The 72,089-nt window shown below is 36.9% G+C and overlaps 3 protein-coding genes across 3 annotated transcripts; all 3 read right to left on the bottom strand.

The window, feature by feature from the left end:
- Window positions 1-21,328: 21,328 nt before the first annotated feature.
- Window positions 21,329-23,947, bottom strand: LOC138893343 (stemmadenine O-acetyltransferase-like). The gene is made up of 3 exons (XM_070177494.1): window positions 23,420-23,947; window positions 22,392-22,923; window positions 21,329-21,884 (listed from the first exon to the last, which is right to left on the bottom strand). The coding sequence occupies exons 1-3, from the start codon at window positions 23,894-23,896 to the stop codon at window positions 21,550-21,552; spliced, it is 1,344 nt and encodes a 447-aa protein (XP_070033595.1). The 5' UTR covers window positions 23,897-23,947; the 3' UTR covers window positions 21,329-21,549.
- Window positions 23,948-36,824: 12,877 nt separating this feature from the next.
- LOC104103503 (stemmadenine O-acetyltransferase-like) lies at window positions 36,825-39,400 on the bottom strand. The gene is made up of 3 exons (XM_070177495.1): window positions 38,873-39,400; window positions 37,845-38,376; window positions 36,825-37,379 (listed from the first exon to the last, which is right to left on the bottom strand). The coding sequence occupies exons 1-3, from the start codon at window positions 39,347-39,349 to the stop codon at window positions 37,045-37,047; spliced, it is 1,344 nt and encodes a 447-aa protein (XP_070033596.1). The 5' UTR covers window positions 39,350-39,400; the 3' UTR covers window positions 36,825-37,044.
- A 17,619-nt stretch (window positions 39,401-57,019) lies between these two features.
- Window positions 57,020-59,557, bottom strand: LOC138893344 (stemmadenine O-acetyltransferase-like). The gene is made up of 3 exons (XM_070177496.1): window positions 59,030-59,557; window positions 58,002-58,533; window positions 57,020-57,528 (listed from the first exon to the last, which is right to left on the bottom strand). Exons 1-3 carry the CDS (start codon window positions 59,504-59,506, stop codon window positions 57,194-57,196), a joined length of 1,344 nt encoding a protein of 447 aa, XP_070033597.1. The 5' UTR covers window positions 59,507-59,557; the 3' UTR covers window positions 57,020-57,193.
- Window positions 59,558-72,089: the final 12,532 nt, after the last annotated feature.

The following is a 72,089-nucleotide window of genomic DNA, read 5'->3' on the forward strand; positions in this document are numbered from 1 at the left end:
TCCTAGCATCTTGTCGATCAGTGGTTCACATTGAACAATTGTTAGTCGCTTTGTGCTAAGGGGAACTCTCAGATATCTAAAGGGTAGATGACCTTTAGAGTATCCAAGTAGCTCCATCATTTGTTTCTGCACCTGATAACTAACTCCACCAAAGTAGACATTGTTTTTGTTTGGATTTGCTACTAAACCCGAGGCTGCAGAAAAGATTTGGAACTAGTTGTAAAGTATACTTACAGACTAAAGATCTCCTTTACAATATAATAACATTTCATCAGCAAATCCCAGCTATACCAGATTGACCTTTGCACATTTAGGATAAAATTTGAAGTTCTTGCTCTCCTTCAAAGGCTTTAGTAACCTACTCAAGTATTCCATAGCCATTACAAATAGATACGGGGATAGGAGATCTCCCTGCCTTAGTCCTTTCTTTGCATCAAAGGGTATTGTTGGCTTGCCATTAATAAGTACTGAATATGAGACTGAACACCAACATGCCATTATCCATTTGACAAATATCTTAGGAAATCTCATCAGCTTCATCACTTGCTCAATGGAAACCCATTCAACAAAATCATAAGCCTTTTGCATATCAATTTTGAACATGCATCTTGGGGATATATTCTTCCTCTCATACCCTTTAATTAGCTCATGGCTCATAATTATATTATATTTAATTAATCTCCCAGGTACAAAGGTTATTTGATAGTTGTCAATTATATCATGCATGACTCCCTGGAATCTAGATGTTAGAATTTTAGAGATAATCTTATAAAGGACTGTGCAACAAGAAATTGTCCTAGACTCCTTGATATTGGCTGGATTCTTCACTTTTGGAATCAAGGTGATGGTTGTGCAGTTGATGGACTTGCACATTTCAGCATTATGAAAGAACTCCAACACTGTATCAGTGACTTCCTCTCCCAAGATTGGCCATGTTTTTTTAAAAAACAAAGCATTGTATTCCTAACACTCCGATGCTTTATTATTCTCAATATCCATCATATCTTGTTTTATTTCCTCCCTTGTGATTAGTTTGATGAGCTGCAATTTTTGGCTATGACTTAAGGTGTAACCATTCTGCATAATGTCTAGCAGGACAACTGGTAATTGAGTTGCAGCTGACCCAAGTAGTCCTTTGTAAAAACTCAGGATCTCCTTATCAACTTCATAAGGATGGTTCAATATTTTCCCTTCACTACTAGTCAACTTGCCAATGTGGTTCCTTGCCTATCTGTTTTTTCATACAGGCATGGAAGTATGTTGAGTTTGAGTCTCCCAATTTGAGCCATTGCACTTTGGATTTTTGTTTTCACACACTCTCCTCAATGATCATCCATTTCTCCAATTCTATTTTTGCTAGTCTTTCCTGTTGGGTTGCCTCTGAGTCACCATCAGAAATGTGAATCTTGTTCTGTATGATGTTTAACTTGTACCTTGCTGTCTGATTCTTTTTTGCTACTCCACTAAACTCTTGTTTATTCAGCTGTTTTAGATGTCCTTTCAATATTCTAAGCTTCCTCCATATATTCTTCATACATGTGCCTCTACTCTTCTGCCTCCAACATTGCTGCATTACTTTGTCAAACTCCTCATGGATTGCCAGGCAATTGAGGAATTTGAAATTCCTACTTCCTTGCACAAAGATATAATCAAATCCTACACTTATTGGGTTGTGATCAGAGAAACCGGGATTCATAACAACCCCTGTCATGTGTCCATTTTTGCATTTATTCATAGCTCACCAGGATTGTATCAATCCTACTGTGTATATGATTGTTTGTCCATGTGAATTTTCTTCCCACCGTCTTTAGCTCCTCAAGACCACTATCAAGAATAAAGTTTTTGAAGTCTCTAACTTCACTTTCCTGAACTGTATTCCCCTATATTCTATCTTCATTAGATAAAATGGTGTTAAAATCACCTATTACCAGACTTGGTCCACTTATACCATTTAGTAGTATCTTCATGTACTTCCATAACCTCTTCCTATCTTGAATAGTATGCTTGCCATATACTGTACAAAATTAAAATTGGAACTATGCTGGTTTGAACTGACTTGTCCCCGTATGAATTGTTCATTGGTTTTGATCAAAGAGAATGTCACTTGAATTTGATCCCATGCTATCCATATACTTCCTCCTAATGCATCTTCATAATTATCTACCCACTTCTAGTTGTTCATGGGTTTTCATTATTCTTGGTGCATTTTCCTTTTTGACTCTATTTTCTATAATAGCTATTAGTACTACCTTATTCTCCTTACAAAATCTTTTTAGCAAACTTTATTCAGGCCTCTCACATTCCAAGTTACAATGTTCATCAACATAAGTTGGATTGTTGTAGGGTACCTCCTCTATCACACTTGTTCTGCTGTCCTCTAGTATTGCGAGCCTCAGACATTTGTACTATCTTTTATGTTGTGTCCACTAGGGCCTTGAAAGCATTCCCAGTATCAACTTCATTCTCCTTTGCAGTTGCCAGATTTTTAGTTGAGGCAAACTTTCCTCTAGCAAGTTGTCAGTTCTCATTTGGCTCTTGTTGGATCACTTGTTCACTGCATGCACTCTCCATTTGTTCAAGGAATCTTCCTTGTGTATCAATTTTATCTATTGCAGGGTCCAGTTTCCTCACCGCTCTCCATTCTTGCTTCAGTTTCATAGTAACACCTTTTTGTAATTCACCCTGGAGCTTCTGTTTCTTTTGATCTCTGCATGAATGACCCAACTGACAACAAGTTTGACAGTACTGAGGCTTCCAATCATAGTGCATTATCTGCTCCAACACCTTACCCTTAGGATCGTGCAGTTTGATCTTCTGAGGTAAGGGCTTGGTGATGTCCATTTCAATCAGAATTCTAGCATAGGTAATCCTCTCTGTAATTGTAGTACATGTATCTACATATAGCGGTTTGCCTAAGCCACTTCCAATTTTACTCAAAGTTTGTTTACTCTAATAATTCAGAGGTAAATTAGGGAATTTAACCCATAGTGGAATAGTTTTTAGTATATCTTCATTGAAGTCAAAGGTTTCTGTCCATGGCCTCATGATAATAGTCCTACTACTGATTTTATATGGTCCATTCATTAGTACATCTTCCATCTCTTCGCTGCTAGAGAACAAAATCACAAAGTAGCCATCCTTTTGGAAAAGTACCTTTGGTTTTTTAACCCTGCTCCACTAGCTTTCTATGAATCTTTCAATTTCCCTAATGGTCGGAGTATTTCCCACCACATATAGTATCACAACTCTTATTCCACTTCTAGTTTTCCCCTTCAAGGTCTTCTTTTAGCAATTGAACTACTATTTCTCCATCTTGTATCACCGGAGGGATGTATGATAAGTTCATCCCTTTTGCAACAAGTTTATTCTCCTAAAATAATCCTACCCAGGATTTTCCGCCTTCTCCAGCTTTCTCAACAACTTTATCTTGTGTACTCCTCTGTTCTTTTCTCTCTGCAACTTGTTGCTCTGCTACTGGGCCTACATGCACTATTCCATTGGGTTTTGTTTTGCTAGTGGTCACCTCACCTATTTGAATTGGTGATCTTTTTGAATCCTTGACAGTTGATCTTACCAGAGTAGCCAATTTAACCCTAGAATCACTCAGATCTGGCCAATTAGGGTCACCCTCGCTGTCTTCTTCCTCATCTTGCATCTTCTCTTTGGCTTTAGCTGTTTGTTTTCCTAATTCCAGCAATATGATATCAGTAAGTTTCTTCTCTACTACTGGTGTTTTACTGGTGTTCCTCTTTGCCCGTCCTCTACTCCCCATTTCCAGTGGATGCGCAGGTTAGAAAGGTCACCTAACGTGCGCAAATCAATGAGCTTACACTTGAAAGAAGAAGAATAGAAAGGCAAAACATTTGAGAAATAATTGAAAAATACGAAGAGTATTTATTGCATCCATATGTGCGTTATTCTTTTCGGTGATAGACGGGACCGTTGCCTTCGGTTTTGGCTATCCCCCGTCTTAGGTTCCACGTATCCCTCTTTTGGGCGGCTACGTAGCATAGCATATTTTACCCTATACAGATAGTCTCCATGCTTTTCGGTGACATTAGTTTGTGTCACCGGGAAGTTGGTAGAAACACTCTTTTGACGGGAATTACTATGATCCCCTCTGAAGGCTTCTGACAGTTGATTAGATGCACGTCTCTCCGCATTTAATGACCCAAACACGCGTCATCCCACGATTCAACACAACGTTTGCCGATTATCATGGTAATCATGGCCATGAATTTAGCCGCCTAAATATTTAGTTATACGCATCAACCTTCTCCCCTTATACTCCATAATTTTCCAAGTTTTCTAAAACCTTTCTTGCTATTAATAAACCTTTCTTTAAATCCCTTCAAACAAAAAAACATTTCTTTCATCCAAATGGCTTCTTCTTCAAAGAATGTTAGCTCTTCAAAGGGCAAGAACAAAGCTGAGGATGCTGCTCCTCCAACGGTGGATTCCATCATTCCTAAAAGTCTTGTTACAATAAAAGACTTCGAAGAAAAATTCCTTTCGGCTCTCCCTCGCACATGGGTTGTTGGCAGATATCCTTCTTCCATCCGTTCTTCCAGTATTCTAGTTGTGAAGGAAAACTGCTGCTGCCATGATTTGGATATTGTTGCTCCTTATCTATCGGAATGAGTGACCCTTTCCAAGGAGGGTTTTACATATGTTTACACGTATCCATTTACTTTGGGTGCATTCTCTTTGAGTGGAGATCTTGACTCCGTTATTGCAGAGTTTTGCCTCCGCTATCAGGTATGTTTGGTACAAGTAAGTTCTTCTGTGTGGAGGATGATTGCCTATCTTTGACGTTTGTGCCGAGAGACGGTAGAGGAGATATCTTTATCTCATGTGATGAATCTTTATTCCCCCAACATCTTCCGTGGGGGAATGATAAATTTAAGCAAATGTGGCCACCATGCTCTGTTATCTAGCATGGATGATGACAACGACCGTGGGTGGATGGAATGGTTTGTTGCAATTATCACCAATAGCATCATTCCAGCAATGACTTCATCCTTTTCAAAAGCATGGAAACGAACTCGTAATCTCCTTCTTTAATATTTCTTTTGTTAGGTATTCTTCTATACCCATATTGATCCTCCATCTTTCGCCTGTTTTAGCAACTCGATTGGTCCCACCGATGGTTGAAGGCTTGGACCAGTAGGTCCATAAGATCTTGGATTCCACTACGCCTAAAACCCGCATTTGGAAAGAACTAGCCCTTAAATACGGGTGGAAGGCCAAAAATAATGGTAACTCAGACTAACCTTGATTCAGGTTTTTATGTGAAGAAATTGATTGACCCCTTCTATCTTTTCTCTGAAATCAGTTTTACCCGCGTGCTTTGTTGTTGTCCCCAAGGAGTACATTTTGGCTAATCCTACTGATGCAGTGAAGTTACTTCAGGAGGCACTTACTCGAATAGGTGTCTCCGAGCCTGCTTCGGGCATTAGTGTTTCTTTATAGAGTCCTCGACCGGAGGACAAACAACCAAAAAGAAGACGCTACTCTGCGGCTGAGGAAAAGAATAAGATGGAAAAGTCTATTGCCCCGGAGTCATCTCCGGTAGTTATTGTGACTAGCCCTCATCCCGAGATAGTCATAGACACTGATGATCGACGATGATGGAGAATATAATGATGGGGAAGCTTATCTACTTAGAAGGCGACTATCCTCATCAACTCAACAGAATGCTCAACCTATCGAGTTAGTTACACCATTTGAGGACGATGTCTCGGTGCTATGGGGTGAATATGATATGGTGGAAAATGACAAGTCCCGCTTCCGTGTCCCAGTTATCGCGCCCGGTATTTTGGGGCTAAGTACCGAGTACCTTCCGTCCTCGGCTGATGAGCAACCAACAACCAACACTGCGTTTGCTGCAGCTGCTTCTCACTCTTTAACTCCGTCAGCTTCATCACCATCTTCACCAACACCAACAACTGCTATATCATCTCCACCGGTCGCACCTGACCACGAAGAAGGTGTTCCTTTTCCCTAGTCCCCAGTTCATGGGAATTTGGGGCAAAATTATGCTTCCCCTTCCGAATATTCACAAAGGAGGAGGAATTGTTACTCTTTTGGTCTCTACTAGATGCAACTTGCTATCCCAGCAGGTGGAGCTTGCTAATTATCTGAAGCCTTTGTCTTCAGAGAAAGATTGGTTAAAGATTCAGGCACTCTTGAGAGAGTGTTTGTTGAACAACGCCATGCACAATTCCGCAATGGTACATTCCTTTCTTTATTTGTTATTTATACTATTTGTTCCTGAACATATCATGAGTTTTGCCTTTTTTTCTTTGTAACCCAAATTTCTTGCTTCTGAGGGCCTTCAGAGGTTGATTCGTGAGAATAAAGTAATTACCTCCGCACGGGATCAACTTTTGGCAGAGCGGGAGCAAGGTATCGCTCGTCTTTCAAAACTAGAAGCCAAAACTACTAAGACCGTTGTATTGGAGGCTCGTTTACAGCAAAGCGGGCAAGAAGTGGAGACCCTTAGCCAAGCGATTGCCCCACTGAGGGTTCAATTTGAAGAGGCTAAGGCCAAATGGATTAAATATCATACCGTCGGTCTTGCTTCATCCGATCGTGAGGCTACCGCTGAAAGATTGACTAACTTAGAGGCAGCCTTGAACTCAAAACTGAAGAGCTTGCTGTTGCGGGGGCGAAACATTCCCAACTTGAGGAGAAGTTTAGGAAAACCATCGAGCATAATAGACTCATTGGTTCAACTGTTCACGACCTTGATGTTAGCCTCAGATCAGTTAGATCCACCTGGGAATGCCTTTCTGCCGAGGTAACCCAACTCAAAGAAGAACTTAAGTGCCGAATGGCTTCCCTCGTCGTTGAGAAAACTTATGCTATGTACAGCTTGAGGAGAAAAAACCTTGGAAGAGGCCAAAACTGGTATCATTTACTTTGATGCTGAAATTGCTAAGGCCCGTGAGCTTGAGTTGGCTGCTAAAAATGATCTCCTGGCATAGCCTACTGCTTCCGGTTCCGGTTCCGAAACTTCAGGAACTGAAGATAAAGGGGAAGACGAAGATGTTGAAGTCCGAACTGGCGAAGGCCAAAATGTTGAGCCATCAGCGGATCTATCCACTTCCCCTGGGGGCGCGAACACTTCTCTTCCTCCGGATTCCGGAGATGCTGCAATTTAGCTTTTATTTTCTTTTTCCAATTCTTGTATGTAAATAAAAACATCTTTTTGCTCAAGTATTGTTTGAGTCTTTCCTTCGTTTGAACATTTATGCAAGTTTTTCCCGAAAGCATTTTGATTCCGGGCATGAGTTCTTCTGAAATCAACCCTTCAACATGAGGGATTTTATAAGAGTTTACGGTGCTCTTGAAGAGGACGTCTCAAGTTCATTACGGCACTAGCATTTGAAGTACTTTTTTAACTTTCAAATGACAAAGTTAATTCATCGTTCAGATAAGAAGTAACATAAAAACAAAAGGACTTCATTTTATTCCTTCTATTTTCAAAACGTACATAAGCATTTGTTATGCTGAAAAAGGAAATTGCCATTACTTGTGACTAACTTGTACTATTTGTTTCTATAAGGCTAGTCCCTGGTCCCGATGATACAACTATGTTTCCAGTTTTCGCTTTTCGGTTGACGTGGCAGTCATTGTTGTCGTATCCACATATCGTTCCCCCTCAGTGTTCAAATGTTAAGAATGCGAATTGGAACACTGGAAGCCTTGTACCTTCGAGGATCCAACTAATGAATTGCTAGATAATCCTTAATTCGGTAACACACTTTACTTCCCCTCAGAAATTCATACTATCGAGCGAAGGACTATCTAACAACCCTTTAGTAGTTTATACTTGTGAACGGTCGGGTAACCTTTGCTCGATAGCAAACATAGCCTCCCGGTGGGAATTTTTCTATAGGGAAAAAGATTAAAGGTCTTATTGCTACTGTTGGAGCTTTCTTCGTAGTATGCTTTTTGTTGTTGCCTCGTTAAAAACCTTGCTAGAAAAACCCAATTGGGACAAAAACAGGACAAAGGGAAAAAGAGTACAGCACATACTTTTAGTTCAGGTGATGTTCATTAGTAATAATATCTTTTGAGGTGTGCCACGTTCCAGTTGCTGGGCAATTTTTCTCCATCTTGGTTTTCTAATTCATATGAACCTTTCCTGGTGACAGCTGAAACCCCGTAGGGGCCTTCCCATGTTGGACCTAGCTTCCATGCGTTGAGCTCCCTGGTGCTTTGAGTTACTTTCCTTAGGACCAAGTCTCCTACTTTAAAATAACGGAGGTTGGATCTTCGATTATAATATCGCTCCATTCTCTGCTTTTGGGCTGCCATTCTTGCATACGCCAAGTCCCTGCGCTTATCGAGTAGCTTCAAGTTGACTAACATTGCTTCATTGTTTGCTTCTTCATCTGCTTGGAAATATCTCAAGGTGGGTTCCCCTACTTCCACCGGGATTAAAGCTCCTGCCCCGTACATATGGAAAAAGGGAGTTTCTCCTATGCTCGATTTACCTGTTGTTCGGTATGCCCATAAAACTCCGGGTAATCCCTCGGGCCAATTACCTTTAGCCGCTTCCAACCTTTTCTTGAGGTTTTGTATAATCACTTTATTCGTTGACTCCGCTTGACCATTTACGCTCGGATGGTAGGGTGAAGATGTGATCCTCTTTATTTTTAAATCTTCGAGGAACTTTATGATTTTTGCACCGATAAATTATGGCCCATTATCGCATGATATCTCTTTTGGTATTCCGAACCTGCAAATTATATTTTCCCACAAGAAATCTACCACTTCGTGCTTGCCGATCTTCTAATAAGGACTTGTTTTCACCCACATAGAAAAATAGTCAGTCAAAATCAAAAGAAATCTTACCTTTCTGGAGGCCGGCGACAATGACCTGACAATGTCCATCCCCCATTTCATGAACGACCATAGGGACAGAACCGAATGCAATGGTTCTGCCGGTTGATGTACCAGTGGTGCATAATGTTGGCTTTTATCACACTTTCGTATGAAGTCTTTGGCATCTTGTTCCATGTGGGGCCAATAATATCCCGCCCTTACTAATATCAACACTAAGAAATCTGTGCCCGAATGATTGCCGAATATTCCTTCGTGGACTTGTGACTTAATTGCAGTCCATGGTTTATATTCTATATCGAACTCACTCATTTTGACGGCCCATTTGGCTAATCTACCCAAGATCTCAGGTTTGTGAAGGATGTTCCGCAAAGGAAAAGTGGTCACCACGGCTATCGGGTGATATTGGAAGTAGGGTCTCAGCTTCCGAGCGACGACTACAAGACCTAAGGCCAGTTTCTCCAAATGGGGGTAGCGATTTTCTGCTCCTGTTAAAATTTTACTAACGTAATAATTGGGAGATTGCGTACCTTTGTCCTCACGGACTAAAACTGCACTTACTGCAACTTCCGAGACCGCGAGGTACACTAACAACATTTCACCTTCTTTTGGTTTCGAAAGCAACGGATACCTTTTCAAATCTCTCAAATCCTGCTGGCACTCCGGGGTCAATTCGAAGTTATTTTTCTTTTTGAGCAGTGCGAAGAAGTGATGACATTTTGTCTAATGCTCGGGAAATGAACCTGATCAAAGCTGCTAATTTCCCCGTGAGCCTTTGGACTTCCTTTACGCTTGACAGTTGGTCTAGGATGTCTTCAATGGCCTTGATCTTATTGTGGTTTACCTCAATTCTCATTTGCGATACCAAAAATCCCAAAAACTTACTAGAGCTGACCCCGAATGCGAATTTGTCGGGGTTACGTTTCAGATTATACTTCCTTAGGATGTCAAAAGTGTCTTGCACATGTTTAAGGTGATCACTTGAATTTAAAGTGTTAACGAGCATATTGTCTATATAAACTTCCAGAGTTTTTCCTATTTGATTTTCAAACATATTATTCAAGAGCCGTTGATAAGTGGCTTCAACATTTTTCAACCCGAAAGGCATCACATTATAGAATTATGTACCGAAATTTGTTATAAACAAAGTCTTTTCCTGATCCTCCGGGTTCATCTTAATTTGATTGTACCTGAAATAAGCATCGAGGAAACTCATTAACTCATGCGCGGCCGTAGCATCAATCATTTTATCGATGTTTGGCAGTGGGAACAAGTCTTTCGAGGATGCCTTATTCAAATCTTTATAATCTACACGCATGTAAAATTTATTATTCTTCTTAGGAACTACTACTATATTACCTAGCCAGTCTGAATACTTTACCTCTGTGATCGAACCAATATTAAGTAAGTGAGTTACCTCTTTCTTGATGAATTTATTCCCGGCTTCAACAATAGGGCATTTCTTTTGTCTTACCGGAGGTACGTTGGGATCCAAACTTAACTTATGTACGACTACCTCTGTCGGGATACCAGTCATATCCGTATGTTTCCATGCAAAACAATCATCATTAGATTTAAGAAATTTAATAATGCCAGACCTGAGCTCGGGATGCAGTCCTGTCCCCAAGTGGAATTTTCTTTCTAAGAATTCTTTGAACAACGCAACTTTCTTAAGCTCTTCCGCTACGGATTTAGTTGCATCTGTCTCTTCTAGAGCCTGGAAATATCTCGGCACCTGATAAAATTCCGACGTTTCTGCCCGGACTAACTTCATCTAGTTCGAGAGCGGGCGCCGGTTCCTGTAATTGCTATACTGTGTTTTCCTTTCCTTTGATACTGGAGATCGAAATTGCATTCATCTCCCTTGCCGCCAGTTGGTCACCCCTTATCTTTTTAACTCATTCGGGCGTTGGAAACTTCAACAATTGATGATATATTGATGGTACAACTTTCATTTCGTGCAGCCACGACCTTCCCAGAATAATGTTATATCCCATTTCACCATCTACCACTTTGAAAAGAGTTGTTTTCATTATTCCTTTGGCATTTGTGGGTAACAAAATCTCTCCTCGGGTTATCACGCTCGCGAGGTTGAATCCGACGAGGAGTTTTGTGGCCAGAATAATTATTCGGTGAGTTTAGCTTGCTCCAATACTCTCCATTGTATGATATTGGCCGAACTTCCTGGATCCACTAGAACACGTTTAATCTTAAATTCTAGAACATTTAAAGAAATTACCAGTGCATCATTGTGTGGCAACAACAATACGTATGCGTCCTCCTCCGTGAAAGTGATATCGTTTTTAGTGACTTCCCGAAGCTTTTTACTATGAGTTATTGATTCTTTTTTCTTTATTGATGCCAAAAAGGTGACTCTGTTGATCTCGTTCCCCCCGAAGATCATGTTGATTGTTTGTCGCGGGGGATCTTCTCTTGATTTTGAGGGTTCCGCGTTGTCCCGATTACGACCATAATTGTTCTTAGCTTGGTCACTCAAAAGTTTTTTAGATGACCATTCTTCAACAATGTTGCCACTTTTTCCTGGAGGTGTCGGCAGTCCCCTGTCCAGTGGCCATTTATCCTGTGGTATTCACACCACAAGTTGGGATCCCTCTGGCTGGGATCAGATCTCATTTGTTTTGGGAACCGTGCTTCTTTGATGTTTCTCATGGCTGACATCAACCCCATTACACTAACATTGAAATTGTATTCTGACAGCTTAGGGTAAGAAGGATCCTGTACCCCTGACTCTTCTTTATCCTGCAATGATCTATTGTTCCGACCGCGATCAGTCCTTCTATCGATGGCGAACTTGTATGCTGACCGGAAGCCTCATCCTCAGCCTTCGGTCCGTTCGTAAGGCAAAAACCGGCCCTTCGAAGACCGTCCGTCCGTGTCGAAATCAACTTTTGATTTTTCTCTATTATTTTCTTGTCCTTTTGACGACGATGGAAAGTCAACCTGATCATCTTCAATCCTTATCTTTGATTCATACCGGTTGTGGACATCCGCCTAAGTCATTGCTTGAAACTCAAGCAGGCTTTCCATTAATTTTCGGGAAGCGTCTGAACTTCTCGAATTCGGTCTCTTGGTGAATGCTTCAGCCACCCATTCATCCGGGAGAAACATTCTCTCTTTCTAGAATCGGGTAACGAACTCTCGTAGCAACTCGAACTCTCCTTGTACAATCCTGAATATGTCATCCTTTCAAGCATGTACTTTTCAGACCCCGTCATGAGCCTTGATGAAAGAGTCTGCGAGCATCTTAAAAGAGTCAATGGAATGCTCGGGTAATAGTGAATACCACATCAAGGCTCCCCTCGTGAGAGTCTCTCCAAATTTCTTCAGCAAAACAAATTCAATTTCATGAGGAGCTAAACCATTTCCCTTCATCACCGTTTCATAAGTGGTAATATGCTCCTGAGGGTCTTAAGTTTCGTCGTACTTTGGCACATCAGTCATTTTAAACCGCTTTGGGATTAATTCTGGTGCCACGCTTGACTTGTATGGCAATTGAGTATACGTTTTTGAGTATGGACCTTTCAGCACCGGTGGTGCGCCCAGGATTTTATCCATGCGGGCATTCACTTCCCTCATAAACCGTAAGAGTTCATTCTTGAAGGGATCGTTTTTGTTATTGGGGTAGAATATGCTCCCCCCAGCCCCATCAGAGCCAACTTCGCCCCTCGGGGTGTTGTTGTCGAACCTTTGTGATGTTTGATTCGTGGGAGTGCTGCGAGGAACCGGAGCTCGTCTATCTGCATTATACGAACCCCCAACAACGCCTGCTTTAACTCCATCATAGCTTTATCCTGACGCGTGAGGTGGACTAGAATGATCGCATGTTGTTCTTGTAGGACCCTTACCGCGTCAACGTCATGTTCCTCCTCAGCATCATCAGGTGTCACTGATTGAGTCCTCGAAATGAGGTTGATCCCCTCGAACCTCGGGATTATGTATGTTGTTAACACCGTTATCTACCATTTCTTATGATTTCTTCTAAGACAAAATAATTAAAACACGTTAGTAAAAAAGGCAAGGATCAACTTAATTGCATGGCTGTCTAGGCCCCGCGGTGGGCGCCAAACTATTTACTCATAAAATGGTACAGTTGAATTTATACGTCGTTTCTAGACAAGTGAATTAATTCGATCTGGAAATAACAAGATAATTGAAAAAATATATAACACTTAGCCTTGATTGGAAGACAAAATGACAGAAATAAAGACTCTGGCAGTGAAGCCTCCGGGCGCAATAGTAATAAGAACAAGAACAGAAAATAAGAAGGTAAAATTGATTAGGGCTTTGAGTAGATTGTAGTATTAGTTTTCCAGAAAATTAGTGTTCTTACAATAATAACAGGGCTCACTATTTATATCTAGATCTAGGAAATGAGGTTCTAGGACCGTGCCCTTCTTTAATGTCAATTATGAGGGCAATTGATGAAGATGTAACGGTGAAAATAAATTCCAAATTCCTTGTAACGGGCAACATACTTATTGTTGTGGAATATTCTCCATTAAATGCTATCGGGCGAAAAGTATTTATTACATCCTTATGAGCGTTATTATTTCCGGTGATAGACGGGACCGTTGGCTTCGGTGTTGGCTATCCCCCGTCTTAGGTTCCACGTGTCCCTCTTTTGGGCAGCTACATAGCATAGCATATTTTACCCTATACATGTGCCTTAAACCTTGCATTCCATTAATTTGTTTGACTTGCAATCTAATATGTTGGTGTTCTCACTACTAGAAAATCATAAAATTTCGACTGATATTTTCGGCGGAAACAAATTGTCATAAATTTCCGACGGAATCCGTCGAAATTTTAAAAAACACATCAATTATATTTTTAAAAAATATTTTCGACCATATTTACGACCAAATCGGTCACTAATTTTGGCGTAAAAACCAGTTTGATTTTAATTCTGACTGATTCAGTTGGTAGTTTTTTTAAAAAAAAATAATAATTAAAATGACAATTACGACCGAATCAGTCAGAATATTTTTTTAAAACCCTACCCGACCCCCGTTCCCCCAAAACAGAAACATATCTTTTCTTCCTCCCTCTCATCCTCCTTCTCTCTCCCTCTCGTCCTTCCTCACCATACTCCTTATTATAGGTAATGTATTCTCTCTCTCTCTCTCTCTCTCTCTCTCTCTCTCTCTCTCTCTCTCTCTCTCTCTCTCTCTCTCTCTCTCTCTCTCTCTCTCGTTTCCTCCACCCTTATCCCTCTCCTTCCTCCTCTCTTTTCCCCTTAATTGTTTTAACTTTAGTTTTTGTTTTCAGCAGTGGTTCCGCGACGAAAACAACACATTTTTTCACTAGCATTGTTTCCGTCGAGGAAAGTACTTCGTTGACATATATATCTTATTTTTATTGTTAAATTTGTAGTATTTTTAGTTGTTGTAGGCTTATTAGATTTTCTATATATGAACATCCTAGCTAGTTGAATTAGGTATAGTTGAAATTTTAGGGATTTTAGTTTTTGAATGATACTTAATATAAAACAAAAAGAGAGAAGAATATTTGTTGTTCCTATAGGGATTTTGTTTTGAGAAATTCTTTTGTCACCATTATTATGTAAATTAGATTGTCTAATTTGTCCAAAAAAATAATGTCATAAATAGTCACTCAATTTTGGGTTAAACAAGAATATGTTAAGAAATCCTAAATCTAATTTTAGCAATTGATTAACTTATTTTCGAAATATAAAAGGTGACATGTTGGCATAAAGTAATTGAGAAAACAACAAGGAAAACAAAATTTCACTTTCACTTCCAACGGTAATTAAGCCAAAGGGATGGAGGGCTATATATGAGTATACTGGAATATAAAAAAGAAGATTGTTAAGAATTTGAAGAATTAAAAGACTGCAATTCAAAATTGTGGGTTATTAATCTAGAAATAAATAAAAAGTTCTACATGGATTATTGGTTTGATATATTAACTTTATAGTTTATTGATTTTAATTATATTAACTAGTTATAGTTTAAAGCTTTGGTGTAAAGCTTGTTGTACTAGGTTCATTGTTGCTTGTTAGTTTTATTATTATAATGATATTATATTTAAATTTTTTTAATTTCAACATTAAGATTAATTTGTAAATTTGAGAAATCACTAGTTAATTTGGATTATATGAACATTTAAGAAGTTATTAAAATTTAATTATTATAGTTAAAGACTTATATTATTTAGAATAGGGATTAATGTGAGATTTCGAGTGTTAAAATATATTAATTTAAAAAATAAAATATATTAATTAAAGTGCTTTGACACAATGATACGTATATATCTAAAAGGAACCTTTGAAATAGTATAACTCTGTAACCAGTTTAAATAAATCAAATTATTTTAAATATCTCATTTCTATATTTCTATTTGTGTAGATGGAATTTGTGCATCGTAGATGGATATATAATAGAAATCATCCTAATCGTGCGGGGTTGAGGGATGAATTTATTGAAGGGGTTGCTGAATTTATTGCTAAGGCTCAAACACTTGATGATTTTCTTATTGGTGGAAGGATAGGTGCCATTGTGTGAAATATAAGTGTGTTAAGTTATTGAAAACAGACGAAGTTAAAGTTCATCTCTACAAGAAAGGGTTTGTTAGAAAATTATTATTTATGGACTGTTCACGGGGAGAATCATGCTAGTTTAGATGATGTTAACTTTCATAATTCTTTTGATAGGGACGGTAGCCTCATTGCGGAGCATAATGTTGAAAATTCTCGATACAATGAAATAATGAGGGGTGCTTTTGGAATGTTTCCTGGGGTTCAATCCTAACCAAATGATGAGGCTAAGCGTTTCTATGAACAGTTAGAGGAAGCTAGTCATCTATTGTATGAAAGCTCGATGCATTCCAAGTTGTCTGTTGCGGTTAGATTTCTAAGTATTAAATCAGATAGTTCTATTTCCCAAGCGGACATGAATTCTATTATTGGGCTTATGAATGAACTTAATCATAGTAACATTGACTTCCGCCCGAGTTATGCATGACAAGTCCATACATGTTCCTAACTTGTATTGTTCCAGGTCCACGCAATCCAAAACGTTTTATTGATGTATACTTGTAGCCTTTGATTGATGAGTTATAATTATTATGGCATCAAGGGGGGAAACATATGACATATCAACTAAACAAAACTTCAGATTGCATGTTGCTTTGATGTGGACTATAAATAATTTTTCTCCTTATGAAATGTTGCCCGTGTGGTCGACTGCTGGAAAGTTAGCTTGCCCTTGTTGTATGGAAGACACAAAGCATTTACTTTGAAACATTGAGGTAAAAATACATGGTTCGACTACCATCATAGATTCTTGCTAATGAATCATGAATTTAGGTGAAATACAAGTGCATTTATGAAGAACCGAACTGATTTTGAGGAGTCACCGGCTTGCTTGTGTTCAGAAAAAATTTGGAACAGAGTAAGGGATCTGCCTAAAGTAACAGAGTCTCCACCATATAAGATACCAGGTTATGGTGTCACACATATCTGGACCAAACAAAGCATATTTTGAGAGTTGCCTTATTGGAAGCACAATCTTCTTCGGCATAATCTAGACATCATGCATATCGAGAAGAATTATTTTGGCAACTTGTTTAATACTGTTATGGATGTTACTAACAAGACCAAAGATAACTTGAAGGTCAGGATGGACCTAAAGAAATATTGTAGGCGGAGTGAGTTGTCTCTAACATACTTTAACAACAAGATTCAGAAGCCCAAAGCTAGTTACATGTTCACCTCGGACGAGAGAAGAGAGATTTGTAGTTGGATTAACAATTTGAGGATGCCTGATGGGTACGCATAAAATTTATCCATGTGTGTTGACATGAAAGAATGGAAGTTGGTGTTAATGAAAAGCCACAATTTTCATATTTTCATGAAAACGTTGATGCATATTGCATTCAATACATTGCCTGATCGAATATGGAAACCGATTACAGAGATAAGTTGATTTTTTAAGGATTTGTGTTCTAGAACATTGAGGGTGGAGAACCTAATTAATATAGAGAGTAACATTATCTTAACTTTAAACAAGCTGGCAAAAATTTCCCCTCTTGGTTGTTTTGGATGTAATGGAACATCTTCCAATTCACCTTGCACAAGAGACACGACTTGGAGGGCCAGTTCAATGTAGATGGATGTATCCCTTCGAGAGGTAATTCCATTTAATCATTTACCTTTTGTATTTGCTTTAAAGATTGTTTCGTCTAAAAATAACACTATGTAGGACTATTGGCAAATGTAAACGAACGGTAAAAAATAGATCAAGAATTGAGGGTTCGATATGCGAGGCATATGTGGCTAAAGAAACATCTTATTTCTGTTCATACTATTTTGAACATGAAATGCACCACTATTTTCTATTTTTAATCAATCAGGTAAAGGAGGTCCAAAAAATTATCCAAAGCGAAGGTTGTCTGAGATGGAGCTAAAGTCAGCTACAACACATGTATTGTTGAATTGCCCTGAGGTCCAACCTTATTATAGGTAAGTACATATTTGTATATATTACATATTTTTTTATTAGATCTACCACTGATTTAATTAATGAAAGTAATAATGACAGTTACTTTATTGGTACATATGGGCAAGATGTTGTTTATCCCATATTTTCAGAGTGGTCTAAAGAATTTATAAGTATTACTTATTATTTAACATGATTCTTATTATATGTAAATTAATTATATGTATTTTTAAAATTCTAAATTATATTTAATTATATATATAGGTTCATGATCCAGCTAATGGCATTAATGACCCATTTTTACGTGATATAGCTTGGGGACCTGATCCTAGAGTCAGAATGATGTCTAAATACTTGGTCAATGGGTATAAGTTTCATACAGAAGAATGGTCTAATGGAAAGAAAACCAACAATAGTGGGGTATGGGTGAAAGGTGATGGAGATATTAATTATTATGGTTTACTTCAAGAGATTTTGGAACTGGAGTATACTGTAGGCCGGCCGGAAAAACAAGTTGGTACTCTTTCGATGTAAATGGTATGATCCAACACCGAGTAGAGGTACAAAATTGCACGCTCAGTACAAAATAGTTAGAATTAAGATCCCTTTATCATTACACAAAAGGTGAACACAAGTGTATTATGCTCCTTTTCCTTTAAGGAAGAATAAGTCTGCATGACGGGTAGTTTTGAAAACAAAGCCCGTGGGTAGAGTGGAAGTCGAAGATGCATTAGATGTGGCGTACCAGAATGATATTTCAAGTGTTGAATCAATAGTGGATGATAAATTAGCAGATGAATTGCAGCATAATGAATGGATATATGAAGAATTTGATCCTTCTGTCCTTGGACCAAATGAGGACGAAGATAGAGGTGTTGAACATGAACCAAGTGATGAGGAAGAATTACTAGATGAAAGTAAAACAGATGATGATGAAGACTTAGATGATTACTATCAAGATAGCGATGGGGATTGACTTGTTATTCTTTTTTATGTTGTTCTTCCTTCAATCATTTAATATATTTGAAGAATTTTTGTATGTTTTTTATGACATGTTGGGGTTTTTATGTTATTCCTTTAATTATCTATTATGTTGTAAAATTATTTTATATTTTTATGACTTCTTAGTTTGTTTATTTATTTCTTTAGTCGTTTAATTTGTAGAATAATTATTTTGATATTTACTATCACTTGTTGTATTTTTTATTTTTTATTTTATTATGATTATATTACAGATATGGCATCTAAGGGGAAGGAAAAGATGAAATCTAAGAAGAAAAAATAATCTGTTCCAACTACCTCAAGTATGCCAAATATGAGTCCTCCTCTTCCTTGCCATCCTCTTCCACATCCTTCTCAGTTGACTTCATTGCCCTCCATCTAATAATTTAGTTCAGTATTATTCTATGCCTGCCAAAGGAAGTCAAAATAATATTGCTTTTAACTTTGTACCCACACCTTGTATATTATTTTCTTCAATGAGCTTTCATGGTAGTCAGCATGGTGGCTCACTAGTTGTTGCACCCTCGAGCGTTCATGGTAGTCAGCATACTGGCTCACCAGCTGCTGCAACCCCGAGCTTTTATGGTAGTCAGCATGGTGGCTCACCAACTGCTGCATCCCCGAATTTTTATGGTAGTCAGCATGATGGTTCGTCTTTTGTTGCTCCACCATCTTCCACTCCATTATCATCATCCATTACCAATATATCTATGTTAGATATTGAAGGCTCTCGCCCAGTTACATATAGTGTTGCTTCTACACCATCTAGTAGACGCATGCAGAATCTTGGAGGGGAAGTACAATATGATAGTTATAATCGATTGATAATCGTCCCCTACGAGGATGGGTAAGAAAGTTCTTATACTATTTTTTAAGTTTTGAATGTACTTTTAAATATGTTAATATTATGGAAGATTTATTTATAATTAAAACTTTTGAAACTTTAAGATGGTTATTAGTTATATATGTTAACTTTATGCAGGTTTTTGCCATCCTTTTAGTCTACACATTTGGTTGTGGATTCTATGAAGCCATTTTATCATTTGCCGTGAAATTCTTGGAGACAGATACCGTACAACATCAGAGAGAAAATGTGGAATCAATTTAGGATAAAAATTGATTACATTTATTTAATAATTATCGTCTTCATCTAATGTTACTTTTTTTATATTTCAGACAAAGTGTACATGGCATCCTCAACATCAAAATTAACTAAATAATATTTTCGAGAAGAAAGCTGCTAAGCGGATTAAAGATACTATGTTCACTGGTCGGAATGCTGGTAAAATGCCAGAGTAGTTAAGAGAAGATGTTTGGGATAAACTTCTTGCGAAATGGTATACCGATGAATGGAAGAAGAATAGTGAACAAGAAAAGGCAAACCGTGCTTCCAGTAAAGGTGGCTCGTTGCACATAGGAGGTTCGATTAGTTTTGCAGCTCATAAACTAAGATTGGTAATTAGTTATAAATTTTTTCTTAGTTTTACATATAGAATTTTATGACTGTAATGTCTAACTCATACTTTTTCCTATGAAGGAAAAGGAAAGAGGGTGAGATGTGAGTCACGCTGAGGTCTTCGAGGAGGCGCATGAGAAAAAGAAGAAGGACGGTACAAGAGAACACTGGGCGCAGACGCGTGCGTCATACGCATATGTAAAATACTAACTTCATAATTATTTATGGTTTATTCATATTAGATTGTTTACATAATAATTATATTTTCATTTTAGGAAGATTATCATAAAAGGGTAGAAGATTGACAACAAACTCAGCCTCCTTGAACTCAACCAACACCTGATGATATGGCTTCATTGTAGACAGAGGCAGCGGGTGGAGTAAACAAAAGTAGAGTCTACGGACTTGGAGTATGTCGACCTACAGGTCATCCAAACCCACTCTTACCCAATTCTTCTTCTTCTCAAAATCAAGAACAAATGGAAGATATGAGAAAAAAAATTCGTGATTTGAAGCAACAGTTGGACTCACAATTCGGAACATTTGTTAAGATGCAGAAATTCATGAGAAAACATGGGCATGATCTATTTGATGATGAAGATGAACAAACTGAATCTGATTTGTAGTAGTTTAGATGTATGGTTTCGGTTGATTAGTAAACTTGATTGTGAGAGACAAGTTTATGTTTTGTTTTTAAACTTGAATGTGGGCTACTATTTAGATGTTTTTATGCCCAAACTTATTAGGTTTAATGGATTTGTTGGTTTATATTGTATTAATGGTTGAATTTGTTGGTTTAGATGTTATATTTGTTGATATTTGTTGATTGGTTATTGGCGTTATTGTATTGTAATTTTTTGACAGGTGGTGTAGCTCAAAATTGAGCAGTATTCTGCCAAGTTTTACAGAAAATTCGGACAGAAACGGTCGGACAGCTGTCCAGTTATTTTTCAAAAATACCCAAATTTCTGACCGAATTGGTCGGAAATGACGAAAAAATTAATTAATTTTTAAGAGTTTTCGACGGATTCCGTCAGAAATTATTTATTTTTTAATTATTAATTTCCGACTGATTCGGTCGGAAATTATATGTTTTTATTATTTAATTTTAAATAAATATTTATTTTTATTTATATTATTACGATTGATTCGGTCGGAAATTGCACATAACTCTAATTTAATAGTATTAATTAATATTCTTGAATAAATAATTAATAACTTGTTATAACATATTAAATTACACTGATCATATAACAGAGTCATTAATTACACTATCATGCGTACAACTTAAATCCTTTTTAAAATAAGCTTGATTAGAGCGCGCTAGTTTAACTTGTTCTTATTTTATTTTTTTTCATGCAAATTATATTATTGCCAGCAGGATGAGCCGAGACGGATGTAATATAAATGTTCCGAATTCACTCACTTCCTAGGCGATGAATTATTTTTACTTTTACTATATTATAGGTATTTAATAGGACGCTACAACTAAGTAAAGAAACCAGCAACAGTACTAAAATAAGGATTTTGGGCCTGGTTAAATGAAATGCTTACTTCATTTGAAACACCTGAATCTATTACGTATTGAAAAACTCGGCACACACTAGACAATGAAAAATGCAAGAAAACATACAATGGAGAGAGAACGTTTGTGCCAGCCAAATTAGAAAGATGCATAACATTTCTCTATCACTTCCAAGACAAATTTTGTAGAAAGTTAATAAATTCTTTGGACCTTTCTCCAAATGAGCTATTTAATTAGTTCGTGCAAATACTTGGATTTGGCTTGGCATATGCGAGAAACTCTGGATCCTTTTCCACAACCCTAATCTCTTCATCATCAGATGCAATCCACAACTCTATACCCTCTTTGCATGCACTTTCTAAAAAGACAAACTGATGTTTGGATCGAATATTAGCAGCATCCAAATCCCCCATATGAGCAACCCAAACAGGCTTTCCCCAACCATAATTAACATCATATATTCCCATATTGCACCAGCTTGTGAATCTAAAAATCTTTATGTTCTCATTTGTTGACACACTTTCAAGCCACTCGTTGAGGGTCGTGAATGTAGACTCGTTGTCTATATCTGTTGAAGACATAATTAAGTAAATTAAATATATATATATATATATATATATATATATATATATATATATATATATATATATATATATATATATATATATATCTGTTGAAGAGCATATTTTCATTTACTTAATTATGTTTTCAGCATTATATATATATATACAGAGGCGGATCCAAGATTTAAATCTTGTGGGTTCAATTTTAAAATTTTTAACATTGAACCCATTATATTTTTAAAGTTATGGGTTCATATCTACTATTTTTGCAATTTTAATAAATTTTTACATACAAATTTTTACTCCGCGTCGAAAGTTATGGGTTCAGTTGAACCCGTAACTAATATGCTACATCCGTCTCTCTCTCTCTCTCTCTCTCTATATATATATATATATATATATATATATATATATAATGTTGAAAACATAATTAAGTAAATGAAAATATGCTCTTTTTCTGATAAAAAATTACACTTTCAGATGAAATGATCACGTAGTTCAAAAGTATATACCTTTAATGTTCTCAGCGGTTAATTGGGCAAACACCTCCCTTAGCATTATTGCCAAATCAGGCAACTCTATGCTAGCATCTAAAGGGTCATAAAAGGCAAATGCTATCCAAAGAAGGTTTCCAAAAGAGTTTTGGGGCAAAGGTGGCTCAACGCGAGGCCTTAAATTTGCAACATGTGTGATCACTAAAGTCTTTGGTGCATCCGTAAGGAATTTAGAGGCTGCTGCAATCCGTTTGCAAAGAAAAGCTGTCAATGCTTCAATCTTAGATGGAAAAGGAACACTTTGGCTAGATGTGTTAGCTTTGAGAGCTTTTATGGCTTTGGAGTCGAACAAGAACCTTCTCATTGGCGATTTTGAGCCTTGGAAATAAAAGTTCTCGAAATTCCTTATGAACTTAATTGGTAATGATTCTATTGGAGGGAATAGAGAGATTGCTGAGGTGAAGTCTGGATCCAGTGTTTTATCACCTTCACCATGGGTAAGCTTGGCCCATGTTTTCAAGAAAGAACTCATCGCAGAAGCATCTACAACCTGTTAGTAGAAAATCAAATTAAAAAAAGTCACAAGAAAGCACGAATTTATAGAGTTGAAAGAAGGCTATTCAGAACATTCATTTTTTTCATCAACAAACATGTTCGTTTAAATTTAAACCTAAATTCAATTCAAGTTTTAAATAAAAACTAAAAATTCTAAGTCATTTTTGACTTTCGATGTGAGACAAACCCACTACAATCTTCATATATTTGCTCCCTCTATTTTATTTATGTGACGTAGTTTGACTTGACATGGAGTTTTAAAAAAAAAGACTTTTAAAATTTGTGGTCTTAAAAGGTTAAAGGGTAAAAGGAGCTTTCAATTCGTGCGACTATAAAAACTTCTCATCGAGAGTAAATGAGTTAGATAGAAAGTTTGAAGTTGATTTTTTTGCAAATATAGAAATGTGTCATTTTTTTGGAACAAATTAATAAGGAAAGTGTGTCACATAAATTGAAACGGAGGGAGTAGTACAAACTATGCAAAAGTCAACCTTGTGAAGCATGCAAACTCCAATTGCTCTTCCACCGCATTCAAATGTGGAGGTTTGTACAGCAAGGAGAGGTTGACAACTCTGTTCTAGGCAGTTTCCTTTGCATGGAAGGAACTTGTTAAGGAATGGAATATCAGGATTTTCAAGAAACATAGAGAGATGGAAGTTTGCTTGAGCTTCCATATATAGAACTCCATCGTCATTGCACTCAATAGAGTTTAAGTCTTTGAATCTACCAGCAAGAGGATAGTAATAACTTAGGGTTTCAGCAAGAGATTTCTTAAGGAGATCTGAAGCCAAGGTATTTTCTTTATTCAAGTGGTCATTAACAACGTTGGCATTATTGTAAAAGAGAATGACTGGGACGTAAGAAGATGGAGCAAGCTGATCTAGGAAGGAGATTTTGTAGTTCCTTAGGTGCTGAGGAGTTGGTACAGAGGGTTTGATGTTTTCCTTGGAAAGAACTTTAACATCCATAGTTTCAAATTTGGGAAGTACACTGAATTTACTGATAATCCCTAGTATCTCTTAGAAGGCCTTTGAAGGAAATCGAAGTGTAGTTGTTGGCCGCATTATTAAAGAATACCTAACTTTTTGGTGTGAATTTATTGGTGAGCAAACTCAAACTCAAACCTATATTTATGTAATGTAATTTTTATTTAAATTTTATACTCCTTACCTCAACTCTAAAATTAATACTCCTACAATAGAATTTGCACTATAGGAGCTATTGGTCATATCTTTGATCTATATACTGTTTTAATTAATATTTATGTAATTTTTAAAAAATTTATACTTCTTAATATTTGTACAGGCGCAACACGCATACTCTAAGACTAGTTATAGTAAAGCACATGAAATGTCCTTATAAATAAAATATCATTCGCCTTTTTTACCCCTTAAAACTAAATTTATATTGGGATAACATTGTCATTTAATAATTTTTCTTATATTTAGGACTTTGAAATCATACAAAAATTTAGTTTATCAAATATTTTCTTATTTGCATTAAGTATAGGATTTCTAACGTTAATTATGTGTTTAAACAATAAAACTTGAAGGATTCTAATTTATTGCTTTCTAACATAATGACGACAAAAAGAAAGAGTTTCCTTAATTAGTTATAAAGTTCTAACAATTTATGAAAGTTAAAGTGACAGATTTCTTATTTAATTTAAATAAGGTTAAATTGGTTCTCTAATATTGGTAAAACAATATCTTTCCCTTGCAAATAACAATAGTAAAATATGTACACGTTTAGGACTAATAATATGTTTAGATTTTTAAAATTAAATATATGAATTTGAGAATCCATTGTTTTGATTAATATATTGTCATTCTTCTTTAGTTTCATCATGTTTTTTAATTCATTGGTATTGAAGACCGTATGATATTTTAGTGTTTATCCATTATTTCCTATATATTTCTTGAAGGTCACCAAAAAAAGGTTCTTTTTATAAAAGAATCCCCATCAAATGCCATAAAAGTTTGATTTTGGCAGGAGAAGATAAGACCATCAAAATCAGCTTTTATGTTATATTGATGGGTAATTTTTTTAAATTTTCATTATATCTTTTTGTTTTCCAGAGGGAGTGAACTTATTTTAACTTCCGTTCTGCTTTTAAGTTTAAGAGTGATTTTCTTCTTATTTGGAAAGATGAAACTAGAATTTTAGTGCCATAAGTTTACTCTTTTGGGGGTGGACGAAAGAAATGATAAAAAGTTTGAAAAAATTAAATTTTAAAATATTGGTACCTACATGCTGTAAAAGTCTAGGCGAGGGTTGTTTATATAACAATTCGGCCGGTCGTTTTGAGTATTATAGCCCCGTTCCCCTATTTATTGCTTGTTCTATATTTGTTTCTTGTTATGTAACTTACTGGGGTGGTTGGCTTGGTTCCAGGGATGTTTCGGAATGAAGTGGGATAATTAGTCCCAAGGTTGGAAGCCTAAGTTGAAAGAGTTGATAGGATGTTGACTTATATGTAAATGACTCCGAAATGGAGTTTTCATGGTTCCGATAGCTCCGTAGATAATTTTGGCTTGAATTGGTGAAAATTGGAAAAGTTGAAGTTTGGAGAGTTGAGAAGTTTGACCGAAAATTGACTTTATGGTTATCGGGCTAAGATTTTAGTTTCGGAAGTTGGAATAGGTCCATTGTGTCATTTATGACTCGTGTGCAAAATTTGAGGTCAATCGGAGTTGGTTTGATAGGTTTCGGCATCGATTGTAGAAGTTGAAAATTTATTAGTTTCATTAGGCTTGAATTGGGGTACGATTCGTATTTTTGATATTGTTTGATGTGATTTTCAGGCCTCGACTAAGTTCGTATGATGTTTTAGGATGGGTTGGTAAGTTTGGATGGGGTCCCGGAGGCCTCGGGGATGATTCACATGGAAATCAGACTAGAATTGAACTAAGAAGAATTTGTGATGTTGCTGATGTCTGGTGCCATCGCACCTGCGGAGGATCGGTCGCAGGTGCGCGACCACAAAAGTGAGCCAGGGGTCACAGGTGCGGTCTAGTAGGAGTTGGGCAGTGGTCGCAAGTGCGAGGAGGTATTCCACATATGCGAGCCCGCAGATGAGACGAGTCTTCGTAGATGTGGAGTTTGGTAGAGGTGGCTCGCGATCGCAGAAGCATAGAGGAATGCGCAGAAGCGGACACGCAAAAGCGAAGGGTGGACCGCAGAAACGGTATTGCAGGTGCGAGTGTTCGTCCGTAGGTGCTGCTTTTCGCGTCCTTAAGTGGATTCTGCAGAAGCGGACCTTTCTCTGCAAAAACGGAGCCGCAAGTGCGACTGGGGTGTCGACAGATGTGAAAATGCATGGGAATAATATAAAATCTAGGGTTAGAGTTATTTCTTTATTTTTGGACTTTGGGAGCTCGGACAGAATATAAGCTACTTTTGATTATTTTTATTCATTAATATTGAATGTCCATTGAATTTTTCACCTAGATTATATAATTTTAAGACGGAATTTGGGGAATTTTGGACTAGGGATTGGAGAGTAGGATTTGGGGATTTGATTGATGATTTGATGTCAGAATTGAGTAATTTTGGTATGGTTGAACTCGTTATTGAATGGGTGTTCGAATTATGTTGGATTGCGAGACGTGGGCCCGAAGTTGACATTTTGGGTTGACTTTTGTCTTTTGTTAAAGAACCTAGCTTTATCATATGGAATTGATTCCTATAGTTGTATCGATTGTATTGAGTTGTTTGTGGCTAGATTCGAGTCGTTCGGAGGCCGATTCGCGAGGCAAGAGCTTGTTGGAGTAGAGATTTGTGCGGTTTGAGGTAAGTAACACTTCTAAACTTGGTTTTAAGGGTATGAATTCCTGAAATATGTGTTATATGGTTGGTGTTGAGGTGACGCGCATGTTAGGTAACGGGCGTGTGAGCGTGCACCATAGTAATTGTGACTCAGTTGATTCTGTGGAACTGTGTAGTCATCTAATCTTACTATTATTCATGTTTTCTCCATGTGTTAGAGAAATTGAGTTATGATTCATGTTAGAGATCATGTTTAGGCTATATGCCGGTACTGTTTACCTTCTTTTGGTTTCGAAAGTAACGGAGGGCTTGACAAATACCTTTTCAAATCTCTCAAAGCCTACTGGTACTTCGGGGTCCATTCGAAATTATTTTTCTTTTTGAGCAGTGCGAAGAAACAGCGACATTTTTCTGATGACCGAAAAATGAACCTGCTCAAAGATGCCAATCTCCCCATGAGCCTTTGGACTTCCTTCACGCTTGATTGTTGGTCCAGGATATCTTCGATGGCTTTGATCTTATCGGAGTTTACCTCAATTCCTCTTTGCGATACCGGAAATCCCAGAAACTTACCAGAGCTGACCCTGAACGCGCATTTCTCGGGGTTAAGTTTCATATTATGCTTCCTTAGGATGTCAAAAGTTTCTTGAAGATGTTTAAGGTGATCACCTGCATTTAAAGACTTAACAAGCATATCGTCTATATAAACTTCCATAGTTTTCCTATTTATTTTTCAAACATCTTATTCACTAGCTGTTGATAAGTGGCTCCGGCATTTTTCATCCCGAAGGGCATCGCATTATAGCAATATGTACCAAAATTCGTTATAAACGAAGTCTTTTCCTAATCCTCCGGGTTCATCTTAATTTGATTGTACCTGGAATAAGCATCGAGAAAACTCATTAACTCATGCCCGGCCATAGAATCAATCATTTGATCGATGTTTGGGAGTGGGAACGAGTCTTTCGGGCACGCCTTATTCAAATCTTTATAATCTACACACACGTAAAATTTATTGTTCTTCTTAGGAATTACTACTACATTAGCTAGCTAGTCTAGATACTTTACCTCTCGGATCGAACCGATATTAAGCAAGTTATCTCTTCCTTGATAAATTTATTCCTAGCTTCAGCAATAGGGCATTTCTTTTGTCTTACCGGAGGTACGTTGGGATCCAAACTTAACTTGTGTACGGATACCTCAGTCGGGATACCAGTCATATCCACATGCGACCAAGTAAAACAATCGGCATTATATTTAAGAAATTTAATAAAACCAGACCTAAGCTCGAGATGCAGTCTTATCCCCAAGTGGAATTTCCTTTCTAAGAATTCTTCGAACAATGCAACTTGATTAAGCTCTTCCGCTGTGGATTTTGTTGCATCCGTCTCTTATGGAACCTAAAAATATTTTGGCACCTGATAAAATTCCGACGTTTCTGCCCCCGGTCTAACTTCATCTAGTTCGGGAGTGGGCACCGGTTCCTGTAATTGCTATGCCGCATGTTCCTTTCCTTTACTACTGGAGATCAAAATTGCATTCATCTCCCTTGTCGCCGGTTGGTCGCCCCTTATATGTTTAACTCCTTCGGGCGTTGGAAACTTCAGCAATTGATGATGTGTTGATGGTACAACTTTCATTTCGTGCAACCACGACCTTCCCAGAATAATGTTATATCCCATATCACCATCTATCACTTCGAAAAGAGTTATTTTCATTACTCCTTCGGCGTTTATGGGTAACAAAATCTCTCCTCGGGTTGTCACGCTCACGTGGTTGAATCCGGCGAGGGTTTTGTGGTCGGAATAATTATTCCGACGAGTTTAGCTTGCTCTAATACTCTCAATTGTATGATATTGGCCGAACTTCCTAGATCTACTATAACACGTTTAATCTTAAAATCTAGCACATTTAAAGAAATTACCAGTGTGTCATTGTGCGGCAGCAGCAATGCGTCTGCGTCCTCCTCGGTGAAAGTGATATCGTCTTCGGCGACTTCCTGGAGCCTTTTGCTATGAGTTATTAATAATTTTGTCTTTTTTGCTGCCAAAAACGTGACTATGTTGATTTCGTCCCCCCTGAAGATCATATTGATCATTTGACGTGGGGGACTTTCTTTACTTTCGAGGGTTCCACGTTGTCCCGGTTACGACCATAATTGTTCTTAGCTCGGTCACTCAAGAATTCTCTGAGATGACCATTTTTCAATAGTGTTTCCACTTTTTCCCGGAGGTGTCGACAGTCCCCTATCCGATGGCCATTCTTCCTGTGGTATTCACACTACAAGTTGGGATCCCTCTGGATGGGATTAGATCTCATTGGTTTCGGGAACCGTGCTTCTTTTATGTTTCTCATGACTGACACCAAAACCACTACACTGACGTTGTAATTATATTCTGACATCTTGGGGTAGGAAGTATCCCGCGCCCCTAACGCTTATTTATCATGTAATGATATATTATTCCGACTGCGATCAGTTCTTCTATCGATTGCGAACCTGTCCGCTGACCGGAAGCCTCTGCCGCGACCTTCGATTTGTTCGTAGGGCAAAAATCGGCCACTCGAAGACCGTTCGTCCATGTCGAAATTGTCTTTTGGTTTTTCTCTGTTCTTTTCCCGTCCTTTTGTTGATGATGGAAAGCCAACCTCATCATCTTCAATCCTTATCTTTGATTCGTACTGATGTTGGACATTCGCCGAAGTCATTGCTTGAAACTCAAGCAGGCTTTCATTCAATTTTTGGGAAGCGTCTGTACTTTTCAGATTTAGTCCCTTGGTGAATGCTTCAGCTGCCCATTCGTCCGGGACAGCTGGGAGCAACGTTCTCTCCTTCTGGAATTGGGTAACAAACTCTCATAGCAACTCGAACCCTCCTTGTACAATCCTGAATATGTCGGCCTTTCGGGCCTCTACTTTTCTGGCCCCAGCATGAGGCTTGATGAAAGAGTCTGTGAGCATCTCAAAGGAGTCTATGGAATACTCGGGTAACAGTGAATACCACATCAAGGCTCCCCTCGTGAGAGTCTCTCCAAATTTCGTTAGCAAAATAGATTCAATTTCATGAGGAGCTAAATCATTTACCTTCACCGCTGTTGTATAGGTAGTAATATGCTCCTGAGGGTCTGAAGTTCCGTCATACTTTGGCACATCAGGCATTTTAAACTGCTTCGGGATTAATTCTGGTTCCGCACTTGGCTTGTATGGAAATTGAGTATACTTCTTTGAGTCCGGACCTTTCAGCACCGGTGGTGCGCCCGGGATTCGGTCCATGCGGGCGTTCACTTCCTTCATAAATCGTAAGAGTTCATTCTTGAAGGGATCTTTTTTGTTATTGGGACCGGAGCTGCTCCCCCAGCCCCATCGGAGTCAATTTTGCCCCTCAGGGTGTTGTTGTCGGCCCTCTGCGCTGTTTGATTCGCGGGAGCGCAGAGAAGAACTGGATCTCGTCTATTCGTATTATTCGAAGCCCCCGACAACGCCTTCTTTAACTCTGTCATAACCTTATCCTGTCGCGTGAGGTGGCTTAGAATGATCGCTTGTTGTTCTTGTAGGACCCTTACCGCATCAACAACATGTTCCTCCTTAGCATCATCAGGAGTTATCTCCCGTACATGTCGAGGATATTGCCTGTCATGCACCGGCGTGGCTTCATTCTTCTCATTGTGGGTGTCACTAATTGAGTCCTCGAAATGAGGTTGATCCCCTCGAACCTCGGGATTGTGCGTGTTGTTAACACCGTTATCTGCCATTTCTTATAATTTTATCTAAGACAAAATAATCAAAACACGTTAGTAAAAAAGGCAAGGATCAACTTAATTGCACGGCTGTCTAGGCCCCGCGGTGGGCGCCAAACTGTTTACCAGTAAAACGGTACAATTGAATTTATACGCGATTTCTAGACAAGTGAATTAATTTGATCCTCAAATAATAAGATAATTGAAGAAATATATAACACTTAGCCTTGATAGGAAGACGAAATGACAGAAATAAAGACTCTGGTAGTGAAGCATCCAGATGCAATAGTAATAAGAACAATAATAGAAAATAAGAAGGTAAAATTGATTAGAGCTTTGAGTAGATTGTAGTATTAGTTTGCCTGAAAATTCGTATCCTTATAATGCTAACAGAGCTCACTATTTATAGCTACGTTTAGGAAATAAGGTTCTAGGATCGTGCCATTCTTTAATGTCAATTATGAGGGTCATTGATGAAGATGTAACGGTGAGTATAAATGCCAAATTTCTTGTAACGGGCAACATACTTAATGCTGTGAAATATTCTCTATTAAATGATATTGGGCAAAGAGTATTTATTGCATCCTTATGAGTGTTATTCTTTTCGGTGACAGACTGGACCGTTGCCTTCGATTTTGACTATTCCCCTTCTTAGGTTTCATGTGTCCCTCTTTTGGGCGGCCACGTAACATAGCATATTTTACCCATATATGTGCCTTAAACCTTGCATTCCATGAATTTGTTTGGCTTGTAATCTAATATCGTGGTGTTCTGTAGGTCAAAATTGGAATGCAGTAGATGTAATAAATGACTTACCATCTTTTTCTTTTTTTTTCATTCGGCAGCACAAGCGCAATAAATGACATTACCATAAATTCCCAGCTTCCATGTTTGACCTAGTACTAAACCATTTAAGTCCTGAACAGTAACTAGACCATGATGAGCAGTTAGGCACGCTACAACAAAATGTATCTGTAGCTACGAAATCTAAGCTACAAACCTAAATTTTGTAGCTATTACTCAATAATAGCTACAAAAATTAGAATTTCGTGGCTATTTATAAATTCTTAAAATTTCTTAGCCGCAAAACTAAATTTACAAAGCTAATTCATAATTTTTGCTATAATTACTAATTTTTGTGACAATAACTACCTAAACAGCTATAAACTTATTGCTACAGTAAAATTTCATAGCTAATCATAAGTTTTTGTCACTAGTTAAAAAGTTACTGTAGCAATAGTATACTTTTAGCCACAATAATGTTTTTGAAACAAATTGTTGTAGCTAAATAAATATTTTGCTTCAAGTTATAAAATATTGTGGCAATAGTTGGCTTAATAGCTACGATTATTTGTCATGACAAAATAATATAGCCACAAATATTTTGATATGATATAGCCACAATTTTGCTTCAATTTTTAAATAAATCGTGGCAATAGTCGGCTTAATAACTACAATTATTTGTCATAAATGATATAGCTATTATTTGTCATAAATGATATAGCTATATATTTATTGTTGTGGTAAAATTTTATAGCTATTCATAAGTTTTTGCAACGACTCGAAACTTCGTGTGGGAATAATAACATTTTAGTCACATTAAATTAGTTAAAACACAATCTTGTAGCTAATTGATATTTTTGCTTCAAGTTAAAAAAAAAAACGATACAAATAGTTAGCTTAATAGTTCCAATTATTTGTCATGACAAAATGAATAGTAGACAATTACCTTTCATAATTGACCATAACTATATATATTGTCATACATTTGATGTTATTATTGCAGTAATAATATGTTAAATATAATAAATTAGCTGCAAAAAAAATTTGTGGAAGAATTCTTTTACTTCGACTATGAAAGTCATGACAAGAGTTAGTCTAAAAATTATATGCAGTTATGAAAAAATAATTTCATAAAGAAATTTGGAAAAGCAACAATGTATATAACTTGAAGAATTAATTAACTTCTAAATAAGAAAGAGTAAAATGAAAAGCATCTTCAATCTTAAAATAGAATTTAAACAGAATAAAAATTAAACTGATAAAAAGTATAGTAAAATAGCTAGGGGTTTGCAACGAAAAATGAAATTTGTTGCTAGTTTTTGAACTAACATATAGCAGAAGATCTAGAAACGAAACTTCTATCGCTAACTTTATTATTCATTTTAATTTTTAGGTTTAATCATTATAATATCAATCAATTTTTAGATACATTTGTTGTATTTTAAAATCAAACTTACTTCCCCTATATTATAAAAAGCTTACACTTACACCCTCTATGAGGTAAATGTATAACTACGTTTATTAAAATAAAACTATTAAATAATAAATTACAATTATAGCATTATTCATGTACTTATATTTTTAAAATTTTAAAAAGAGGATAAACATTTTTGTTGAAAATCTTTATTCATGCAGTTGATTAAAAAGAATAATAAATATTTTATGAAATCTGCATCTTTCTTAACTCTTAAACATGAAATGAACCCAAAATACTTAATTATATAACTAGAATTGTTATATATTTGAAAAAAATAGTTTTATCTTCCAAAAGTCTTTAACTATAATGATACAATTCTTTTTTTTCTCTCTAAAAATATGTAAGCCTCTTATATAATGAAAATCCTACACAAATAAAATAGCATACAACAAATTTAAGATAATTTTTCAGCGGTTCAATAAATAAACAAACTAAAATAAAATTGAGTTATTCATATGTAATAAGAATTTTATAATTAATTAAAAATACAGATAACTTACATGTTTAAAATTTAAGAAAGTTTTCACTAATAGTTGCATATCCTATCAAGCAATTTATATTTAATCACACACGTGAATAAAAATTTTCAACAAAAATATTTATCTTCTCTATTAAATTTTATAAAAATAATACTTAGAACATTTTATTTAAAAATTTAATTTTTTAATAAGTATATTTTAATATACATTTAGTTATGGATATACCTCAGAGGAAGTGTAACCGTAGAATTTTCATATTATAGGGGATATACGTATTTAATTTTACTATATATAGTTACACTAAGCATTAAGAGTTTAATATGGTTGACATCCAAGTCCATAGAAAAATTGATTATATTATAATTATTATTAAACAAGTTTTACGTACAGTCAAATTTTGTTCTGATATTTTTTTGTTGCTATAGTGAAACATCGTTATAGAGGATACGTATTATAACATAACATAAAAATCGATTATGAGAAAAATTTGACTTTTATAGTGAGTGATTATTGTATAAGGATGTTATTATAAATAAGTCTGACTATATAAGTTTCAATTATAATTAAAAAAAATGGAATTATATCCCACAATTATGTGCATGACTAATTATATCAAATTTAAACAATTATAATCTTTACTAACTTCATTTTACAATAAATTATTTATATTACTGAATCAAAGAATTAAGAATTTAATATAATTCGTATACAGAAAGAGGATCTTGTCTTTCAAAAAATTGAGAATTTAATATTGCTTGATAAATGAGTTTATAAAAAATTAATTAGTATATAATAATTCATATCAAACTAAGTAGTACTTGTGATTTTCTAATATAATTTAAAAAAATATGTAATTATACAGTAACTTTGTGCTTGTAATTATTTAGATTGATCACTAATTATATTCAATTTGAATAAGCATAATTGTTTTTATAAATCTAATTAAACACTAAAATACGAATCTAATATAATAAAAATAGGAGTATATAACAAACTACTAACAATATCATATAGTATGCAAGAAACTTTAAAGAAAAAATTAATTTAGAATATCTTTATTTTATGCAAATAATTTATTTTTTCTATGTTACTTAACATAAATTATATATTTATTCTTTTTGTATTTTCGTAGGTAGTGTTCTTACTTATAACTGTTAGCACTTACATTTCTTTGCATTTACTGAATAAAGATGTATTAATTTAAAAATAAAAGAAAGCAAAATTATATTACATAAGTATATAACAACAAGTAAAAGAATGACAAACAGCAATTGCAATTGGCCCAAAGCAAAATCACCAAAACCTAAACTACATTCTGATCTCTTCGGCCGCCAATCCCACCCCCACATCCCCTTCCCCACTTTCCCAATTCTTTCTTCAACCATGGTTACACTAAAAAATGCGAGAACGACAGAGAAGAAGAGTGAGAGAGAACCCCATAGCTTATTTATTCTAGAGCAGAATAGGTAAGCCCGTATCTTTATATTTTACGTTTGTGAATTTTCTCATACCTACTTGACATGAATTTTTGGTTTTAATTTTGCGAATTATTCAGCAATTTAATAATCTGCCCTATTTTAGTCTAGTGCCAGACAGCATGATCCGCCTCCAATTACAAAGTGATTTGTAACTTAGAAAGCATCAATGAGACTCGGTTAAGATTCTTCTTAGTCTTTGCAAGCAATATGTCTTTAGCTTCATTAATTTTTGAAGCAATGTAGTGGCTACCTCTTGCATATGTGATCAGTTATTTTTTTTGCTTTGAGGTGTTAAAATACTTTATTCGTTGACAGGCAGATTTGTGAAGTTAGAGCAGCAATGACAAGTTAAGACTAAAGCTAAGGTGCAGTAGTCGGTGCTACTTAGGGAAGAGAGAAAGGCGAAGACGATGCTACTTTGTGTCTCAAGCAAGATGGTGTTGTAGAAGACTTACGTATCGTTCATTTTTTGAAATTTACAATTATGTGCAACTTGAAACCTATTGTGGAATGTAAATTTTTTTAATTCTTAGCTACATTGTAACAATTCTTATATGTATCTATTTTGTAATCTAAAATATTTGAATTTTAGCTGCAGGATAAAATTCTTGTGACCAATTATTTGTGGCAAATTCTTCAATTATAGCAATAAAAATTTAGAATTTGGGGCTACACATATATATAATTGATGGTTAATTTTTTCACTTTCCGTAGCAAATGATTAAACGATAGCTTTAATTCTATATATTTTATGGCAAAAAGAATGAATTCTTAGCTACATACCAAAATGTTTGTGGCTAATACTTCAATTATAGCTATAAATTTTTGAACTCGTAGCTAAATAAAAGAACAATTGCCACGAGACAGGTATAAAAATAGCCACAATATATGAATTTTCGTAGCAAACAAATTAATTCTTTTGCCACGATAAAACACCTTGTGGCTACAACATAAAGACTGCTACAAAGTTTATTTGTCGTGGCAAAAGAATAAGAGTTTTTGCTATAAGTATATATTTTGTGGCAAAAAAAGTTCTGTTAATATTGCTACAATACCAAAAATATTCGTAGCAATAAATATTAGTCCTTAGCCACGAACCATGTAAAGTATGTAGCTAACTTTTAGTTACGCTAGCTACTTCTTGCTACGGAAAAAATTATTGTGGCTAAAATGTTTAGCCACGGAATTTTTTATATTTAGCTGCAATATATTTTGTAGCTGTAAATACATAATGTTGTAGTGGCAATTCGACTGTTTTTAACAAAAATCCAAAATTGAACAGAATAATTGAAATTCTAAAATTCAAATCGAAAAATTTGGTCACACCAGTTTTCAATGCTTACCTTACGTAACCAAAGAAGGTACGTTATACTTGCAGTACTCTCGATTAAGAATTAAGGACTTCACAGGACGCATGGATTTGGCAAATTCTAGCTCGCACTAATAGTATTATTGCAACTTTTTAGTGTGTCAGTCCGACCATATGTAGGAGGATTAAGGAGTGCTGTATGAAGTTGATCATAAATTTCTTTCACCCTTTTGTGAATGAGTTTAATTTCTAAGCAACAATGGTATAATAAATATTTATACAATAAAGTTAATTCAAAGATAATTGCAGATAACTCTAATTTAATAGTATTAATTAATATTCTTGAATAAATAATTAATAACTTGTTATAACATATTAAATTACACTGATTATGTAACAGAGTCATTAATTATACTGTCATGCGTACAACTTAAATCTTTTTTAAAATAAGCTTGATCAGAGCGCCCTAGTTTAACTTGTTCTTTTTTTTTTTCATGCAAATTATATTATAGCCAGTAGAGGCGAAGCTAGAATTTAAAGTTTATGGGTTCTGAATTTGCCTCGTAACCCATAGATTGTCTTAGTTACTGTGTTCACAATTAAATATTTGTACATATTTAATAAATTTCTTAATATAAATATAGTGTTTAAGAAAAAGTGACTGAGTTCGGCCGAAACCACACGCTAACTCCGCCTCTTATTGCCAGCGGGATGAGCCGAAACGGATGGAATATAAATGTTCCGAATTCACTCACTTCCTAGGCGATGAATTATTTTTACTTTTACTATATTATTATAGGTATTTAATAGGACGCTACTATTAAGTAAAGATACCAGCAACAGTACTAAAATAAGGATTTGGGCCTGGTTAAATGAAATGCTTACTTCATTTGAAACACCTCAATCTATTACACATTGAAAAACTTGGCACACACTAGACAATGAAAAATGCAAGAATACATACAATGGAGAGAGAACGTTTGTGCCAGCCAAATTAGAAAGATGCAGAAAATTTCTCTATCACTTCCAAGACAAATTTGTAGAAAGTTGATAAATTCTTTGAACCTTTCTCCAAATGAGCTATTTAATTAGTTCGTGCAAATACTTGGATTTGGCTTGGCATATGCGAGAAACTCTGGATCCTTTTCCACAACCCTAATCTCTTCATCATCAGATGCAATCCACAACTCTATACCCTCTTTGCATGCACTTTCTAAAAAGACAAACTGATGTTTGGATCGAATATTAGCAGCATCCAAATCCCCCATATGAGCAACCCAAACAGGCTTTCCCCAACCATAATTAACATCATATATTCCCATATTGCACCAGCTTGTGAATCTAAAAATCTTTATGTTCTCATTTGTTGACACACTTTCAAGCCACTCGTTAAGGGTCGTGAATGTAGACTCGTTGTCTATATCTGTTGAAGACATAATTAAGTAAATTAAATATATATATATATATATATATATATATATATCTGTTGAAGAGCATATTTTCATTTACTTAATTATGTTTTCAGCATTATATATATATATATACAGAGGCGGATCTAAGATTTAAATCTTGTGGGTTCAATTTTAAAATTTTTAACATTGAACCCATTATATTTTTAAAGTTATGGGTTCATATCTACTATTTTTGCAATTTTAATAAATTTTTACATACAAATTTTTACTCCGCGTCGAAAGTTATGGGTTCAGTTGAACCCGTAGCTAATATGCTACATCCGTCTCTCTCTCTCTCTCTCTATATATATATATATATATATATATATATATATATATAATGCTGAAAACATAATTAAGTAAATGAAAATATGCTCTTTCTCTGATAAAAAATTACACTTTCAGATGAAATGATCACGTAGTTCAAAAGTATATACCTTTAATGTTCTCAGCGGTTAATTGGGCAAACACCTCCCTTAGCATTATTGCCAAATCAGGCAACTCTATGCTAGCATCTAAAGGGTCATAAAAGGCAAATGCTATCCAAAGAAGGTTTCCAAAAGAGTTTTGGGGCAAAGGTGGCTCAACGCGAGGCCTTAAATTTGCAACATGTGTGATCACTAAAGTCTTTGGTGCATCCGTAAGGAATTTAGAGGCTGCTGCAATCCGTTTGCAAAGAAAAGCTGTCAATGCTTCAATCTTAGATGGAAAAGGAACACTTTGGCTAGATGTGTTAGCTTTGAGAGCTTTTATGGCTTTGGAGTCGAACAAGAACCTTCTCATTGGCGATTTTGAGCCTTGGAAATAAAAGTTCTCGAAATTCCTTATGAACTTAATTGGTAATGATTCTATTGGAGGGAATAGAGAGATTGCTGAGGTGAAGTCTGGATCCAGTGTTTTATCACCTTCACCATGGGTAAGCTTGGCCCATGTTTTCAAGAAAGAACTCATCGCAGAAGCATCTACAACCTGTTAGTAGAAAATCAAATTAAAAAAAGTCACAAGAAAGCACGAATTTATAGAGTTGAAAGAAGGCTATTCAGAACATTCATTTTTTTCATCAACAAACATGTTCGTTTAAATTTAAACCTAAATTCAATTCAAGTTTTAAATAAAAACTAAAAATTCTAAGTCATTTTTGACTTTCGATGTGAGACAAACCCACTACAATCTTCATATATTTGCTCCCTCTATTTTATTTATGTGACGTAGTTTGACTTGACATGGAATTTTAAAAAAAAAGACTTTTAAAATTTGTGGTCTTAAAAGGTTAAAGGGTAAAAGGAGCTTTCAATTCGTGCGACTATAAAAACTTCTCATCGAGAGTAAATGAGTTAGATAGAAAGTTTGAAGTTGATTTTTTTGCAAATATAGAAATGTGTCATTTTTTTGGAACAAATTAATAAGGAAAGTGTGTCACATAAATTGAAACCGAGGGAGTAGTACAAACTATGCAAAAGTCAACCTTGTGAAGCATGCAAACTCCAATTGCTCTTCCACCGCATTCAAATGTGGAGGTTTGTACAGCAAGGAGAGGTTGACAACTCTGTTCTAGGCAGTTTCCTTTGCATGGAAGGAACTTGTTAAGGAATGGAATATCAGGATTTTCAAGAAACATAGAGAGATGGAAGTTTGCTTGAGCTTCCATATATAGAACTCCATCGTCATTGCACTCAATAGAGTTTAAGTCTTTGAATCTACCAGCAAGAGGATAGTAATAACTTAGGGTTTCAGCAAGAGATTTCTTAAGGAGATCTGAAGCCAAGGTATTTTCTTTATTCAAGTGGTCATTAACAACGTTGGCATTATTGTAAAAGAGAATGACTGGGACGTAAGAAGATGGAGCAAGCTGATCTAGGAAGGAGATTTTGTAGTTCCTTAGGTGCTGAGGAGTTGGTACAGAGGGTTTGATGTTTTCCTTGGAAAGAACTTTAACATCCATAGTTTCAAATTTGGGAAGTACACTGAATTTACTGATAATCCCTAGTATCTCTTAGAAGGCTTTTGAAGGAAATCGAAGTGTAGTTGTTGGCCGCATTATAAAAGAATACCTAACTTTTTGGTGTGAATTTATTGGTGAGCAAACTCAAACTCAAACCTATATTTATGTAATGTAATTTTTATTTAAATTTTATACTCCTTAACTCAACTCTAAAATTAATACTCCTACAATAGAATTTGCACTATAGGAGCTATTGGTCATATCTTTGATCTATATGCTGTTTTAATTGATATTTATGTAATTTTTAAAAAATTTATACTTCTTAATATTGGTACAGGCGCAACACGCATACTTGAAGACTTGTTATATTAAAAGCAAGAAGGTCCTTAGTAAAATATTATTCGCCCTTTTTACCCTTTAAAACTAAATTTACATTGGGACAACATCGTCATTTAATAATTTTCTTATATTTAGGACTTTGAAATCATACAAAAATTTAGTTTATCAATTTTTTTCTTATTTGCATTAAGTATAGGATTTCTAACGTTAATTATGTGTTTAAACAATAAAACTTGAAGGATTCTAATTTATTGCTTTCTAACATAATGACGACAAAAAGAAATAGAGTTTCCTTAATTAGTTATAAAGTTCTAACAATTTATGAAAGTTAAAGTGACAGATTTCTTATTTAATTTAAATAAGGTTAAATTGGTTCTCTAATATTGGTAAAACAATATCTTTCCCTTGCAAACAACAATAGTAAAATATGTACACGTTTAGGACTAATAATATGTTTAGATCTTTAAAATTAAATATATGATTTTGAGAATCCATTGTTTTGATTAAAATATTGTCATTCTTCTTTAGTTTCATCATGTTTTTTAATTCATTAGCATTGAAGGCCGTATGATATTTTATAGACTAATGTTAGTGTTTATCCATTTGAAGGTCACCAAAAGATGGTTCTTTCTATAAAAAAATCCCCATCAAGTGCCATAAAAGTTTGATTTTGGTAGGAGAAGATAAGACCATCAAAATCAGCTTTCATGTTATATTGATGGGTAATTTTTTAAAATTTTCATTATATCTTTTTGTTTTCCTAGAGGGAGTGAACTTATTTTAACTTTCGTTCTTCTTTTAAGTTTAAGAGTGATTTTCTTCTTATTTGGAAAGGTGAAACTAGAATTTTAGTGCCATAAGTTTACTCTTTTGGGGATGGATGAAAGAATTGATAAAAAGTTTGAAAAAATTAAATTTTAAAATATTGGTACTTGCATGCTGTAAAAGTCTAGGCGAATGTTGTTTATATAACAATTCGACCGGTCGTTTTGAGTATTATAGCCCCGTTCCCCCATTTATTGCCTATTCTATGTTTGTTTGTTGTTATGTAACTTGCTGGGGTGGTTGGCTTGGTTCCAGGGATGTTTCAAAATAAAATGGGACACTTAGTCCCAAGGTTGGAAGCCTAAGTTGAAGGAGTTGATCGGATATTGACTTATGTGTAAATGACTCCGGAATGGAGTTTTGATGGTTCCGATAGCCCCGTAGGTAATTTTGGCTTGAATTGGCGAAAGTTGAAAAAGTTGAAGTTTGAAGAGTTGAGAAGTTTGATATGGTTACCGGGCTAAGATTTTGGTTTCGGAAGTTGGAATAGGTCCATTGTGTCATTTATGACTTGTGTGCAAAATTTGAGGTCAATAGGAGTTGGTTTGATAGGTTTCGGCATCGATTGTAGAAGTTGGAAATTCATTAGTTTCATTAGGCTTGAATTGGGGTACGATTCGTATTTTTTATATTGTTTGATGTGATTTTGAGGCCTCGACTAAGTTCGTATGATGTTTTAGGATGGGTTGGTATGTTTGGATGGGGTCCCAAAGGCCTCGGGGATGATTCACATGGAAATCAGACTAGAATTGAACTTAGAAGAATTTGTGATGTTGCTGATGTCTGGTGCCATCGCACCTGCGGAGGATCGGTCGCAGGTGCGCGACCACAAAAGTGAGCCAGGGGTCACAGGTGCGGTTTTGTAGGAGTTGGGCAGTGGTCGCAGGTGCGGGGAGGTATTCCGCATATGCGATCCCGCAGATGAGACGAGTCTTCGCAGATGCAGAGTTTGGTAGATGTGGCTCGCGATCGCAGAAGCAGAGAGGAATGCGCAGAAGCGGACGCGCAAAAGGGATGGGTGGACCGCAGAAACGGTATTGCAGGTGCGAGTGTTCGTCCGTAGGTGCTGCTTTTCGCGTCCTTAAGTGGATTCTGCAGAAGCGGACCTTTCTCTGCAAAAACGGAGCCGCAAGTGCGACTGGGGTGTCGACAGATGTGAAAATGCATGGGAATAATATAAAATCTAGGGTTAGAGTTATTTCTTTATTTTTGGACTTTAGGAGCTCGGACAGAATATAAGCTACTTTTGATTATTTTTATTCATTAATATTGAATGCCCATTGAATTTTCCACCTAGATTATATAATTTTAAGACGAAATTTGGGGAATTTTGGACTAGGGATTGGAGAGTAGGATTTGGGGATTTGATTGATGATTTGATGTCAGAATTGAGTAATTTTGGTATGGTTGAACTCGTTATTGAATGGGTGTTCGAATTATGTTGGATTGCGAGACGTGGGCCCGAAGTTGACCTTTTGGGTTGACTTTTGTCTTTTGTTAAAGAACCTAGCTTTATCATATGAAATTGATTCCTATAGTTGTATCGATTGTATTGAGTTGTTTGTGGCTAGATTCGAGTCGTTCGGAGGCCGATTCGCGAGGCAAGAGCTTGTTGGAGTAGAGATTTGTGCGGTTTGAGGTAAGTAACACTTCTAAACTTGGTTTTAAGGGTATGAATTCCTGAAATATGTGTTATATGGTTGGTGTTGAGGTGACGCGCATGTTAGGTAATGGGCGTGTGAGCGTGCACCATAGTAATTGTGACTCAGTTGATTCTGTGGAACTGTGTAGTCATCTAATCTTACTATTATTCATGTTTTCTCCATGTGTTAGAGAAATTGAGTTATGATTCATGTTAGAGATCATGTTTAGACTATATGCCGGTACTGTTTACCTTCTTTTGGTTTCGAAAGTAACGGAGGGCTTGACAAATACCTTTTCAAATCTCTCAAAGCCTACTGGTACTTCGGGGTCCATTCGAAATTATTTTTCTTTTTGAGCAGTGCGAAGAAACAGCGACATTTTTCTGATGACCGAAAAATGAACCTGCTCAAAGATGCCAATCTCCCCATGAGCCTTTGGACTTCCTTCACGCTTGATTGTTGGTCCAGGATATCTTCGATGGCTTTGATCTTATCGGAGTTTACCTCAATTCCTCTTTGCGATACCGGAAATCCCAGAAACTTACCAGAGCTGACCCTGAACGCGCATTTCTCGGGGTTAAGTTTCATATTATGCTTCCTTAGGATGTCAAAAGTTTCTTGAAGATGTTTAAGGTGATCACCTGCATTTAAAGACTTAACAAGCATATCGTCTATATAAACTTCCATAGTTTTCCTATTTATTTTTCAAACATCTTATTCACTAGCTGTTGATAAGTGGCTCCGGCATTTTTCATCCCGAAGGGCATCGCATTATAGCAATATGTACCAAAATTCGTTATAAACGAAGTCTTTTCCTAATCCTCCGGGTTCATCTTAATTTAATTGTACCTGGAATAAGCATCGAGAAAACTCATTAACTCATGCCCGGCCATAGAATCAATCATTTGATCGATGTTTGGGAGTGGGAACGAGTCTTTCGGGCACGCCTTATTCAAATCTTTATAATCTACACACACGTAAAATTTATTGTTCTTCTTAGGAATTACTACTACATTAGCTAGCTAGTCTAGATACTTTACCTCTCGGATCGAACCGATATTAAGCAAGTTATCTCTTCCTTGATAAATTTATTCCTAGCTTCAGCAATAGGGCATTTCTTTTGTCTTACCGGAGGTACGTTGGGATCCAAACTTAACTTGTGTACGGATACCTCAGTCGGGATACCAGTCATATCCACATGCGACCAAGTAAAACAATCGGCATTATATTTAAGAAATTTAATAAAACCAGACCTAAGCTCGAGATGCAGTCTTATCCCCAAGTGGAATTTCCTTTCTAAGAATTCTTCGAACAATGCAACTTGATTAAGCTCTTCCGCTGTGGATTTTGTTGCATCCGTCTCTTGTGGAACCTAAAAATATTTCGGCACCTGATAAAATTCCGACGTTTCTGCCCCCGGTCTAACTTCATCTAGTTCGGGAGTGGGCACCGGTTCCTGTAATTGCTATGCCGCATGTTCCTTTCCTTTACTACTGGAGATCAAAATTGCATTCATCTCCCTTATCGCCGGTTGGTCGCCCCTTATATGTTTAACTCCTTCGGGCGTTGGAAACTTCAGCAATTGATGATGTGTTGATGGTACAACTTTCATTTCGTGCAACCACGACCTTCCCAGAATAATGTTATATCCCATATCACCATCTATCACTTCGAAAAGAGTTATTTTCATTACTCCTTCGGCGTTTATGGGTAACAAAATCTCTCCTCGGGTTGTCACGCTCACGTGGTTGAATCCGGCGAGGGTTTTGTGGTCGGAATAATTATTCCAACGAGTTTAGCTTGCTCTAATACTCTCAATTGTATGATATTGGCCGAACTTCCTAGATCTACTATAACACGTTTAATCTTAAAATCTAGCACATTTAAAGAAATTACCAGTGTGTCATTGTGCGGCAGCAGCAATGCGTCTGCGTCCTCCTCGGTGAAAGTGATATCGTCTTCGGCGACTTCCTGGAGCCTTTTGCTATGAGTTATTAATAATTTTGTCTTTTTTGCTGCCAAAAACGTGACTATGTTGATTTCGTCCCCCCTGAAGATCATATTGATCATTTGACGTGGGGGACTTTCTTTACTTTCGAGGGTTCCACGTTGTCCCGGTTACGACCATAATTGTTCTTAGCTCGGTCACTCAAGAATTCTCTGAGATGACCATTTTTCAATAGTGTTTCCACTTTTTCCCGGAGGTGTCGACAGTCCCCTATCCGATGGCGCAACACGCATACTCTAAGACTAGTTATAGTAAAGCACATGAAATGTCCTTATAAATAAAATATCATTCGCCTTTTTTACACCTTAAAACTAAATTTATATTGGGATAACATTGTCATTTAATAATTTTTCTTATATTTAGGACTTTGAAATCATACAAAAATTTAGTTTATCAAATATTTTCTTATTTGCATTAAGTATAGGATTTCTAACGTTAATTATGTGTTTAAACAATAAAACTTGAAGGATTCTAATTTATTGCTTTCTAACATAATGACGACAAAAAGAAAGAGTTTCCTTAATTAGTTATAAAGTTCTAACAATTTATGAAAGTTAAAGTGACAGATTTCTTATTTAATTTAAATAAGGTTAAATTGGTTCTCTAATATTGGTAAAACAATATCTTTCCCTTGCAAATAACAATAGTAAAATATGTACACGTTTAGGACTAATAATATGTTTAGATTTTTAAAATTAAATATATGAATTTGAGAATCCATTGTTTTGATTAATATATTGTCATTCTTCTTTAGTTTCATCATGTTTTTTAATTCATTGGTATTGAAGACCGTATGATATTTTAGTGTTTATCCATTATTTCCTATATATTTCTTGAAGGTCACCAAAAAAAGATTCTTTTTATAAAAGAATCCCCATCAAATGCCATAAAAGTTTGATTTTGGCAGGAGAAGATAAGACCATCAAAATCAGCTTTTATGTTATATTGATGGGTAATTTTTTTAAATTTTCATTATATCTTTTTGTTTTCCAGAGGGAGTGAACTTATTTTAACTTCCGTTCTGCTTTTAAGTTTAAGAGTGATTTTCTTCTTATTTGGAAAGATGAAACTAGAATTTTAGTGCCATAAGTTTACTCTTTTGGGGGTGGACGAAAGAAATGATAAAAAGTTTGAAAAAATTAAATTTTAAAATATTGGTACCTACATGCTGTAAAAGTCTAGGCGAGGGTTGTTTATATAACAATTCGGCCGGTCGTTTTGAGTATTATAGCCCCGTTCCCCCATTTATTGCTTGTTCTATATTTGTTTCTTGTTATGTAACTTACTGGGGTGGTTGGCTTGGTTCCAGGGATGTTTCGGAATGAAGTGGGATAATTAGTCCCAAGGTTGGAAGCCTAAGTTGAAAGAGTTGATAGGATGTTGACTTATGTGTAAATGACTCCGAAATGGAGTTTTCATGGTTCCGATAGCTCCGTAGATAATTTTGGCTTGAATTGGCGAAAATTGGAAAAGTTGAAGTTTGGAGAGTTGAGAAGTTTGACCGAAAATTGACTTTATGGTTATCGGGCTAAGATTTTTGTTTCGAAAGTTGGAATAGGTCCATTGTGTCATTTATGACTCGTGTGCACAATTTGAGGTCAATCGGAGTTGGTTTGATAGGTTTCGGCATCGATTGTAGAAGTTGAAAATTTATTAGTTTCATTAGGCTTGAATTGGGGTACGATTCGTATTTTTGATATTGTTTGATGTGATTTTCAGGCCTCGACTAAGTTCGTATGATGTTTTAGGATGGGTTGGTAAGTTTGGATGGGGTCTCGGAGGCCTCGGGGATGATTCACATGGAAATCAGACTAGAATTGAACTTAGAAGAATTTGTGATGTTGCTGATGTCTGGTGCCATCGCACCTGCGGAGGATCGGTCGCAGGTGCGCGACCACAAAAGTGAGCCAGGGGTCACAGGTGCGGTCTAGTAGGAGTTGGGCAGTGGTCGCAAGTGCGAGGAGGTATTCCACATATGCGAGCCCGCAGATGAGACGAGTCTTCGTAGATGTGGAGTTTGGTAGAGGTGGCTCGCGATCGCAGAAGCATAGAGGAATGCGCAGAAGCGGACACGCAAAAGCGAAGGGTGGACCGCAGAAACGGTATTGCAGGTGCGAGTGTTCGTCCGTAGGTGCTGCTTTTCGCGTCCTTAAGTGGATTCTGCAGAAGCGGACCTTTCTCTGCAAAAACGGAGCCGCAAGTGCGACTGGGGTGTCGACAGATGTGAAAATGCATGGGAATAATATAAAATCTAGGGTTAGAGTTATTTCTTTATTTTTGGACTTTGGGAGCTCGGACAGAATATAAGCTATTTTTGATTATTTTTATTCATTAATATTGAATGCCCATTGAATTTTCCACCTAGATTATATAATTTTAAGACGGAATTTGCGGAATTTTGGACTAGGGATTGGAGAGTAGGATTTGGGGATTTGATTGATGATTTGATGTCAGAATTGAGTAATTTTGGTATGGTTGAACTCGTTATTGAATGGGTGTTCGAATTATGTTGGATTGCGAGACGTGGGCCCGAAGTTGACCTTTTGGGTTGACTTTTGTCTTTTGTTAAAGAACCTAGCTTTATCATATGGAATTGATTCCTATAGTTGTATCGATTGTATTGAGTTGTTTGTGGCTAGATTCGAGTCGTTCGGAGGCCGATTCGCGAGGCAAGAGCTTGTTGGAGTAGAGATTTGTGCGGTTTGAGGTAAGTAACACTTCTAAACTTAGTTTTAAGGGTATGAATTCCTGAAATATGTGTTATATGGTTGGTGTTGAGGTGACGCGCATGTTAGGTAACGGGCGTGTGAGCGTGCACCATAGTAATTGTGACTCAGTTGATTCTGTGGAACTGTGTAGTCATCTAATCTTACTATTATTCATGTTTTCTCCATGTGTTAGAGAAATTGAGTTATGATTCATGTTAGAGATCATGTTTAGGCTATATGCCGGTACTGTTTACCTTCTTTTGGTTTCGAAAGTAATGGAGGGCTTGACAAATACCTTTTCAAATCTCTCAAAGCCTACTGGTACTTCGGGGTCCATTCAAAATTATTTTTCTTTTTGAGCAGTGCGAAGAAACAGCGACATTTTTCTGATGACCGAAAAATGAACCTGCTCAAAGATGCCAATCTCCCCATGAGCCTTTGGACTTCCTTCACGCTTGATTGTTGGTCCAGGATATCTTCGATGGCTTTGATCTTATCGGAGTTTACCTCAATTCCTCTTTGCGATACCGGAAATCCCAGAAACTTACCAGAGCTGACCCTGAACGCGCATTTCTCGGGGTTAAGTTTCATATTATGCTTCCTTAGGATGTCAAAAGTTTCTTGAAGATGTTTAAGGTGATCACCTGCATTTAAAGACTTAACAAGCATATCATCTATATAAACTTCCATAGTTTTCCTATTTATTTTTCAAACATCTTATTCACTAGCTGTTGATAAGTGGCTCCGGCATTTTTCATCCCGAAGGGCATCGCATTATAGCAATATGTACCAAAATTCGTTATAAACGAAGTCTTTTCTTAATCCTCCGGGTTCATCTTAATTTGATTGTACCTGGAATAAGCATCGAGAAAAATCATTAACTCATGCCCGGCCATAGAATCAATCATTTGATCGATGTTTGGGAGTGGGAACGAGTCTTTCGAGCACGCCTTATTCAAATCTTTATAATCTACACACACGTAAAATTTATTGTTCTTCTTAGGAATTACTACTACATTAGCTAGCTAGTCTAGATACTTTACCTCTCGGATCGAACCGATATTAAGCAAGTTATCTCTTCCTTGATAAATTTATTCCTAGCTTCAGCAATAGGGCATTTCTTTTGTCTTACCGGAGGTACGTTGGGATCCAAACTTAACTTGTGTACGGATACCTCAGTCGGGATACCAGTCATATCCACATGCGACCAAGTAAAACAATCGGCATTATATTTAAGAAATTTAATAAAACCAGACCTAAGCTCGAGATGCAGTCTTATCCCCAAGTGGAATTCCTTTCTAAGAATTCTTCGAACAATGCAACTTGATTAAGCTCTTCCGCTTTGGATTTTGTTGCATCCGTCTCTTGTGGAACCTAAAAATATTTCGGCACCTGATAAAATTCCGACGTTTCTGCCCCCGGTCTAACTTCATCTAGTTCGAGAGTGGGCACCGGTTCCTGTAATTGCTATGCCGCATGTTCCTTTCCTTTACTACTGGAGATCAAAATTGCATTCATCTCCCTTGTCGCCGGTTGGTCGCCCCTTATATGTTTAACTCCTTCGGGCGTTGGAAACTTCAGCAATTGATGATGTGTTGATGGTACAACTTTCATTTCGTGCAACCACGACCTTCCCAGAATAATGTTATATCCCATATCACCATCTATCACTTCGAAAAGAGTTATTTTCATTACTCCTTCGGCGTTTATGGGTAACAAAATCTCTCCTCGGGTTGTCACGCTCACGTGGTTGAATCCGGCGAGGGTTTTGTGGTCGGAATAATTATTCCGACGAGTTTAGCTTGCTTTAATACTCTCAATTGTATGATATTGGCCGAACTTCCTAGATCTACTATAACACGTTTAATCTTAAAATCTAGCACATTTAAAGAAATTACCAGTGTGTCATTGTGCGGCAGCAGCAATGCGTCTGCGTCCTCCTCGGTGAAAGTGATATCGTCTTCGGCGACTTCCTGGAGCCTTTTGCTATGAGTTATTAATAATTTTGTCTTTTTTGCTGCCAAAAACGTGACTATGATGATTTCGTCCCCCCTGAAGATCATATTGATCATTTGACGTGGGGGACTTTCTTTACTTTCGAGGGTTCCACGTTGTCCCGGTTACGACCATAATTGTTCTTAGCTCGGTCACTCAAGAATTCTCTGAGATGACCATTTTTCAATAGTGTTTCCACTTTTTCCCGGAGGTGTCGACAGTCCCCTATCCAATGGCCATTCTTCCTGTGGTATTCACACTACAAGTTGGGATCCCTCTGGATGGGATTAGATCTCATTGGTTTCGGGAACCGTGCTTCTTTTATGTTTCTCATGACTGACACCAAAACCACTACACTGACGTTGTAATTATATTCTGACATCTTGGGGTAGGAAGTATCCCGCGCCCCTAACGCTTATTTATCATGTAATGATATATTATTCCGACTGCGATCAGTTCTTCTATCGATTGCGAACCTGTCCGCTGACCGGAAGCCTCTGCCGCGACCTTCGGTTTGTTCGTAGGGCAAAAATCGGCCACTCGAAGACCGTTCGTCCATGTCAAAATTGTCTTTTGGTTTTTCTCTGTTCTTTTCCCGTCCTTTTGTTGATGATGGAAAGCCAACCTGATCATCTTCAATCCTTATCTTTGATTCGTACTGATGTTGGACATTCGCCGAAGTCATTGCTTGAAACTCAAGCAGGCTTTCATTCAATTTTTGGGAAGCGTCTGTACTTTTCAGGTTTAGTCCCTTGGTGAATGCTTCAGCTGCCCATTCGTCCGGGACAGCTGGGAGCAACGTTCTCTCCTTCTGGAATCGGGTAACAAACTCTCATAGCAACTCGAACCCTCCTTGTACAATCCTGAATATGTCGGCCTTTCGGGCCTGTACTTTTCTGGCCCCAGCATGAGGCTTGATGAAAGAGTCCGTGAGCATCTCAAAGGAGTCTATGGAATACTCGGGTAACAGTGAATACCACATCAAGGCTCCCCTCGTGAGAGTCTCTCCAAATTTCGTTAGCAAAATAGATTCAATTTCATGAGGAGCTAAATCATTTACCTTCACCGCTGTTGTATAGGTAGTAATATGCTCCTGAGGGTCTGAAGTTCCGTCATACTTTGGCACATCAGGCATTTTAAACTGCTTCGGGATTAATTCTGGTTCCGCACTTGGCTTGTATGGAAATTGAGTATACTTCTTTGAGTCCGGACCTTTTAGCACCGGTGGTGCGCCCGGGATTCGGTCCATGCGGGCGTTCACTTCCTTCATAAATCGTAAGAGTTCATTCTTGAAGGGATCTTTTTTGTTATTGGGACCGGAGCTGCTCCCCCAGCCCCATCGGAGTCAATTTTGCCCCTCAGGGTGTTGTTGTCGGCCCTCTCTGCTGTTTGATTCGCGGGAGCGCAGAGAAGAACTGGATCTCGTCTATTCGTATTATTCGAAGCCCCCGACAACGCCTTCTTTAACTCTGTCATAACCTTATCCTGTCGCGTGAGGTGGCTTAGAATGATCGCTTGTTGTTCTTGTAGGACCCTTACCGCATCAACGACATGTTCCTCCTTAGCATCATCAGGAGTTATCTCCCGTACATGTCGAGGATATTGCCTGTCATGCACCGGCGTGGCTTCATTCTCCTCATTGTGGGTGTCACTAATTGAGTCCTCGAAATGAGGTTGATCCCCTCGAACCTCGGGATTGTGCGTGTTGTTAACACCGTTATCTGCCATTTCTTATAATTTTATCTAAGACAAAATAATCAAAACACGTTAGTAAAAAAGGCAAGGATCAACTTAATTGCACGGCTGTTTAGGCCCCGCAGTGGGCGCCAAACTGTTTACCGGTAAAACGGTACAATTGAATTTATACGCAATTTCTAGACAAGTGAATTAATTTGATCCTCAAATAATAAGATAATTGAAGAAATATATAACACTTAGCCTTGATAGGAAGACGAAATGACAGAAATAAAGACTCTGGTAGTGAAGCCTCCAGATGCAATAGTAATAAGAACAATAATAGAAAATAAGAAGGTAAAATTGATTAGAGCTTTGAGTAGATTGTAGTATTAGTTTGCCTGAAAATTCGTATCCTTATAATGCTAACAGAGCTCACTATTTATAGCTACGTTTAGGAAATAAGGTTCTAGGATCGTGCCATTCTTTAATGTCAATTATGAGGGTCATTGATGAAGATGTAACGGTGAGTATAAATGCCAAATTTCTTGTAACGGGCAACATACTTAATGCTGTAAAATATTCTCTATTAAATGATATTGGGCAAAGAGTATTTATTGCATCCTTATGAGTGTTATTCTTTCCGGTGACAGACTGGACCGTTGCCTTCGATTTTGACTATTCCCCTTCTTAGGTTTCATGTGTCCCTCTTTTGGGCGGCCACGTAACATAGCATATTTTACCCATATATGTGCCTTAAACCTTGCATTCCATGAATTTGTTTGGCTTGTAATCTAATATCGTGGTGTTCTGTAGGTCAAAATTGGAATGCAGTAGATGTAATAAATGACTTACCATCTTTTTCTTTTTTTTTCATTCGGCAGCACAAGCGCAATAAATGACATTACCATAAATTCCCAGCTTCCATGTTTGACCTAGTACTAAACCATTTAAGTCCTGAACAGTAACTAGACCATGATGAGCAGTTAGGCACGCTACAACAAAATGTATCTGTAGCTACGAAATCTAAGCTACAAACCTAAATTTCGTAGCTATTACTCAATAATAGCTACAAAAATTAGAATTTCGTGGCTATTTATAAATTCTTAAAATTTCTTAGCCGCAAAACTAAATTTACAAAGCTAATTCATTATTTTTGCTATAATTACTAATTTTTGTGGCAATAACTACCTAAACAGCTATAAACTTATTGCTACAGTAAAATTTCATAGCTAATCATAAGTTTTTGTCACTAGTTAAAAAGTTACTGTAGCAATAGTATACTTTTAGCCACAATAATGTTTTTGAAACAAATTGTTGTAGCTAAATAAATATTTTGCTTCAAGTTATAAAATATTGTGGCAATAGTTGGCTTAATAGCTACGATTATTTGTCATGACAAAATAATATAGCCACAAATATTTTGATATGATATAGCCACAATTTTGCTTCAATTTTTAAATAAATCGTGGCAATAGTCGGCTTAATAACTACAATTATTTGTCATAAATGATATAGCTATTATTTGTCATAAATGATATAGCTATATATTTATTGTTGTGGTAAAATTTTATAGCTATTCATAAGTTTTTGCAACGACTCGAAACTTCGTGTGGGAATAATAACATTTTAGTCACATTAAATTAGTTAAAACACAATCTTGTAGCTAATTGATATTTTTGCTTCAAGTTAAAAAAAAAAACGATACAAATAGTTAGCTTAATAGTTCCAATTATTTGTCATGACAAAATGAATAGTAGACAATTACCTTTCATAATTGACCATAACTATATATATTGTCATACATTTGATGTTATTATTGCAGTAATAATATGTAAAATATAATAAATTAGCTGCAAAAAAAATTTGTGGAAGAATTCTTTTACTTCGACTATGAAAGTCATGACAAGAGTTAGTCTAAAAATTATATGCAGTTATGAAAAAATAATTTCATAAAGAAATTTGGAAAAGCAACAATGTATATAACTTGAAGAATTAATTAACTTCTAAATAAGAAAGATTAAAATGAAAAGCATCTTCAATCTTAAAATAGAATTTAAACAGAATAAAAATTAAACTGATAAAAAGTATAGTAAAATAGCTAGGGGTTTGCAACGAAAAATGAAATTTGTTGCTAGTTTTTGAACTAACATATAGCAGAAGATCTAGAAACGAAACTTCTATCGCTAACTTTATTATTCATTTTAATTTTTAGGTTTAATCATTATAATATCAATCAATTTTTAGATACATTTGTTGTATTTTAAAATCAAACTTACTTCCCCTATATTATACAAAGCTTACACTTACACCCTCTATGAGGTAAATGTATAACTACGTTTATTAAAATAAAACTATTAAATAATAAATTACAATTATAGCATTATTCATGTACTTATATTTTTAAAATTTTAAAAAGAGGATAAACATTTTTGTTGAAAATCTTTATTCATGCAGTTGATTAAAAAGAATAATAAATATTTTATGAAATCTGCATCTTTCTTAACTCTTAAACATGAAATGAACCCAAAATACTTAATTATATAACTAGAATTGTTATATATTTGAAAAAAATAGTTTTATCTTCCAAAAGTCTTTAACTATAATGATACAATTCTTTTTTTTCTCTCTAAAAATATGTAAGCCTCTTATATAATGAAAATCCTACACAAATAAAATAGCATACAACAAATTTAAGATAATTTTTCAGCGGTTCAATAAATAAACAAACTAAAATAAAATTGAGTTATTCATATGTAATAAGAATTTTATAATTAATTAAAAATACAGATAACTTACATGTTTAAAATTTAAGAAAGTTTTCACTAATAGTTGCATATCCTATCAAGCAATTTATATTTAATCACACACGTGAATAAAAATTTTCAACAAAAATATTTATCTTCTCTATTAAATTTTATAAAAATAATACTTAGAACATTTTATTTAAAAATTTAATTTTTTAATAAGTATATTTTAATATACATTTAGTTATGGATATACCTCAGAGGAAGTGTAACCGTAGAATTTTCATATTATAGGGGATATACGTATTTAATTTTACTATATATAGTTACACTAAGCATTAAGAGTTTAATATGGTTGACATCCAAGTCCATAGAAAAATTGATTATATTATAATTATTATTAAACAAGTTTTACGTACAGTCAAATTTTGTTCTGATATTTTTTTGTTGCTATAGTGAAACATCGTTATAGAGGATACGTATTATAACATAACATAAAAATCGATTATGAGAAAAACTTGACTTTTATAGTGAGTGATTATTGTATAAGGATGTTATTATAAATAAGTCTGACTATATAAGTTTCAATTATAATTAAAAAAATGGAATTATATCCCACAATTATGTGCACGACTAATTATATCAAATTTAAACAATTATAATCTTTACTAACTTCATTTTACAATAAATTATTTATATTACTGAATCAAAGAATTAAGAATTTAATATAATTCGTATACAGAAAGAGGATCTTGTCTTTCAAAAAATTGAGAATTTAATATTGCTTGATAAATGAGTTTATAAAAAATTAATTAGTATATAATAATTCATATCAAACTAAGTAGTACTTGTGATTTTCTAATATAATTTAAAAAAATATGTAATTATACAGTAACTTTGTGCTTGTAATTATTTAGATTGATCACTAATTATATTCAATTTGAATAAGCATAATTGTTTTTATAAATCTAATTAAACACTAAAATACGAATCTAATATAATAAAAATAGGAGTATATAACAAACTACTAACAATATCATATAGTATGCAAGAAACTTTAAAGAAAAAATTAATTTAGAATATCTTTATTTTATGCAAATAATTTATTTTTTCTATGTTACTTAACATAAATTATATATTTATTCTTTTTGTATTTTCGTAGGTAGTGTTCTTACTTATAACTGTTAGCACTTACATTTCTTTGCATTTACTGAATAAAGATGTATTAATTTAAAAATAAAAGAAAGCAAAATTATATTACATAAGTATATAACAACAAGTAAAAGAATGACAAACAGCAATTGCAATTGGCCCAAAGCAAAATCACCAAAACCTAAACTACATTCTGATCTCTTCGGCCGCCAATCCCACCCCCACATCCCCTTCCCCACTTTCCCAATTCTTTCTTCAACCATGGTTACACTAAAAAATGCGAGAACGACAGAGAAGAAGAGTGAGAGAGAACCCCATAGCTTATTTATTCTAGAGCAGAATAGGTAAGCCCGTATCTTTATATATTACGTTTGTGAATTTTCTCATACCTACTTGACATGAATTTTTGGTTTTAATTTTGCGAATTATTCAGCAATTTAATAATCTGCCCTATTTTAGTCTAGTGCCAGACAGCATGATCCGCCTCCAATTACAAAGTGATTTGTAACTTAGAAAGCATCAATGAGACTCGGTTAAGATTCTTCTTAGTCTTTGCAAGCAATATGTCTTTAGCTTCATTAATTTTTGAAGCAATGTAGTGGCTACCTCTTGCATATGTGATCAGTTATTTTTTTTGCTTTGAGGTGTTAAAATACTTTATTCGTTGACAGGCAGATTTGTGAAGTTAGAGCAGCAATGACAAGTTAAGACTAAAGCTAAGGTGCAGTAGTCGGTGCTACTTAGGGAAGAGAGAAAGGCGAAGACGATGCTACTTTGTGTCTCAAGCAAGATGGTGTTGTAGAAGACTTACGTATCGTTCATTTTTTGAAATTTACAATTATGTGCAACTTGAAACCTATTGTGGAATGTAAATTTTTTTAATTCTTAGCTACATTGTAACAATTCTTATATGTATCTATTTTGTAATCTAAAATATTTGAATTTTAGCTGCAGGATAAAATTCTTGTGACCAATTATTTGTGGCAAATTCTTCAATTATAGCAATAAAAATTTAGAATTTGGGGCTACACATATATATAATTGATGGTTAATTTTTTCACTTTCCGTAGCAAATGATTAAACGATAGCTTTAATTCTATATATTTTATGGCAAAAAGAATGAATTCTTAGCTACATACCAAAATGTTTGTGGCTAATACTTCAATTATAGCTATAAATTTTTGAACTCGTAGCTAAATAAAAGAACAATTGCCACGAGACAGGTATAAAAATAGCCACAATATATGAATTTTCGTAGCAAACAAATTAATTCTTTTGCCACGATAAAACACCTTGTGGCTACAACATAAAGACTGCTACAAAGTTTATTTGTCGTGGCAAAAGAATAAGAGTTTTTGCTATAAGTATATATTTTGTGGCAAAAAAAGTTCTGTTAATATTGCTACAATACCAAAAATATTCGTAGCAATAAATATTAGTCCTTAGCCACGAACCATGTAAAGTATGTAGCTAACTTTTAGTTACGCTAGCTACTTCTTGCTACGGAAAAAATTATTGTGGCTAAAATGTTTAGCCACGGAATTTTTTATATTTAGCTGCAATATATTTTGTAGCTGTAAATACATAATGTTGTAGTGGCAATTCGACTGTTTTTAACAAAAATCCAAAATTGAACAGAATAATTGAAATTCTAAAATTCAAATCGAAAAATTTGGTCACACCAGTTTTCAATGCTTACCTTACGTAACCAAAGAAGGTACGTTATACTTGCAGTACTCTCGATTAAGAATTAAGGACTTCACAGGACGCATGGATTTGGCAAATTCTAGCTCGCACTAATAGTATTATTGCAACTTTTTAGTGTGTCAGTCCGACCATATGTAGGAGGATTAAGGAGTGCTGTATGAAGTTGATCATAAATTTCTTTCACCCTTTTGTGAATGAGTTTAATTTCTAAGCAACAATGGTATAATAAATATTTATACAATAAAGTTAATTCAAAGATAATTGCAGATAACTCTAATTTAATAGTATTAATTAATATTCTTGAATAAATAATTAATAACTTGTTATAACATATTAAATTACACTGATTATGTAACAGAGTCATTAATTATACTGTCATGCGTACAACTTAAATCTTTTTTAAAATAAGCTTGATCAGAGCGCCCTAGTTTAACTTGTTCTTTTTTTTTTTCATGCAAATTATATTATAGCCAGTAGAGGCGAAGCTAGAATTTAAAGTTTATGGGTTCTGAATTTGCCTCGTAACCCATAGATTGTCTTAGTTACTGTGTTCACAATTAAATATTTGTACATATTTAATAAATTTCTTAATATAAATATAGTGTTTAAGAAAAAGTGACTGAGTTCGGCCGAAACCACACGCTAACTCCGCCTCTTATTGCCAGCGGGATGAGCCGAAACGGATGGAATATAAATGTTCCGAATTCACTCACTTCCTAGGCGATGAATTATTTTTACTTTTACTATATTATTATAGGTATTTAATAGGACGCTACTATTAAGTAAAGATACCAGCAACAGTACTAAAATAAGGATTTGGGCCTGGTTAAATGAAATGCTTACTTCATTTGAAACACCTCAATCTATTACACATTGAAAAACTTGGCACACACTAGACAATGAAAAATGCAAGAATACATACAATGGAGAGAGAACGTTTGTGCCAGCCAAATTAGAAAGATGCAGAAAATTTCTCTATCACTTCCAAGACAAATTTGTAGAAAGTTGATAAATTCTTTGAACCTTTCTCCAAATGAGCTATTTAATTAGTTCGTGCAAATACTTGGATTTGGCTTGGCATATGCGAGAAACTCTGGATCCTTTTCCACAACCCTAATCTCTTCATCATCAGATGCAATCCACAACTCTATACCCTCTTTGCATGCACTTTCTAAAAAGACAAACTGATGTTTGGATCGAATATTAGCAGCATCCAAATCCCCCATATGAGCAACCCAAACAGGCTTTCCCCAACCATAATTAACATCATATATTCCCATATTGCACCAGCTTGTGAATCTAAAAATCTTTATGTTCTCATTTGTTGACACACTTTCAAGCCACTCGTTAAGGGTCGTGAATGTAGACTCGTTGTCTATATCTGTTGAAGACATAATTAAGTAAATTAAATATATATATATATATATATATATATATATATATATATATATCTGTTGAAGAGCATATTTTCATTTACTTAATTATGTTTTCAGCATTATATATATATATATACAGAGGCGGATCTAAGATTTAAATCTTGTGGGTTCAATTTTAAAATTTTTAACATTGAACCCATTATATTTTTAAAGTTATGGGTTCATATCTACTATTTTTGCAATTTTAATAAATTTTTACATACAAATTTTTACTCCGCGTCGAAAGTTATGGGTTCAGTTGAACCCGTAGCTAATATGCTACATCCGTCTCTCTCTCTCTCTCTCTATATATATATATATATATATATATATATATATATAATGCTGAAAACATAATTAAGTAAATGAAAATATGCTCTTTCTCTGATAAAAAATTACACTTTCAGATGAAATGATCACGTAGTTCAAAAGTATATACCTTTAATGTTCTCAGCGGTTAATTGGGCAAACACCTCCCTTAGCATTATTGCCAAATCAGGCAACTCTATGCTAGCATCTAAAGGGTCATAAAAGGCAAATGCTATCCAAAGAAGGTTTCCAAAAGAGTTTTGGGGCAAAGGTGGCTCAACGCGAGGCCTTAAATTTGCAACATGTGTGATCACTAAAGTCTTTGGTGCATCCGTAAGGAATTTAGAGGCTGCTGCAATCCGTTTGCAAAGAAAAGCTGTCAATGCTTCAATCTTAGATGGAAAAGGAACACTTTGGCTAGATGTGTTAGCTTTGAGAGCTTTTATGGCTTTGGAGTCGAACAAGAACCTTCTCATTGGCGATTTTGAGCCTTGGAAATAAAAGTTCTCGAAATTCCTTATGAACTTAATTGGTAATGATTCTATTGGAGGGAATAGAGAGATTGCTGAGGTGAAGTCTGGATCCAGTGTTTTATCACCTTCACCATGGGTAAGCTTGGCCCATGTTTTCAAGAAAGAACTCATCGCAGAAGCATCTACAACCTGTTAGTAGAAAATCAAATTAAAAAAAGTCACAAGAAAGCACGAATTTATAGAGTTGAAAGAAGGCTATTCAGAACATTCATTTTTTTCATCAACAAACATGTTCGTTTAAATTTAAACCTAAATTCAATTCAAGTTTTAAATAAAAACTAAAAATTCTAAGTCATTTTTGACTTTCGATGTGAGACAAACCCACTACAATCTTCATATATTTGCTCCCTCTATTTTATTTATGTGACGTAGTTTGACTTGACATGGAATTTTAAAAAAAAAGACTTTTAAAATTTGTGGTCTTAAAAGGTTAAAGGGTAAAAGGAGCTTTCAATTCGTGCGACTATAAAAACTTCTCATCGAGAGTAAATGAGTTAGATAGAAAGTTTGAAGTTGATTTTTTTGCAAATATAGAAATGTGTCATTTTTTTGGAACAAATTAATAAGGAAAGTGTGTCACATAAATTGAAACCGAGGGAGTAGTACAAACTATGCAAAAGTCAACCTTGTGAAGCATGCAAACTCCAATTGCTCTTCCACCGCATTCAAATGTGGAGGTTTGTACAGCAAGGAGAGGTTGACAACTCTGTTCTAGGCAGTTTCCTTTGCATGGAAGGAACTTGTTAAGGAATGGAATATCAGGATTTTCAAGAAACATAGAGAGATGGAAGTTTGCTTGAGCTTCCATATATAGAACTCCATCGTCATTGCACTCAATAGAGTTTAAGTCTTTGAATCTACCAGCAAGAGGATAGTAATAACTTAGGGTTTCAGCAAGAGATTTCTTAAGGAGATCTGAAGCCAAGGTATTTTCTTTATTCAAGTGGTCATTAACAACGTTGGCATTATTGTAAAAGAGAATGACTGGGACGTAAGAAGATGGAGCAAGCTGATCTAGGAAGGAGATTTTGTAGTTCCTTAGGTGCTGAGGAGTTGGTACAGAGGGTTTGATGTTTTCCTTGGAAAGAACTTTAACATCCATAGTTTCAAATTTGGGAAGTACACTGAATTTACTGATAATCCCTAGTATCTCTTAGAAGGCTTTTGAAGGAAATCGAAGTGTAGTTGTTGGCCGCATTATAAAAGAATACCTAACTTTTTGGTGTGAATTTATTGGTGAGCAAACTCAAACTCAAACCTATATTTATGTAATGTAATTTTTATTTAAATTTTATACTCCTTAACTCAACTCTAAAATTAATACTCCTACAATAGAATTTGCACTATAGGAGCTATTGGTCATATCTTTGATCTATATGCTGTTTTAATTGATATTTATGTAATTTTTAAAAAATTTATACTTCTTAATATTGGTACAGGCGCAACACGCATACTTGAAGACTTGTTATATTAAAAGCAAGAAGGTCCTTAGTAAAATATTATTCGCCCTTTTTACCCTTTAAAACTAAATTTACATTGGGACAACATCGTCATTTAATAATTTTCTTATATTTAGGACTTTGAAATCATACAAAAATTTAGTTTATCAATTTTTTTCTTATTTGCATTAAGTATAGGATTTCTAACGTTAATTATGTGTTTAAACAATAAAACTTGAAGGATTCTAATTTATTGCTTTCTAACATAATGACGACAAAAAGAAATAGAGTTTCCTTAATTAGTTATAAAGTTCTAACAATTTATGAAAGTTAAAGTGACAGATTTCTTATTTAATTTAAATAAGGTTAAATTGGTTCTCTAATATTGGTAAAACAATATCTTTCCCTTGCAAACAACAATAGTAAAATATGTACACGTTTAGGACTAATAATATGTTTAGATCTTTAAAATTAAATATATGATTTTGAGAATCCATTGTTTTGATTAAAATATTGTCATTCTTCTTTAGTTTCATCATGTTTTTTAATTCATTAGCATTGAAGGCCGTATGATATTTTATAGACTAATGTTAGTGTTTATCCATTTGAAGGTCACCAAAAGATGGTTCTTTCTATAAAAAAATCCCCATCAAGTGCCATAAAAGTTTGATTTTGGTAGGAGAAGATAAGACCATCAAAATCAGCTTTCATGTTATATTGATGGGTAATTTTTTAAAATTTTCATTATATCTTTTTGTTTTCCTAGAGGGAGTGAACTTATTTTAACTTTCGTTCTTCTTTTAAGTTTAAGAGTGATTTTCTTCTTATTTGGAAAGGTGAAACTAGAATTTTAGTGCCATAAGTTTACTCTTTTGGGGATGGATGAAAGAATTGATAAAAAGTTTGAAAAAATTAAATTTTAAAATATTGGTACTTGCATGCTGTAAAAGTCTAGGCGAATGTTGTTTATATAACAATTCGACCGGTCGTTTTGAGTATTATAGCCCCGTTCCCCCATTTATTGCCTATTCTATGTTTGTTTGTTGTTATGTAACTTGCTGGGGTGGTTGACTTGGTTCCAGGGATGTTTCAAAATAAAATGGGACACTTAGTCCCAAGGTTGGAAGCCTAAGTTGAAGGAGTTGATCGGATATTGACTTATGTGTAAATGACTCCGGAATGGAGTTTTGATGGTTCCGATAGCCCCGTAGGTAATTTTGGCTTGAATTGGCGAAAGTTGGAAAAGTTGAAGTTTGAAGAGTTGAGAAGTTTGATATGGTTACCGGGCTAAGATTTTGGTTTCGGAAGTTGGAATAGGTCCATTGTGTCATTTATGACTTGTGTGCAAAATTTGAGGTCAATAGGAGTTGGTTTGATAGGTTTCGGCATCGATTGTAGAAGTTGGAAATTTATTAGTTTCATTAGGCTTGAATTGGGGTACGATTCGTATTTTTTATATTGTTTGATGTGATTTTGAGGCCTCGACTAAGTTCGTATGATGTTTTAGGATGGGTTGGTATGTTTGGATGGGGTCCCAAAGGCCTCGGGGATGATTCACATGGAAATCAGACTAGAATTGAACTTAGAAGAATTTGTGATGTTGCTGATGTCTGGTGCCATCGCACCTGCGGAGGATCGGTCGCAGGTGCGCGACCACAAAAGTGAGCCAGGGGTCACAGGTGCGGTTTTGTAGGAGTTGGGCAGTGGTCGCAGGTGCGGGGAGGTATTCCGCATATGCGATCCCGCAGATGAGACGAGTCTTCGCAGATGCAGAGTTTGGTAGATGTGGCTCGCGATCGCAGAAGCAGAGAGGAATGCGCAGAAGCGGACGCGCAAAAGGGATGGGTGGACCGCAAAAGCGGTATTGCAGGTGCGAGTGTTGGGCCGCAGGTGCGGCTGGTCACGTCCTTAAGTGGATTCCGTAGAAGCAGAGCCGCAGGTGCGGCTGGGGTGTCCGCAGATGCAAAAATGCTTGGAAAGAATATAAAATCGAGGGTTAGAGTTAATTCTTTATTTTTGGACTTTGGGTGCTCGGGGAGAATATAAGCGACTTTTGATTATTTTTATTAATTAATATTGAATGTCCATTGAATTTTCCACCTAGATTATATAATTTTAAGATGGAATTTGGAGAATTTTGGACTATGGATTGGAGAGTAGGATTTGGGGATTTGATTGATGATTTGATGTCGGAATTGAGTAATTTTTGTATGGTTGGACTCGTTATTGAATGAGTGTTCGGATTTTGTTGGATTGAGAGACGTGGGCCCGGGGTTGACTTTTGTGTTTTGTTAAAGAACCTAGCTTTATCATATGGAATTGATTTCTATAGTTATGTTGATTGTATTGAGTTGTTTGTGGCTAGATTCGAGTCGTTCGGAGGCCGATTCGCGAGGCAAGGGCTTGTTGGAGTAGCGATTTGTGCAGTTTGAGGTAAGTAACACTTCTAAACTTGATTCTAAGGGTATGAATCCCTGAAATACGTGTTATGTGGTTGGTGTTGAGGTGACGCGCATATTAAGTGACGGGCATGTAGGCGTGCACCGTAGTAATTGTGACTCGGTTGATTTCGTAGAACTGTGTTGTCATCTAATCTTGCTATTATTCATGTTTGCTCCATGTGTTAGAGAAATTGAGCTGTGATTCATGTTAGAGATCATGTTTAGGCTATATGCCGGTACTGTTGGGACCCACAGAGGTCGTTCTTTTGTTGTTGATTTATTTGCTCAAATTGCAGTTATGTACTCAATCGCATTCATCATTTGCATATCATATCTCAGTCTCTGTTATCATTTATTATTTTATCATGTATCATTGTTTTAGGTTGATTGGCATTAGTGTTGTGAGTCTGAGAGACTCGAGAGATTGATGATTCAATAAGGCCGATGGCCTGATTGTGAGTGATATTGATGGGATCGGGCTGCACACCGCAACAAGTTTTATTGATTTATTATGGAATTGGGCTGCATGCTGTAACAGGTATTAATGATTCATGATGGGATCGGGTTGCACGTTGCAGCAGGTTTATTACCGCTTGGGAAGGATCCGCCGCTCCGGAGTTTGACATACTAGCAGTGAGGGCAGGTACCGTACAGTGCTGAGTGACTGAGTGTGATGCGTGAGAGTTGAGACAGTCAGATTAAGTACTGTGAGAGTGAGAGTACGTGAGGCCATCATTGTGATGCATTACATGTGACGTGCACATTGACATGTAGATATAGAGATGTAGCATCCCTCATATCAGTCGTACTTGGCATATTTTATCCGTGTTGAGCTTAAACTATTAATTTGAAAGCATGTCTACATTCTTATGCTGTGTACCAACTGATTATGAGTTTTCTCAGAGATATTACTGTCATTTTCCCTGTCATACATGTACTTTTATAATATGGATTTGGACTGTACCTTTTTGAGCTTGTCAGTGCTTTCAACCCAAGGTTAGTCGTATTAATTATTGAGTACATTAGGTCGGTTGTACTCATACTACACTCTGTACTTCGTGTGCGGATCAAGGTACTTCAGGGCATGGCGATTGCTAGCTGTGGAGCTTCATCTGCTTGGAGACTATTGAGGTAGCTGCCTTGGCGTCCGCAGACCTCGACTCTCCTTCTTTTAAGTTTATTTGCACTATTTTATCCTTCTAGACAGTTGTTTTTAGCAGTTAGACTGTATGGTCATTTAGACGCTCATATACTTAGTGACACCAGGATTTTGGGGGATTTTTTATTGAGTCGTGGTATTTTGTATCCCAATAGGTTCGTATAATGATTTTAGACTTGGGCGTATATTCGGATCGGGTTTTAGATGACCTATGAGCGTTTCGGCACCTAAAGTTGAAAGTTGGCTTATTGAAGGTTTTAAAGTTCTTTAAATGTGGTTTGGAGTAGGTTTTGATGTTATCGAGGTCCGTTTGGGATTTCGAGCCCGGAAATAGTTTCGAATGATGATTTAAGACTTGCACGCAAAATTTGGTATCATTCCGAATAGTTTAAGTATGATTTGGCGCATTCGGAGCAAGTTGGAAGAACTTGAAGTTCATAAGTTGATTCGATTTGGTTTGGAGTGTGATTCTTAGTTTTGGAGTTATTTTCCGTGTTTCGTGAGGTCGAGCAGCTCCATTTTATGATTTCAAACTCGTTGGTATATTTGGACGAGGCCTCGAAGGCCCCGGATGCCATTCAGATGATGTGCAGATGTCGTGTGGACTTGGAGAAAATGGCTGAAGCGGCAGAGCTTCTGGTGCAATCGCACCTGCGAGGAGTTAGCCGCAGGTGCGAGCTCACAGAAGTGATTCAATGACCGCAAAACCGGCCTGGTGTGGGCTGCTCAGGGATCGCAGGTGGGCAAGGCCGCATATGCAGCACGTGTGCTGCAGACGCGGGCTCGCAGAAGCGAGCCATTATCCATATATACGGAAGTATGCCAGCTGGGGAAGAGCCACATCTGGGATGCTTTTGTCGCAGATGCAGAGCTGCAAAAGCGGCCGATCCTCCGAAGAAGCAAAAATCGCTGGAGGCATAAGGGTCCATTTAATACGGGACTTAGGCCATTTTGGCTCATTTATTTCACTTCTTGGGCGATTTTTGGAGCTTCTTAGAGAGGGGTTTCACCTAACTATTGAAGGCAAGTAATTTCTATCCAATGTAAGTTAAATACATATATTATGGGTAGAGTTTAACATGAAAATTTGTGAAAACCATGGGTTTAGTTGAAAAATCTAGGTTTTGATAAAAATGGGATTTAACCACGAAAATGGTTGTGGAATTGGTTGAAAATTATATATTTGAGTTCGTAATGTTATGGGTAACATTTATCGACAAAAATGTCCGGAATCCGGGCACGAGGGCCCGAGGGTGAATTTTAGGAATCTTCAAATTTGGGTTGGGTAATTACTCTAATAGTTAAATTATGAACTTTTGAATATGTATTGATTAATTTATATAACTTTTGGCTAGTTTCGGATTGTTCGGCAAAGAGTTGAGGCTTTAGAACGAATTGTGGGCCGGAAAGTGAGCTTTGAGATGAGGTAAGTCTCTTGCCTAACTTTATAAGAGGGAATTTTCCCTATAGGTGATTTAAATTACTATTTGCTTCAAATTGTGGGGGCTACGTACACACGAGGTGACGAGAGCCCGTGCGTAGCTACTAATTATGCTTATGTACGGGTAGTTTAGGCCCCAAATCATGAAATACGTGAAATGTTTGCACCCTACTTGTTAATTAAGTACGTAAATTATATCGGAACTTAATAGAGGAACTGTAAAAGACCGAATTTCACTTACTTGAGTTTTGGCGGGTTACTTGACCGTTAATAGAAATTGTGCTTCTTTGTGTATTAGCCTTGCGATTGCTTTTAAATCGAATGTTCATAAAGTATCCTCTCTTCTTGTGGAGCGGGCCGAATACCTCGGTAGTAGAATAGATGCATCTATAGATCGTGTCGCTCGACCCTCGGCAGTGTACACATTATTCTAGATCGTGCCGTTCAACCTTGGCATAAATCGTGCGTGATAATACTCGGAGCCTAATTATACTTGATATTATTTTATGGCTTGAGAGGTTATAATTATTTAATGACATAAATTGACTTGGGATTTACTATTAGTGAAAGAATGATTTATTCACTACTTGTTATTGAGTTATTATTACAATTTACATAACCCATGCTTAATTAAAATTCTTGTATTCTATTGTTAGCCCATAGTAAGTGTCGATGTCGACACCTCGTCACTACTTATTTGAGGTTAGACTAGATACTTACTGGGTACATATTATTTATGTACTCACGCTACACTTTTGCACTAATCGTGCAGGATCTGAGGCAGGTGCATTTGGCGGTTATATCGGCGCGCACCCCTGTTACCCTGAGGCCTAATGGTGAGCTGCTTCCTGAGCTGTTCTGCTGCACCTAGAGTTTCTATTTTGCATCTATTTTCTGTGTACTTCTATTTAGACATTAGTTAGAGTTTTGTATATTCTACTAGTTGCTCATCCACTTGTGACACCAGGTCTTGGAATACTTACTAGTAGACTTTATGGTTTTGGAATATTTATGTCACTGTATTTGCTCACTCATTAGCCTTCGTTTTACTTTATTAAATTGTTCCACTCCTCATTTTCTTAATAAATAGAATTCAACTATATGGAATTTTTATTAAAAAGGTAATCACGTGATTAGTTAACCGTTGGCTTGCCTAGCGGCGACGTTGGTCGCCATCACGGCCTATAGGAGAAACTGGGTCATGACAACATGGTATCAGAGCACTAGGATCACGTATGTCTCACAAGTTAACAGCAGGCCTAATAGAGTCTTGCAGATCATTACGGAGACGTCCTTACATATCTTCGACAGGCTATAGGGTGTTAGGAAACTACTCTCTTTTCATCTCCTATCGTGCATTTGATGTTGTGTTAAGTATCTTTCTCTTATTCTCTCCCAGATGGTGAGGACGCACGCGGCAAATGTACCTGATCATGAAGGAGCTACTTCCCCTGTTGCTAGAGGCCGAGGTAGAGGCCGAGGGAGGGCTCCAGCTCATGGTAGAGGGAGATGACGTCCTAGAGTTATTCCAGTTGTGCCACTAGTGGATCCAGTAGAGGACCCTATTATTAAGGAGCAGGACGAGGCGCCTGCAGCAGAGCCAGCCCTAGTGGATTTCATGTCTGCACCGGGATTCTAGGAGGTCATGGGCCGTATGCTGCGGTTCATGGATTCTATGACTCAGGCTGGTTTATTTCTAGCGGACCCAGTCATATCTTAAGGGGGGAGCACAGACCCCTACCGCTCAGGATCCAAGGCATGCAACTGTCGTGTATCAAACCCCGGGCGCACTACTCGTGGGCGGAGCTCATCCAGTTGCAACAGCTATACCTGAGCCCAGACCAGTTGCGGCCAGCGATCTGTAGAAACTATTAGACAGATGGACCAGGTTACATCCTCCTGTCTTTGGAGGTGAGCGACATGAGGACCCCCACGACTTTATTGATTGGTGCAGGGACAGACTGCATAATAATTGGATATTGGAGTCCCACGGGGTAGACTTTACCACCTTTCAGTTGAAGAGTCGGGTCCATAGATGGTGGCTGTCCTATCTTCTCGGTAGACCAGCGGGTTCTCCTCCAATGACTTGGGACCAGTTCACACGCCTCTTCCTGGACAGATATATTCCACCCTCTCAGAGGGAAAAGTTGCGATTTCAGTTCGAGCAGCTCCAGTATGGCCAGATGTCGGTAACCGACTATGAGGCGAGATTCTCTGAGTTGTCTCGCCATGTACTTATGATACTTCCTACCGATGCAGAGAGAGTATGGAGGTTTGTTGCGGGTTTGCACTTTGGTATCCAGGACACTATGGCCTGAGAGGTTGAGATGGGGACTTCTTACGAGCTAGTTGTGGAGATAGCTCAGAGGATCGAGGGTTTCTGTTAGTGGAGCTGAGAGAAAGCGACGAGGGATAAGCGGTTTCGATATTCTGGAGAGTTCAGTGGTGCCCCGGTTGGGAGCAGGGGTCAGTTTGTGAGTGGTCAGTCTAGCAGGCCCGCATATCCAGCACCGCTGCCTCTTCAGGGTGCTCTATTACGGCTTTATTTCAGTGCCATTCCAGAGAGCTCCTACCGTCTACCAGATATTCAAGGTTCCTCCAGTGGGCCTTTAGTCCATCAGGATCAGACTTCAGGTCAGCAGTCCACCGTACCGAAAGATTGTTTCGAGTGCGGGGATCTTGGCCATGTGAGGAGGTTCTGCCCTAGACTTCGGGGCGAGGTAGTGTAGTAGGGTCAGCAACCTATGATTACAGCACCAGCTGCCACACTATCCGTCCGGCCGCCCAGAGGCGGAGGGTAGGTGGGTAGGGGTCATCCTAGAGGTAGTGGTCAGACAGGTGTAGGCCAGTCAGGTGGCGCTCCAGCTAGGTTCTATGCTTTTCTGGCCAGACAAGATGTAGTGGCCTCAGATGCCGTGATCACATGTACTATTTCTATTTGCGGTAGGGATGCTTCAGTACTATTTGATTCAGGGTCTACATATTCATATGTTTCATCTCTGTTTGCTCATTTCTTGGGTGTTCCTCGTGAGTCCCTGGGTACTTCTATATATGTGTCCACGCCAGTGGGCGATTCTGTTGTTATGGATCGAATCTTTCGGTCATGCATTGTTACCGTTTGTGATTTTGAGACTAGAGCAGATCTTTTGTTGCTTGATATGACCAACTTTGAGATCATCCTGGGCATGGACTGGTTATCTCCATATCATGCCATTCTTGATTGTCGTTCTAAGACTATTACCTTGGCGATGCCAGAGTTTCCTAGATTGGAATAGAAGGGTTCATCTGTCAGTGCATCTAGTCGGGTTATCTCTTTTATGAAGGATCGACACATGGTCGAGAAGGGTTGTTTGGCTTATCTAGCCTATGTTCTGGATACTACCACAAAGACTCCAATGATTGATTCAGTGCACGTGGCCCGGAGGTTCTCCGATGTGTTTCCTTTTGATTTTCCAGGCATGCCACCAGATCATGATATCGAATTCTGCATTGATTTGGCTCCAGGTACTCAGCCTATCTCTATTCCTCCACACCGCATGGCTCCGAAGGAGTTGAAGGAATAGCTCGAGAAGTTGCTAACAAAGGTTTTTTTTAGACCGAGTGTGTCACCTTAGGGTGCACCGGTGTTATTCGTGAGGAAGAAAGACAGGACTATGCGGATGTGCATTGACTACCGCCAGCTGAACAAAGTTACCATTAAGAACATGTACCTGTTACCACGTATTGATGATTTGTTCGACCAGTTGTAAGGTGCCGGGGTATTCTCTAAGATTGACTTGAGATAGGGGTATCATCAGTTGAAGATTTTTGATTTGGATGTTCCAAAGACGGCTTTACGGACTAGATATGGCCACTATGAGTTTCTAGTGATGTCTTTCGATTTGACTAATGCCCCGATGGCGTTTATGGATTTGATGAACCGAGTGTTCAGGCCATATATTGACTCGTTTTCCATTATCTTCATTGATGACATTTTGATCTACTCGCATAGCATGGAGGAGCACGAGCAACAATTGAGAGTGATGCTTCAAACCTTGCGAGAACAAAAGGTATATGCTAAGTTCTCTAAGTATGAGTTTTGATTAGATTTTTTTGCATTCTTGGGGCGTGTTGTATCAGGCGAGGGTATTAAGGTAGATCCCAAGAAGATCGAGGCAGTTCAGAGTTGGCCTCGTCCTACCACGGTGACCGAGATTAGGAGCTTCTTGGGGTTAGCAAGTTATTATCGTCGGTTTGTGGAGGGTTTCTCATCTATTGCAGCACCTTTGACTAGATTGACCCAGAAGGATGCTCCATCCCAATGGTCTAATGATTGTGAGGCGAGATTTCAGAAGCTCAAGACCGCCTTAACTTTACCACTAGTGTTAGTATTGTCTTCCGGTTTAGGGATGTACACTGTGTATTGTGACACTTTACGCGTTGGCCTAGTATGTGTATTGATGCAGGAGGGGCGAGTTAATGAATATGCTTCACGTCAGCTTAAACCCCACGAGAAGAATTTCCCCGTACATGATTTGGAGTTGGTCGCGATTATTCATGCTCTCAAGATCTGAGGCATTATCTTTATGGGGTGTCCTGTGAGGTTTACACTGACCATTGCAGCTTGCAGTATTTGTTCAAGCAGAGGGATCTCAATTTGTGGTAGCACATGTGGCTTGAGTTGCTAAATAATTATGATATTACCATCCTTTATCATCCGGGCAAGGCAAATATGGTTGCGGATGCCTTGAGCAGAAAGAAGGAGAGTATAGGTAGTTTGGCATTCATTTCAACAAATGAGAGGCCATTAGCTTTGGACATTCAGTCCTTGGCTAACAGACTTGTGAGGTTGGATATTTCAGAGCCCATCCGAGTTATTGCATTCGACATCGCCCAATCTTCACTATTCAAGCAGATCAAGGCTCGCCAGTATGACGATCTACACTTATTGGTTCTCAGAGAGAAGGTACTACAGGGTGGTACCAAGGAGGTTACTATCGATGAGGATGGTGTTTTGCAACTCCAGGGTCGTCTATATGTCCCTAATGTTGATGGATTGAGGGAACATATTCTAGAGGAGGCACACAATTCTCTGTATTCTATTTATCCAGGTGCTACGAAGATGTATCGCGACCTGAGGCAGCATTATTGGTTGCGGCAGATGAAGGACATAGTTGAGTATGTAGCGAGGTGCCTTAATTGCCAGAAGGTTAAGTACGAGCATCAGAGGCCAGGTGGCCTACCCTAGCAGATGGTTATACCTGAGTAGAAATGGGAGCGCATTACTATGAATTTCGTAGTTGGGTTGCCGCGGACCTTGCGGAAGTTTGATGTAGTTTGGGACATTGTCGACAGGTTAACCAAGTCGGCACACTTCATTCCGGTGGTGACCATGTATTCTTCAGAGAGATTGGCCCAGATTTACATTCAGGAGATTGTTCGATTGCATGGTGTGCCTGTCTCCATTATATCAGATAGAAGCCCTCAGTTTACTTCGCATTTCTGGAGGGCAATACAGAGTGAACTGGGGACCCGGATAGAGCTCAGCACAACCATTCATCCGCAGACCGACGGATAGTCAGAGCGGACGGTTCAGATCTTGGAGGATATGCTCAAAGCATGTGTGATTGACTTCGGAGGGCAGTGGGATCGATTCTTAACTTTGGCCGAGTTTTCTTACAACAACAGTTATCAGTCCAGCATCGAGATGGCTCCATTTGAGGCTTTATATGGTCGAGATGTCGTTCGCCCATCGGATGGTTTGATCCCGGTGAGGGTAAGTTATACGGTGCTAATTTGGTAAAGGATACCTTCGAAAAGGTAAAGTTGATTCAGGAGCGACTTTGCACATCACAATCCAGATAGAAGAGTTACGTGGATCAGAAGGCACATGATTTATCATTTATGTTGGGCGAGAAGGTTCTCTTGAAAGTCTCGCCGATGAAGGGAATCATAGGGTTCGAGAAGAAGGGAAAGTTGAGCCCAAGGTTTATAGGTCCATTTGAGGTGTTGAGACGAGTTGCAGAGGTAGTTTATGAGCTTGCTTTGCCTCCCAGTCTATCGGGAGTTCATCCGGTCTTCCACGTGTCTATGCTCCGGAAGTATCATGTTGCATGTGTTAGACTACACCACGGTTCAGTTAGATGAGAGCCTGGGTTATGAGGAGGAGCCAATTGCCATTGTTGACAGGCAGGTTCGCCAGTTGAGCTCCAAGAAGATTTTTGTCGTAAAAGTTCAGTGAAAGGGCCAACCAGTCGAGGACGTGACTTGGGAGGCCGAGGAGGATATGCGAAGTAGATACCCATACTTATTCGACACTCCAGGTATGATTCTAGACCCGTTCGAGGATGACCATTTGTTTAAGAGGTGGAGAATGTAATGACCCAACCGGTCGTTTTGCTTTGTAAGTCCCCGTTCCGCTAAATAAGACCCCCTCCCCCCCCGGTATGTGCTTTTACTGTTTTATGACTTGCGGGAATAGTTAGTTTGGGTTTGGAAGGGTTCAGGTTGAAATCGGAACACTTAGTTCCTTAATATTAGTTTTAAAGGGGTAAGTTTGACTTGGGTCAACATTCCTAGTAAACAACCTTTAAACTGGGACTTGACAGTCCCAATATATTCGTATGGTGATTTTGGACTTGGACGTATGTTCGAATCGGGTTTTGGATAACCCAGGAGCGTTTCGGCGCCTAAAGTTGAAAGTTGGCTTATTAAAGGTTTTAAAGTTCTTTAAATTTGGTTTGGAGTAGGTTTTGGTGTTATTTAGGTCCGTTTGAGATTCCGAGATCGAGAATAGTTCCGTATGGTGATTTAAGACTTGCACGCAAAATTTAGTATCATTCCGAGTAGTTTAAGTATGATTCTGCGCATTCGGAGCAAGGTTGAAGAACTTGAAGTTCATAAGTTGATTCGATTTGGTTTGGAGTGTGATTCTTAGTTTTGGTGTTGTTTTCCATGTTTCGTGAGGTCGAGCAGGTCTGTTTTATGATTTTGAACTTGTTGGTATGTTTGGACGAGGCCTTGGGGGCCCCGGATGCAATTCGGATGATGCGCGGAAGTCGTGTGGACTTGGAGAAAATGGCTGAAGCAGCAGAGCTTCTAGTGCAATTGCACATGTGAGGAGTTAGCCGCAGGTGCGAGCTCACAGAAGAGAGCCAACGACCATAGAAACGTCCTGGCGTGGGCTGCCCAGGGATCGCAGAAGCGGAGCAAGGACCGCACCTGCG

This window comes from Nicotiana tomentosiformis, chromosome 6 (assembly GCF_000390325.3).
Source record: "Nicotiana tomentosiformis chromosome 6, ASM39032v3, whole genome shotgun sequence".
NCBI lineage: Eukaryota > Viridiplantae > Streptophyta > Magnoliopsida > Solanales > Solanaceae > Nicotiana > Nicotiana tomentosiformis.

What these genes read in the sequence shown, in the direction of transcription:
- LOC138893343 (XM_070177494.1), bottom strand. Translation starts at nt 23,896, where the DNA reads ATGGATGTTAAAGTTCTTTCCAAGGAAAACATCAAACCCTCTGTACCA. An exon ending in GAGTTTGCATGCTTCACAAG is followed by an intron (nt 22,924 to 23,419) that starts GTTGACTTTTGC and finishes TTCTACTAACAG; the next exon opens with GTTGTAGATGCTTCTGCGAT. An exon ending in AACCGCTGAGAACATTAAAG is followed by an intron (nt 21,885 to 22,391) that starts GTATATACTTTT and finishes TGTCTTCAACAG; the next exon opens with ATATAGACAACGAGTCTACA.
- LOC104103503 (XM_070177495.1), bottom strand. Translation starts at nt 39,349, where the DNA reads ATGGATGTTAAAGTTCTTTCCAAGGAAAACATCAAACCCTCTGTACCA. An exon ending in GAGTTTGCATGCTTCACAAG is followed by an intron (nt 38,377 to 38,872) that starts GTTGACTTTTGC and finishes TTCTACTAACAG; the next exon opens with GTTGTAGATGCTTCTGCGAT. An exon ending in AACCGCTGAGAACATTAAAG is followed by an intron (nt 37,380 to 37,844) that starts GTATATACTTTT and finishes TGTCTTCAACAG; the next exon opens with ATATAGACAACGAGTCTACA.
- LOC138893344 (XM_070177496.1), bottom strand. Translation starts at nt 59,506, where the DNA reads ATGGATGTTAAAGTTCTTTCCAAGGAAAACATCAAACCCTCTGTACCA. An exon ending in GAGTTTGCATGCTTCACAAG is followed by an intron (nt 58,534 to 59,029) that starts GTTGACTTTTGC and finishes TTCTACTAACAG; the next exon opens with GTTGTAGATGCTTCTGCGAT. An exon ending in AACCGCTGAGAACATTAAAG is followed by an intron (nt 57,529 to 58,001) that starts GTATATACTTTT and finishes TGTCTTCAACAG; the next exon opens with ATATAGACAACGAGTCTACA.